The 72,089-nt window shown below is 45.7% G+C and overlaps 1 long non-coding RNA gene across 2 annotated transcripts; it reads right to left on the bottom strand.

The window, feature by feature from the left end:
* Positions 1-19,402: 19,402 nt before the first annotated feature.
* Positions 19,403-53,929, bottom strand: LOC143927369 (uncharacterized). Of its 2 annotated transcripts, none has more exons than XR_013262265.1 (3): positions 53,583-53,929; positions 22,167-22,304; positions 19,403-19,737 (listed from the first exon to the last, which is right to left on the bottom strand). It is a non-coding gene; the product is annotated as an uncharacterized LOC143927369 (long non-coding RNA). The 2 variants fall into 2 exon arrangements; XR_013262264.1 differs by having other exon boundaries at positions 22,187-22,304.
* Between the last annotated feature and the right edge of the window lie 18,160 nt (positions 53,930-72,089).

Raw genomic sequence — 72,089 nt, 5'->3', positions numbered from 1 at the left:
ACTGACGTACAGTCTGCTAATCACTAACACACAACCTGCTTGGTCCACAAAAGTTTTTATAAGGACTGGTAACTTGGTATAGGGTGCTACGGTACATAGGCCTGAGTGCAGTACAGTCTGCTGTTCTGTAAGGACCGCTATCGGTCCACAATACATAGGGTTGACGTGCACTACTGCTGACCGCTGCCCTATACTGCAGCAGTCCTTCATTGGTATAGGGACTGACGTACAGTCTGCTAATCACTAACACACAACCTGCTTGGTCCACAAAAGTTCTTATAAGGACTGGTAACTTGGTATAGGGTGCTACGGTACATAGGCCTGAGTGCGTTACAGTCTGCTGTTCTGTAAGGACCGCTATCGGTCCACAATACATAGGGTTGCCGTGCACTACTGCTGACCGCTGCCCTATACTGCAGCAGTCCTTCATTGGTATAGGGACTGACGTACAGTCTGCTAATCACTAACACACAACCTGCTTGGTCCACAAAAGTTTTTATAAGGACTGGTAACTTGGTATAGGGTGCTACGGTACATAGGCTTGAGTGCGGTACAGTCTGCTGTTCTGTAAGGACCGCTATCGGTCCACAATAGATAGGGTTGACGTGCACCACTGCTGACCGCTGCCCTATACTGCAGCAGTCCTTCAGCGGTATAGGGACTGACGTACAGTCTGCTAAACACTAATACACAACCTGCTTGGTCCACAAAAGTTCTTATAAGGACTGGTAACTTGGTATAGGGTGCTACGGTACATAGGCTTGAGTGCGGTACAGTCTGCTGTTCTGTAAGGACCGCTATAGGTCCACAATAGATAGGGTTGACGTGCACCACTGCTGACCGCTGCCCTATACTGCAGCAGTCCTTCAGCGGTATAGGGACTGACGTACAGTCTGCTAAACACTAATACACAACCTGCTTGGTCCACAAAAGTTCTTATAAGGACTGGTAACTTGGTATAGGGTGCTACGGTACATAGGCTTGAGTGCGGTACAGTCTGCTGTTCTGTAAGGACCGCTATAGGTCCACAATAGATAGGGTTGACGTGCACCACTGCTGACCGCTCACCTATACTGCAGCAGTCCTTCAGCGGTATAGGGACTAAGAGTTTTGTCACAGGGTCATTTAAAAAATGACATGCAGAGGAAGAGGCAGGCCCTTCCGCAGGGGTGGTAGGGGTAGGGCAGGAGCAACAGGCTTGAGCCAAAGTGGGAAGTTGCAGAAGGTGCGTTCAATTACTTTAAAGGATGCACCAGACTTGGTTGAGTGGCTCGCTCAGCCTTACTCTTCTGCACCCTCCTCATCCTCTCGATCTGCACCCTCTTCTTCACTCTCTGCTATGTGCACCCCCAAAGACACTACCACCAACAACACGACCACCACCACCACCACCACATACCTTCCGCTTGAGTCACTGGAATTATTTTCCGATCCATATCAAGAGGACATTTCTGATGCGCAGCCACTCTTGGTATTGGATCAGGAAGAGGAGGTAGCAACAAGCGCTACTCAGCAGTCTGACGCCAGTACCCAGATCAGCCCAAGGAGGAGGTTGGTCCCCGGTGTTGCTGCCTACTCTACTTATAGCGGTGGGGAAGGTGACGTTGATGATGACGTGTCTAGTGATGTCACGTGGGTGCCCACAAGAGAGGAAGAGGAGGGGAGTTCAGAGGGAGATATGGACCAGCAGATAGGGAGGAGAAGCAGCAATGACTTACATTGCACAGCAGGGACAAAGCAGACTGCAAATGTATCAGGAGCGAGTCATCGACCATGTACGGTCACATCTGGCGCTCCCAGGACACCGGCACATGGCTCCGCAGTGTGGGCTTTTTTTAACGTGTCCGCTGCTGACAATAGCGTTGCCATCTGCAATCTTTGCAGTCAACGCGTTAGTCGCGGTAAGCCCAATACTCACCTAGGGACGACCGCCTTAAGAAGGCACATGAGCAGCCATCACCGAGCCCAGTGGGAGCAACGGAACACACAAAGCCACACTGCAGGCTCTCACCGTCCAGCCTCGTCTTCTACTTCTCCTTCTCCTCTCTCCTCACAATTGTCCTCCACTCCACCTTCCATCACGCCAAGCTCACATTTTTCTGCAAAAAGGCAGGCTTCCGTGGGCCTAATGTTTGAGCGTAAAAAAATGATGACGCCGGATAACCCTCTTGCCCAACGGTTGGCGGCTGGCTTGTCAGAACTCATAGCCCGCCAACTACTGCCATATAAACTGGTGGACTCGGAGGCCTTTCGCAAATTTGTGGCCATTGGAACACCACAATGGAAGGTCCCAGGAAGGAAGTATTTCTCAGAGAAGGGCATCCCAGAGCTATATGGCCATGTTCAGCGGCAAGTGAATGTATCTCTGGCACACAGTGTCGGTGCCAAGATACATCTGACCACAGACACGTGGTCTAGCAAACACGGGCAGGGAAGGTATATCAGTTTTACTGCCCACTGGGTGAACCTTCTGACGGCCGTCAAGCATGTAACCCGTGGCACCCGTGTAGATTTGGTTTTACCGCCACGGATTGCATGCAGGCCTGACTCTTCTTCTCCTCCTCCTACTCCATCCTCCTCCCTCTCCTCCTCAGCTGCCTCCTCCTTTTCCGCTGCTAGCGTCTCTTCCACTGCACCGCCCAAGCTCCCCAGAACCTATTCCACATGCCAGGTGAGACGTTGCCATGCCGTGCTGCGTCTGTTGTGCCTGGAAGCAAAGAGCCACACTGGCCCGGCACTCCTTTCAGCTTTGCGTTCACAGGCAGATGAGTGGCTAACACCGCTCAATTTGACAGTTGGTAAAGTGGTGTGTGACAACGGTGCCAATCTGCTTAGCGCATTGAAACAGGGCAAAATCACGCACGTGCCGTGCATGGCACACGTCTTAAACTTGGTCGTGCAGCGATTCCTTGTCAAATACCCTGGGGTCCAGGACATCTTGCGGCAGGCAAGGAAAATCTCGGCCCATTTCAGAAGATCTTACACGGCCATGGCTCGCCTTGCTGACATTCAGCGGCGACACCATCTGCCGGTCAGACGTCTTATTTGCGATTGCCCGACGCGATGGAACTCAACCTTCTATATGCTTGATAGGCTGCTCCAGCAGAAACGTGCAGTTAACGTCTACCTGTATGAACTCTGCGAAAGAAACGGTTCTGGGGAGCTGGGTTTTTTTTCACCGCGCCAGTGGCTGCTCATGCGCGACACATGCAGACTTCTGCGGCCATTTGAGGAGATCACCAAACTGGTCAGTCGCAGCCATGGCGCCATCAGTGACATGGTACCTTATGCCTTCTTTCTGGAGCGTGCATTGCGTCGTGTCATTGATCAGGCTGTGGAGGAGCAGGAGCGGGAAGATGAGGAAGTCGCAATGCTGGATGAATTCCCAGGGGGGGCTACTCTATCTGAGACAAGTCAACAACAGGAGTCTGATGAGGAGTCAGAGGAGGATGGTGCCGGGGCGGATGAGCAGGAGCAAGAAGAGCATGCTTTAAACCTTTCTGGGATCCCTGTTGTGCGAGGATGGGGAGAGGAGAATGAAGAGGACGACATTATCCTGGATGATGAGCAGGAGCCAGGCCACCACACCGCTTCCACTTTAGTGCAAATGGGGGCCTTCATGCTCCAGTGTTTTAATAGGGACCCCCGTATAAAAAGCATGAGGGTCAAGGACCAGTACTGGGTGGCAACGTACTTAGACCCCCGGTACAAACACAAAATGGCGGAAATGTTACCGCCGTCGCAGAGGGCTGTCAGAATGCAGCACTTCCAGGCCTTGCTTCGAGAAATGCTGCATTCTGCTTTTGCGTGCGCTGGCAGAGGAGCAATTCCCACTCCCAGAGAAGGATTTGCGGGTACCAATCCAACAGCGCCTGCAAGAAGAGGCCGGTTTGAAGATGTGTTGGTGACTTCGGATATGAGGTCATTCTTTCAGCCGACCCATCGACAGGTGTCATCCGGATCCAGCATCAGGGAACGCCTAGACCGTCAGGTGTCCGACTACATTGGGTTAACGGCCGATGTGGACGCTCTGAGGAGTGATGAACCCCTAGACTACTGGGTGGGCAGGCTTGACCTCTGGCCAGAGCTTGCCCAATTTGCAATCGAACTGTTGGCTTGCCCCTCATCCAGTGTCCTGTCCGAAAGGACGTTCAGCGCAGCAGGGGGGATTGTGACCGATAAGCGTACTCGCCTAGCTCACCACAGTGTTAACTACCTCACATTTCTAAAAATGAATGAGGCATGGATCTCGGAGGAATTCAACACATGTGATCAGTAGACCATGTATATGTCTATAAACAATTTTTGGAATCAAGCACACAGACCTTCTTAATTCATTTGGCTCACTTCCCTGACCCAAAAAAGCACACCGTACTATATGCCCCTACCCTCCTCTTTGAAGAGGTTGAGCGGTGTCATATTTCTACTGGGGCTGCTTATTATGAGGGGTTCCCACCATCCCTGTGCTGTGCTGACTTCCTCCTGGGTGTTCTTATTATGAGGGGCTCCCACCATCCCTGTGCTGTGCTGACTTCCTCCTGGGGGTTCTTATTATGAGGGGATCACACCATCCCTGTGCTGTGCTGACTTCCTCCTGGGGCTGCTTACGGTGCTGCTGTCAGCGCTGTATGTCACGGAGCTGCTGTCAGCGCTGTATGTCACGGAGCTGCTGTCAGCGCTGTATGTCACGGAGCTGCTGTCAGCGCTGTATGTCACGGAGCTGCTGTCAGCGCTGTATGTCACGGAGCTGCTGTCAGCGCTGTATGTCACGGAGCTGCTGTCAGCGCTGTATGTCACGGAGCTGCTGTCAGCGCTGTATGTCACGGTGCTGCTGTCAGCGCTGTATGTCACGGAGCTGCTGTCAGCGCTGTATGTCACGGAGCTGCTGTCAGTGCTGTATGTCACGGAGCTGCTGTCAGCGCTGTATGTCACGGAGCTGCTGTCAGCGCTGTATGTCACGGAGCTGCTGTCAGCGCTGTATGTCACGGTGCTGCTGTCAGCGCTGTATGTCACGGAGCTGCTGTCAGCGCTGTATGTCACGGAGCTGCTGTCAGTGCTGTATGTCACGGAGCTGCTGTCAGCGCTGTATGTCACGGAGCTGCTGTCAGCGCTGTATGTCACGGAGCTGCTGTCAGCGCTGTATGTCACGGTGCTGCTGTCAGCGCTGTATGTCACGGAGCTGCTGTCAGCGCTGTATGTCACGGAGCTGCTGTCAGCGCTGTATGTCACGGAGCTGCTGTCAGCGCTGTATGTCACGGAGCTGCTGTCAGCGCTGTATGTCACGGAGCTGCTGTCAGCGCTGTATGTCACGGTGCTGATGTCAGTGCTCTGTATTACGGTGCTGCTGTCAGTGCTCTGTATCTCCTGCACCCTCTTGTTTGCCTACCCTGGTCCCTGACCTTCCCTCTCCTCCATTGCCTTCATTAGCTCCATAGTCCTGAATTGTCAGAACAATTTCCCAAATAAAAAAAAAATGCTTGTAGTTATCGATCCCAAATTCACCTCATACATGTATTATGCTATTGTCCAGGTGGTGGGACTACGTGCTACCCCCTAATAATTACCCCGTGGCCGCAAATTCGACCTAAAGGTTTGCGAAATTCGCCTCCCATTGAAGTCAATGGAGCCCGCGGCGAACGGTCGTTTTCGCGAACGTTTGTGCCCGTTCGCGTTTCGCGTTCGCGAAACGTCCCGTCGGAAGTTCGTCCATCACTACCCGCCAGCACTGCCACTGATCCCACCCCCCACCAGCACTGCCACTCATACCATTCCCCTCACCCCTCCCCCCTCCAAGGAGTTATGCCCTGTACACACGGTCAGAAATTCCAATAGAAAAAAAAATGTGTGATCGGAAACTTGTTGTCGGAAAATCCGATCATGTGTGGGCTCTGACTTTTTCTTTTAGATTTTCCAACGCATAAAGTTTGAGAGCAGGATCTAAAATTTTCCGACAACAAAATCCGATCACATAAATTCCAATCGTGTGTAGACAATTCCAACGGACAAAGTGCCATGCATGCTCAGAATAAACTAAGAGATGAAAGCTATTGGCCTGTTTATAGTCCCGTCGTACGTGTTTGACGTCACCTTGTTCCGAACGATCGGACTTTCTGACAACTTTGTCTGACTGTGTGTATGCAAGACAAGTTTCGGCCAAAATCTGTCAGAAAAAATCAGATGGATTTTGTGTAAAAGGCATAAGAGTGATGTACACACACGACCGGACTTTCCGGGCAGAAAAGGTCCGATGGTCTTCCCGATGGAGTTCTGACCGAACAGACTTGCCCACAAAAGAACAGACCAAAGTCCATTGTCCATTGTCCATTGAACATGATGACGTGTGACAGGACTAGAAAAGGAAGTTCAATAGCCAGTAGCCAATAGCTGCCCTTGCGTTGTATTTGGTACGTTGGACCAGCACACAGAAGAACGGTTTTCCCGATAGAAATTGATTCCGTTAATCAAACATGTTCTATTTCTAGGAGTCTGAATTTTTGAAGAAAAAAGTCAGATGAAGCCCACACACGATTGTAATATCCGACGGAATGATTCCGTCTGAAATTTTCTGCCGGAAAGTCCAGTCGTGTGTATGCGGCAAAAGAATAAAAATAGAGAAGACATGGAAGGGAGAGGAAAAGAAGGGGAGGAACAAAGAAAAATGGAGAGAAAGAATAAGAGAAAGAACAAAAAAGATGGCTATAGAGAGGGATGGGGAAAAAGAAGAAGAGATTAGGATAGAGGGAGATAAAAGGGAAAGAAAGGAGAACAAAAAGAAAGATTGGTACACCCTAAGTGGAAGGGACTCAGGGAGCGCTCAATGTCCATGGGTGAGGGGTGTAAATTACTTGTATTGCCTTGGGTGCTGACAACCCATGCTACAAAAATAATTTTACTGTTAGGGGTCCCCACAACTTGAGACATTTTATCAAGGGGTCACGAAATTAGAAAGGTTGAGAACCACTGGTGTAGATGGTGGTGTGACTTATGTTTATTAAGCAATTCCTACATTGTGATTTCTTTTAGAAATGTGTGTATATATTTTTTTTTCCAATTCTATTTTTATTTTCAATTATTATAAAGCATTACACATAATTAAACAATTTTCAAACATATATATTACATACATAATAATCACATTTATTATTTTATTTCCTCTTCCCTCCCTCCCTCCCAAAAAAAAAAAAAAAAAAAAAAAAAAACAGAGAGGAGGAAAGGGGGAAAATGTACATCTAACCTCTCCCCCTGTATATATTTTTTAAAAGAAAACCTTTTTGTAATAAAGATGTTTTATCTTTATGTGTATCTCAGTGCCTACAAAGTCAATTATATTGCTCCGAGGCAGTATTCCAGTCAAAGGGAAGTAAGCATGATGTGTCTTTCACCTGCTGCATTAGGTTTCCTTGGCTGACCACTCAAAGGAGCTTGAACAGCACATCCTGAAGTCCCAGTCTGCTTTGAAATCTTTGGCTGGGAGAGACCTTGCTTGTGTCTTGTTGCTGTGCTCAGTCTTGCCATGATGTATGACCTGTGACATGAAACTGTCTTCTACAACCTCACCATAGTAGCCGAGTTTCTGTTTTAGTTAATGACTGTGGTTCAGTCTACATGTGAAATTGATGATTTCACATGTAGACTGTTTGGTATATTTGGTTAAGAATACACCTGACTTTAATCCTACAAAACCCCTGACTTTGTGCAAGTGTACAAAACGTGAAAGTGTAAGAATTGATGCTGGATTGAAGCCAAAGGGTAGGCACAAAAAATATTGATTTGATTTCGATTTTTCTTCTGTTCGCTCACATAACCCCCGAAGGAGCTGCTGGTTTGATTGGGCTTACCATTACCTTCTTCTCCTTGATTTGTGTCTAGGGATTGCCCGTGGTATATGCCCAGTAACTTTAGAGACTTACGACAGATCCGCATAAAGGGATTTTTATTGAAAAAAAAAAGTAGACAACGAACAGTCTCTTAAAATAGGGTCAGAGGGTTAGGAAGGAAGTTCAGGTTCTCTTGGTGTTAAAGTCAATAATGAAGGACTTGCTTACTTTGACTAAATCCAGAGAATAGCCATTCACAACTGGATGATCACTCAGGTTGGACAGTCCCTCTCTCACAAGGCCTAGCAGCCAACAAGGTGCTTCACTCAGGAACAAGTCTCTGCCACAGACGTTGTTGTAGAACTTCAGGAAACTAAAACTTGTGGAACACTCATGTGATACCTGGATCTTTCAGCCAGCTTGGCGATACCCACGAGACAGGATTCATTTAGGTACTTCAGCCCTTCCAGGCTCTTGCTAAGAAGCCAATATATACATGGCTAGGGATGAGCCGAACACCCCCCGGTTCGGTTCGCACCAGAACTTGCGAACGACCCCCGCGTTCGGTACGAACGTTAGAACCCCATTGAAGTCTATGGGACTCGAACGTTCGAATTGGAAAGTGCTAATTTTAACGGCTAATATGCAAGATAGTGTCCTAAAAAGGGTTTGGCGACCTGCCTCCTGCCTCAGGGGACATGGGTCACTGCAAAAAAAAGTTTTAAAAACTACCGTTTTGGCGGGAGCACTGATTTTAATGACGATTAAAGTGAAAAAAAAAAAGTGCCTGTGCCTGTGAAGTGCCACGTGTTTCCCGTGTTTAGAACAGTCCCTGCACAAAATGACATTAAACGTAAATAACACCATTTAAAACTGCTTGCGGTTTTAATGTTATATCTGGTTCCTGCAATATGGTTGAAAATCATTCAGAAAAATGGCATGGGTAGCCCTCCCTGCCCATTACCAGCCTATTTGGGTCTTGTACACATATTAAGGGGAACCCCGTACCCATATTAAAAAAAGGAAATGCGTGTGGCCCCCAGGCCCTATATACTCAGAACAGCAGTATACAGGCGGTGCAAACAAGACAGGGACTGTGTAGGTTTGTTGTGTTAAGTTGAATCTGTTTGTCATTTTCAACCGGTACATTTTTAAAGTGTAGCTCCAGTCAAAAAAACTATCTTTAAGCTTTTTGGAAAACATAGGGAAGGGTTATCAGCCCTGTATAATTTGTTTTGTCGTCCATCTTTTTTCATCTCACTTGCTGCTGTCTCCTTGCGTTTGCAAGTAGGAGATGTTTGTAAGTTGGATGTTTGAAAGTAGGGGCCTGCCCTATATTATAGCGGTATGTACTGGGTACAGAGCACGCAGACAGCACGCACTATCTCCTAACACTGCTGACTGCCAGCTCTATTATTAACCACTTGTTAGCCCAATGTTTGCATAAAGTGAAAGATGAAGTTATGCTGAGTAAATAGATATCAAACATGTCACTCTTCAAAATTGCACATGCCCGTGGAATGGCGCCAAACGTCGCTACTTAAAAAATCCCCATAGGCTACGCTTTAAATATTTTTTTACTGGTTACATGTTTTGAGTTGCAGAGGAGGTCTAGGACTAGAATTATTGCTCTCGCTCTAACATTCTCGGCGATACCTCACATGTGTGGCACATGCGAGCACATGGGGACATGGGCGCTTTAATTTTTATTTTATTTTTTTATTGTTTATTTTACTTTATTTATTTTAGTTTGACATTTTTTTTCCCAAAAATATATTTTTGATCACTTTTATTCCTATTACAAGAAATGTAAACATCCCTTGTAATAGGAATATGGGGTGACAGGTCCTCTTTACAGTGAAATCTGGGGGGTCAATATGACCCCACATCTCACCTCTAGGCTGGGAAGCCTGAAATAAAAAATAAAAAAAAGATTCTGGCTTTGATTGTACTGGCGAGTTGGTAGAAGCACCGGAGGGCAGTGAGGGGTGGGGGGCGTCTATGGCTGGGTATTTCAGGGTATCACCGAGTATGGCTGGGTATCTCTGAGTATGGCTGGGTATGGCCATTTATGGCAGGGTATTACAGAGTATTGGCGGGGTACTACAGAGTAATAGCAGGGTACTGCAGAGTATTGGGGGTACTGCAGAGTAATGGCGGGTACTGCAGAGTATTGGGGGGTACTGCAGAGTAATGGGGGTTACTGCAGAGTAATGGGGGGTACTGCAGAGTAATGGCGGGGTACTGCAGAGTAATGGCAGGGTACTGCAGAGTAATGGCAGGGTACTGCACTGCAGAGTAATGGCAGGGTACTGCACTGCAGAGTAATGGCGGGGTACTGCACTGTAGAGTAATGGCGGGGTACTGCAGAGTAATGGCAGGGTACTGCACTGCAGAGTAATGGCGGGGTACTGCACTGCAGAGTAATGGCGGGGTACTGAAGAGTAATGGCGGGGTACTGCAGAGTAATGGCGGGGTACTGCAGAGTAATGGCAGGGTACTGCAGAGTATGCACTGGTATTGCAGAGTATTGGCAGGGAATTGAGGGGTTAAATTCGGTGAGCAGCGATGTGGGCACTGCAGATGCAGCCCACATCGCTGCTGACACCGATCTCTTTCCCCTCCGCTGTACCGATCGGTACAGAAAGGGGAGGGAGGAACAGGCGTCATAACATGACGCCGGTTTGTTTCCAAGTGATCACTCCGTCATTTGACGGAGCAATCACGTGGTAAACGGCCGCTATGAGCGGCCGTTTACCGTGATGCGCCGGGGTCACGGATGCTCTCGAGTGCGCACACCTCGGGGCACGCGAGAGCAGAATTCTGGGAGGCCGTTAATTAACGGCCTCTCTGAGTTAAACAACCGCCCTGAAGCCGTTAATCGGCAATGGGCAGTTGTTAAGTGGTTAAAGCTAGATCACTAGCTATATAGGTGAGGTGAATATAGTGGTGTATACTGCAGTCAGGGCACAGACAACAACCACTACACAGCAGCAAGATAGGAAATCAGCCAAAAACGATTGGTGTGTACTGTGTTGAAGGTACACAGAACACCCACTGCTTCAGATGCAAAGTAACACACTACAGGAGGCCGCCTTAAAGGCGGCCTTATATAGTGTGGGGCGTGCACTACACAGCCTGAGCTATGATTGGCCACAGGCAGGATGCCTGTGGCCAATCATGGCTCTCCTCGCTGCCGGGGCTGCGATTGGCCAAGCATGCGGGGTCACAGTGCATGCTTGGCCAATCATCGGGCAGCAATGCACTGCGCCAACGCAGTGCATTGTGGTCCGCGCGCGCGTCACTCGAATTTTGACGCGAACGGCCAAAACGTTCGGAATTCGCCGAACGCACGAACAGCCAATGTTCGAGTCGAACGTACGTTCGACTCGAACACGAAGCTCATCCCTATACATGGCCTTCTTCTGTAGAGTCCTCCCCTGGATAGCTACGAAGTTGCTGGACCTCTCCACAACCGGAGACTGCACCGGACCACCTCGGAATCCTTTCTTTAGTTTCCTTGTATCGGGCTAGCCAGCCCCGAGACAATAAGTCGGGTGGATCTGCACCCCAGGCCATAGCCTTCCTAGGGGCTGGTCAGGAGGAGCAGGACCTTGGAGTCAGAACATACTTCTGGACCAGAACCCCGAGACATCCGCATCTTAAGTACCCTCTCCGAGGAAGTCAAGCAAGAGTGGCACTCCCACTGGGCTGGCTTCTAGAAAGAGTAAACTTAAAGCACCCAACTAGACTGTGGTTTTATGCCTGCCAGAAGAGACAGTGCTCCTTGTAGCCAGGCTGAACATCCTATAGTCCAGTCAGACTGATGCTGAGGTCCCAATTTAGAACAATTGTACCCAAACCAAACTGCATTTCACATTTAACCTTAACTTTCAAAAAACACAGCGCGTGCTCTTCAGGAGCCGGCGCTACACACTTCCCCTGCCAATTTAGACGATGTCCTCGTCGTCTTGGGAAGGACAGGAAAAAAAACTAGCTCTATCAAAAATAGAGTACCAGAACTTTGGGGTAAGGATAGGGAAAGGGAAAGAACAATAAAACTTTAAATATTATAGGAACATAGTTTAGTGACACAGGATTATCATACACATAGAATACAACCCAAAACCTGTCTACCTAAACCACCCACTCTCCGGCAGCTTGATAGATGTTCTTTTGGGAATCCTAAAAGAAAACCAGAAAGAAGAAAAACACACAAAAAACAAGTTGTACACAAACTTATTAGAAGGCAGGGCTCCATCCCAGTCTCAATGGAGCCCTCTCCCCTAAACTTTAAAACCCTTTTTTTTTTTTTTCAACAAGTAAAACAGTGCTATTTACACCGACTCATGCCACCTAGTGGTAAGAGTCACCAAGGTGCAGTCTTTCCCTAAAAACAGGTTCTATGACCAATAAGGTAATCTTGACAAGGCCTTCTGTTTAGCAGGCCCTGTCTATCTACCCCATAGTTCCTGAATTTTCTTTTTTTTTTTTCTGTTCAGGAAAGTTAGGTAAAGAAAGTAAAACTCTCCTTAAGTTCAAGAAACACAGTTCCGGTAGCTTTTCCTCCTACCAATAGAAACGTGGATCTGGCAATGTTAGGTCCTTCCCTCGTGCATCCACTGTGGTAATAAAGTAAATGGCAATGTCTTTGTCCGGTCGGCAAATGACAGCTTTGTCTCCATAAATGTGCCGACCGTAACTCCAATGCTGCAAGCATCCGACAAACCGTTCATACAGCTCCAGTGAAAAGTCTTTCTTGCAAAGCAGCTTTGGTACTTTTAAGTAATTCCAGACATCGTCCTCGTACCATGCCTCATGGTTCTCCTCAATGACATCCATAATGTCCCTCGGCACATAAGAGAATTCCAGCCCGTACTCGTTTGCTACCCTTTTATTAAGGAGCCGCTGTGACCTCGCAAGCCTTGGCAGTGTGCGGGCACTTCCCTCCCCGGGAGGTATGGAGGAGTTTGGGGACCTTTGCACCAGCGCGGCAGAGTCCTTTTGAAGTGTGGGCAAATTCACGGGTTTAGGGAGAGTCACATTCACTGTGATGGGGTTTTCCGCACTCAGCGTTTCACCCCCTGAAGTTAGGGATAACCAGCCCGAAACATCTGTACAAGTGGCGGCTACATCATCCCCTTTGGCCCATAACAACTCCTGGGACAGTGTCTCAAAAATGTAATCGTCCCCAGTATCTGAAAATGACTAACTCTGAGTCCCGGTACTCCTCTGCCGGTAAATAATTCACCAAAGTTTTACTTACAGTCTGACTTTTCCCTGAAGCAACCTTCTTCCACTGATTGGGTGGAATTGATTCGATTCAGTAGCGGTCTTCCATTGCGACTCCGGGAAGACTTTGCACACCCCACTTTTTCCAAAGAAGGCATGGTGGCTTCAGTAATGGTGGTTGAAGCAGTGTCCATCTGCTCCAAAGTGGCAGTGGTAGAAGTAGCAGCATCTCTCTCAGGGGTGTCAGCAACAACAGGTATCACCGCTGTGGAAGGCCTCACTGATGGAGCAAAGATGGCTAACTCCTCTGTCCTCACGCCCATGGCCCAGTCCACGTGGTAGGCCCTTGGTAGTGCGATTGACTGCTCAACTTTAAAGAAGTATTCCCCACAGGCAGGACAGCGGACAAATGGCCGGGGATTCACGAACAGTCCTTCACACTTTCCGCACAGCATCCCCAGGCCTTAACATCTCCTGATGTGTACAGGAAGAACCACCCTTGAGGGGCCAGCCGAAACCCTGTATCAGTCAGTGTAGCTCCCGGGAGTCTCACACCCATAAGACCTTCTTCTGACGGCATACGGGGTCCCATGCTGGGTGGCATTCCTGGAGCTTGGAACATTTTCACATTAAAAGTTTCTTTCCTTCGTGTCCAAACAAACCAACCTGCTTCTTCCTCTCCCACAACACACTCACGCAGTGCCTTGTGCAGGGAAAAGAAAAAGGCTAGACTCCTCCCACTGTTTCCTTCTGCTGCGCAACTCACAGGCTTTTTCCAGGCTCCTCCCACGCTTACGCCCCAACAGTGGAAGTCCATCATTGCACAAGATGGCGTTGTAAAAAAAACACAACCCTCTGTCCTATATTCACCACGTGTACAGTTCTTTCGAGGAGTAATGGTAAATCCCGGACTGAGAGCCCCCACATGTAGCACTATCCCCCGAAGGAGCTGCTGGTTTGATTGGACTTACCGTTACCTTATTCTCCTCGATTTGTGTCTAGGGGTTTCCCATGGTAGATGCCCAGTAACTTTAGAGACTGACGACAGATCCGCATAAAGGGATTTTTATTGCAAAAAAATGTAGACAACGAACAGTCTCTTAAAATAGGGTCAGAGGGTTAGGAAGGAAGTTCAGGTACTCTTAGTGTCAAAGTCAATAATGAAGGACTTGCTTACTTTGACTAAATCCAGAGAATAGCCATTCACAACTGGATGTTAACTTAAGTTGGGTAGTCCCTCTCCCACAAGGCCTAGCAGCCAACAAGGTGCTTCACTCAGGAACAAGTCTCTGCCACAGACGTTGTTGTAGAACTTATAGGAATACCTCTCTGCCACAGACGGTGTTGTAGAACTTCAGGAAACTAAAACTTGTGGAACACTCGTGTGATACCTGGATCTTTCAGCCAGCTTGGTGATACCCACGAGACTGGATTCACTTCAGCCCTTCCAGGCTCTTGCTAAGAAGCCAACCCGTACGTAGCCTTCTTCTGAAGAGTCCTCCCCTGGATAGCTATGACGTTACTGGGCCTCTCCAACTACCGGAGACAGCACCGGACCACCTCGGAATCCTTCTTTAGTTTCCTTGCCTCGGGCTAGCCAGCCCGAGACAATAAGTCGGGTGGATCTGCACCCCAGGCCATGGCCTTCCTGAGGGCTGGTCAGGAGGATCAGGACCATGGAGTCAGAACATACTTCTGGACCGGAACCCCGAACCACGTGACATCTGCATCTTAGGTACCCTTTCCCAGAAAGCACAGCAACAGTGACACTCCCACTGGGCGGGCTCCGAGAAAGAGTAAACTTAAAGCACCCAACTAGACTGTGGTTCTATGCCTGCCAAAAGAGACAGTGCCCCTTGTGGCCAGGCTGAACATCCTATAGTCCAGTCAGAGTGATGCTGAGGTCCCAATTTAGAACAATTGTACCCAAATCAAACTGCAGTTCAGGTGTAACCTTAACTTTTAAAAAACACAGCGCATGCTCTTCAGGAGCCGGCGCTACATACTTCCCATGCCAATTTAGACGATGTCCTCATCGTCTGGGAAGGACAGGAAAAAAAAAACAAAAAAAAAAAAAACGATGGGGATGGGGAAAGGGAAAGAACAATAAAACTTTAAATATTATAGGAACATAGTTTAGTGACACAGGATTATCATACACATAGAACACAACCCAAAACCTGTCTACCTAAACCACCCACTCTCCGGCAGCTTGATAGATGTTCTTTTGGTAATCCTAAAAGCAAAACAGAAAGAAGAAAAACACACAAACAAGTTGTACACAAACGTATTAGAAGGCAGGGCTCCATCCCAGTCTCAATGGAGCCCTCTCCCCTAAACTTTAAAACCCTACATATATTTTTGAAAACTTTCTTACATTACAGCATGTCTTCACACCTGCCTAAAACTTTTCCACAATACTGTACGTTAAAGTATATATTTATGTGAACCCTTACCTTGTATAACAACCCATTCATTTTAAAATAAATATGAAAGGCAAAATATTTGTTTAAATATATATAAAAAACATTATAAAGACCTTTTTACCTTTGTTATAAGTGATCACATGATCTCTGATCACATAATCTCGGATCTAAGCTGCATAATGGGCTTAAAGTCTCGTTTTTTGCTTAAAAATAACAAACATGTTATACTTACCTGTTCTGTGCAGTTGGTTTAGCAAAGAGCAGCTCAGATCCGCCTCTTCTCAGGTCCCCCTTCGGTGCTCCTGGCCCCTCCCTCCTGAAGAGTGCCCCGAACAGCAAGAAGCTTGCTATGGGGGCACCCAAGCTGAAACAAACAGATCCCGTTTTGTCAGAGGAGGAGAGAAAGTCTGTTCCTAGTGATCAGAAACAGCGATCTGTGTCCTCCTCCAGTCAGCCCAGCCCTAATACAGTTAAAAAAAAACACTCTAGGGAACACTTAATCCCTTGATCCCCCCCCCCCCCCTAGTGTTAACCCCTTCCATGCCATTGACATGTATACAGTAATAGTAAACTATTTTAAACTCTGATCGCTGTATGAAATTCACTGGTCCCAAAAAAGTGTCAAAGGTGTCCGATCTGTCCACCGCAATGTCACAGTCCTGCTAAAAATTGTTGATCACCGCCATTACTAGTAAAAAAAAAATAATAATAATAATAATAATAAAAATGCCATAAACATATCCCCTATTTTGTAGTTTTGTAGACGCTATAACTTTTGAGAAAACCAATCAATATATACTTATTGCGGTTTTTTTTTGCCAAAAATATGTAGAAGAATACATATTGGCCTAAATTGATGAAGAAATTTGTTTTGTTTTTTTCCTTTTTTGTGGGGGATATTTATTATAGCAAAAAGTAAAAAAATATTTTTTTTCTTTCAAAATTGTCACTTTTTTTGTTTATAGCACAAAAAATAAAAACTGCAGAGGTGATCAAATACCACCAAAAGATTTGGGTGCAGCGTCGCACGACCGCGCAATTGTCAGTTAAAGCGACACAGTGCTGTATAGCAAAAAATGGCCTGGTCATTAAGGGTGCAAATCTTGCGGTCCTTAAAGAGGAAGTAAACCCTGAGGAGTTTACTTCCTCTTTGATTCCCTGCAAAGGTAAAGCATAATGGACTACTATGCATCGCATAGTAGTCCATTATGTGTCACTTACCTGACACAGGAGCCAGCAAAGTCACTGCTGTCCCCTGTATTCCGGCGCATCCATCTTCTCGGTGGGGTCTCGCAGCTCCGCCGCTGTCATTCGACGAAGCCGCAATGACGTCACTCCCACGCTTGCGGACGGGAGCCGCCACTTGCGGCATATTGCCGTTGACAGTGGCGCGCTCAGTGCGCCGTAGACAGCGGTGCCTGTATTTTGGCAAATATCTCCTAAACCGTGTAGGTTTAGGAGATATTTCTTGGACCTACAGGTAAGCCTTAATCTAGGCTTACCTGTAGGTCAAAGTGGTTTGTAAGGGTTTACAACCACTTTAAAGGGGTTGTAAAGGTTCATGTTTTTTCACCTTCAAGCATCCTATGCATGAAGGTGAAAAAACACCTGTCCGTGACTGCCCCCCCCCCCCCCAGCCCCCAGTTTTACTTACCTGAATCCTCAAATTTATCCCACAGGGACATGCTCTCTCTCTGCTAGGGGGTTCTCGGCTCTTGATTGGATAGCCATTGGCTCCCGCTGCTGTCAGTCAAATCCAATCCGATGGGAGAGTGCTTCTCCTAGGGGTTTATCTGATGTGGGGAGGAGCCAAGAGAGCCGCAGAGGGACCCCAGAAGACGAAGTTCGGGGCCACTCTATGCAAAACGAGCTGCACGGTGAAGATAATGCCCTTTACACACATTGAGATTATCAGACGAGTCATTGTCCATTTTTTTTTTGCATGCTAATCTCACATCGAATCTGATGAATTTACTAAAGTCACGAAAATTCTCATACGACAGAATAAAAATTCGGAAGGGATGTCATGAGCTGGAATGTATTTGTATTGCATTTTTGAACCACAGCTGTACTGATTAAACAAAAATTGTACAATCTGGCAACGTGCGAAAAAAAATTCTGTGCATGTCCGATACAATAAAATCGGATGAACTGTCCTGATTGGCTCTCGAAAGCTTGTTACTAACGATCCAATTATCGTACGATCGCTTCGAATGCGGCATTTTTCGACCCGGTCCTGAGCAACGTGACCATGCTCGTGGGACCAGCGGACCCGATCGCCGCTGGTGTCCCACAATCGGGTCATAGAGCTGAAGAACGAGGAGAGGTCTGTGTAAACAAACCTCTCCCTGAGCTTCCTACTGTGGCTGTCACTGATCGTCTGTTCCCTGTTATAGGGAAAGACGATCAGTGACGTCACATGCCAGGCCACGCCCCCTACAATAAAAATAAAAAAACACACACACACTTAACCCCTCCCCGCCCCCTAGTGGTTAACGCCTTCACTGCCAATGCAATTTACACAGGAATCAGTATATTTAAATAGCACTGATTGCTGTATAAATGACAATGGTCCCAAAAATGTGTCAAAAATGTCCGATGTGTCCGCCATAATGTTGCAGTCACAACAAAAATTGCTGATCACCACCATTACCAGTACAAAAAATATATATTAATAAAAATGCTATAAAACTATCCCCTATTTTGTAAACGCTATAACTTTTGCGCAAACCAATCAATAATCGCTAATTGCGATTTATTTTTTTACCAAAAATATGCAGAAGAATACATATCGGCCTAAACTGAGGAAAAAAATGTTTTTTATATATTTTTTGGGGATATTTATTATAGCAAAAAGTAAAAAATATTACATTTTCAAATTCAAAATTGTCGCTGTATTTTTGTTTATAGCGCAAAAAATAAAAACCGCAGAGGTCATCAAATACCACCAAAAGAAAGCTCTATTTGTGGGGAAAAAAAGATGGCAATTTTGTTTGGGAGCCAATTGTCAGTTAAAGCGACGCAGTGCCGAATTGCAAAAAGGGGCCTGGTCCTTTGGCTGCAAATTGGTCTGGGGCTTAAGTGGTTAAAGAGCTGGGAGTGGAAAAACAGCAGTACACTAATCGTCTCAGTAAATGACTGTGCAGGAGGGCATGTCAGCACAAGTCTTGGCCATTGGAGGAAAGACAGGTTGTGCTCCCAGCACAGACAAATCTCATGCCTAGTGTGGTCAGCTGGAAAAAATAAAGCAGGGCGACTGGCGGGATGACCAGGCATTTCACACAAAAGAAGCAATGAAAAGAGAACAGGATACTTTTTAATACAATATATGGTACAACATACACTTATGAATATAAAATGTTGGGGGTGACATATTCTTGAAATGCACTAATAATTCTCAGTTATGCTGCTGCTGCTTCTTCCTAAATTTTCCAATTGGCGAAGATTATTCATCTCAAGCAGGAAGGTCATCAAGTGGTCATCTCCATAGTTTAAAGATCATATTTTGGTTTGCTCCAAGGCGTGCACATTGTAGATGTATAGTACGACTTATCTCTGCAGCACTTAAGCCTTTACGCTGTGACTTTCTGGAGTGAAACTAAGAAGGTTTCGCCGCTGGTCAATAACAAGCGCTGACGTGCTTCAATGTTTTGTGAGGCATACAGCTTGCTCTGCTCGTCAATGGCTCCAGAGGTACGGTATGCTCTTAGCTGAGTGGCCTTACTTCCCAAAATACACAGGAGCTGAAATCAACTGTAAACATTTAGTTCATATGAAGAAAAAAAAGGGGGGGGGGGGACTTAGTGGGACTTTATATGAAACGTATGTGAATACGTCTCCATCCCCGATTCAGTAGAAACAAAAAAGGAAATAAAAAATGGGACTTTATATGAGGTATGTGCGGCAACAGAAATACAGTCAATACAATCAATATAAAAACGCAATGTTTATTGCTAAATAATTACATAACATATTACAAAAAAAACCTTCATATCTTTGTGTCCATGATGACAACATGCAGCAAACATTGTATGTAAAAAAAAAAAATTGGAACAATAAATACATTGTATAATAAATAATACATTGTAGGATAAATACATAACAGCCATCCTAGATGACACGGACCACATCAGAAACAGTATAAAGATAAAATCTATATATACGAAACTGGTTACACCATCCAATGAAGATGAGACGCATCGAATTATCCCTACGCGTTTCGTAGATTTAATCCAATCTTCAGGGGCAAAAGCATTAAACCTCTGTGAAAAAAAACACAAATATTTAAAAAATATTATTGTATAAAACAATCTAGCCAGGGTACCTGACAAAACTGAATACTAATGAAAGGGAGGAGAGTGCTTCTTTCCCTTGGGTACATATATATAAGGCTTACCTGTAGGTCCAAGCAATATCTCCTAAACCTATATGGTTTAGGAGATATTTGCCCGAAAACGGGCACCGCTGTCTACGGCGCATGCGCCGTAGACAGCGGCGCGCAGGCGCACTGAGCACGGCATTCTCAGCGACGGAGCTGCCGCGCGTGTCGGCTCCCGTGCGCATGCGTGGGAGTGACGTCATCGCGGCTTCGTCGAATGACAGCGGCGGAGCTGCGAGACGCCACCAGCAAGATGGATGCGGCGGACTACAGGGGACAGCGGCGACTTCGCTGGCTCCTGTGTCAGGTAAGTGACACATAATGGGCTACTATGCGATGCATAGTAGTCCATTATGCTTTGCCTTTGCAGGGAATGAAAGAGGAAGTAAACTCATCAGGGTTTACTTCCTCTTTAAAGCGGAGGTCCACCCTAAAGTGGACCTTCCGCTCATTGGAATCCTCCCCCCCTCCGGCGCCACAATTGGCACCTTTCAGGGGGGAGGGGGGTGCAGTTACCTGGATAATCCAGGTAACTGCACCCACTTCCGGGATAGCTCTCTGCGGAAAGGGGCGTAGATCTACGCCCCTTTCCGAAAGTCCCCCGCTGCCTGCTGGCAAACACACAGATCCCAGAGGCAGCGGGTCCATCCTTATTGCGCAGCGCGACTTGCGCATGCGCAGTAGGGAACCGGGAAATGAAGCCGAAAGGCTCCACTTCCTGATTCCCATACCCAAGATGGCGGCGGCAGCACCCGAGTGACGATCGAGAGATCGGCTTCGGGTGCCGACATCGCGGGTGCGCTGGGCGGGTAAGTGTCCTTATTTTAAAAGTCAGCAGCTGCTGTATTTGTAGCTGCTGGCTTTTAAAAAAAAAAAAACGGCGGACTCCCGCTTTAAGATAGGCTCATTTAAAAAAAAAAAAATCACAAAAAAACCCCCAAAAAAGATTGACTTCAAAGGGTCATGACCAGGTAGGTAGCTGAAGGTCTACCTCACTACTGGTCAAAATTTGGGGCTCCTATCATCTGTTGTTTCGGAGATACGGGGCTCCTTGCGCAGCCTGTCAGAAGCTACATACAGATCGGCCAGTTTAACCACTACAATACAGGGCACTTTCACCCCCTTCCTTCCCAGCCCAATTTTCAGCTTTCATCGCTCTAGCGCTTTCAATAACAATTGCGCGGTCATGCTACACTGTACCCAAATGAAATTGTTATCATTTTGTTCGCATAAATAGAGCTTTATTTTGGTGTTATTTATTCACGACTCCGTTTTTGATTTTTTTCGATATAAGCGCAAAAAAAGCGGAAATTTGGAAAAAAAACAATATTTTCTTTTTTCTATTTGAAAAGAAATCCAATAAAATCAAATTTTGTCATAAATTTAAGCCAAAATGTATTCTGCTACATGTTTTTGGTAAAAAAAATTCCGTTAAGTGTATAATAATTGGTTTGTGTGATCAGGGACATATGTACGCAAATGATCATGTACATATGTGTGCAGGTGATCACGTACATATGTGTGCAGATAATCATTGGGACATGTGATTTTAGTGGGACATATGTGGGGGACATGTTTTTATTATTGGGGACATGTTTTTTTATTATTTGGGGACATGTATGTTTTGGGGACATGTGTGTTTTGGGGACATATGTGGGGACTGTGTTTGTACTGTGTGGTGTGTTGTGTGTTGACACTAGACTGATGATCAGTGAGTAAAAAGCTGTAAAAAACAGCTCATACTCACTGATCATCAGCCGGCTGCAGCGTTCTGCTCTCCTCTCCTTAGCGATGACTTCCGTGTGAGGAGAGGAGAGCCGATTGCCTAGCAACCGACTGTTTGTTTACATCACATGACGGCCGTCATGTGATCAGGAGGGCCAATCACAGAGCCCTCCTGCCGATCTGAGATGTGCCGTGTCCGGGTGACACGAGCACATCGGGATCGCACCGCTGCGTGGGCACGCGCACGCGCGATCCCGCTACTTATGAAGGACGTTCCTGAACGGCCTATCAGGAGTAGACGGCTCCCACCCGGCCGTATATATGCATTGGCCAGGTGGGAAGTGGTTAAATACAAGCTGGCACACTCTATTTGCAGCAGACTGAGAGGATGAGCTCACATTGCCTCGCCTCACTTCTTAATGGAGAGAGGTTGGTTGGTATAGAAATGCCCGGGCAGCTGCTCACACTGACCCTCAAACACTTTTAACCAACAAGGCAACAGATTTGGACTATACCAGTACTAGGTAATTAACAATACAAACTAGTTAAAATAAATACAGTTTAATAAAGGCAAAGAAGAACAATTACAGACAAAAGTACATATGTACATCACAATTCATGAATTCCTAACGGGTCAGTCCCGAGAAAATTTCAGAGGAAAGGGGGTGCACGGAGTTTCCTTGACTAGTTTCGTGGGGGAGCCCGCTTCATCAGGAGGAGGATGATCTATGAAAAAATGTTACATTTAATAAATCATACAAAAAAACGGAGCACAATATCATCGGAAGGGTTCATTTACAATATACAAACATTTTTATGAAAAATAAGGAGATCAGCTCACCCCCCATAATATAAACAGGATGCAGACAGGAGGACCCGTTATTTCCCCTGGTGGTGGACACAGGGGATTGGTTGGACAAGCTCTAATTGAAAAAAATAACTCTTTATTAAAAGTAATAGTATAAACATGCTGTATCGGTAAAGATTTACAACATGATGTAACTAGGTGGCCCAACACCAATAAGTGAACATGATAACAGAGAAGGGGATGGACCAAAACTGAAAAAAGGGGGGGGGGAAACAGGGGGGAAAAAGGAGGGGGGAAAGACGAGGGGATAAGGAGGGAAGGGGGGGGTGGGAAGGAAAGGGGAGGGAGGGGAGGGAAAAGGAAGGGAAAAACGAGGAATGATAGGGGAAAAAAAACAAACAAACACGAGAGTGAAAGAGGGAAGGGAAAGAAAGGGGTAAGATAGATAAGGGTAAGAAGGGGAAGGAGAGGGGGGAAACGAAGGGGAGGAGAAAAAGAGAGACCAAAAAGCTGAAACTGGGAGGTGAAGGAGGAAGGGCACAAGGGAAAAAGAAATGGGAAGGGAGAGGGGAAGAAGAGAGAGGGGAAAAGGAAGGGGAAAAAAAAGGGGGGGGGGGTTGATTAGGAAGGGGGAGAAGAGGAAAAGGGGAGGGAGGGACAAGGGAGAGGGGAAAGGGGAGGATGAGAAGGGAGAGAAGGGAGGGGTTAAAGTGACGGAAAAGTTATGGAGAAAAGAGAAAGTATGGAAAAGGAAGGGAGGGAAGAAGAAGGGGGGAGGGAAGAAGAAGGGGGGAGGGGTGGGGGGGAGGAAAAAGGGGGGGGGAGGGGAGGGAGATGTGTGTAATAAACACACTAGTGAAATGAGTAATTGAAAAAAGTGAAGCTGAGTGTAGGGGATTAAATTAGGACCACACCACTCTCCTCACTTCTTGTCAGAGGCACCGAGTTCAATGGGCAGTTTGGCACCTGCAGAGTTTGACAGGCAGCACTGCCTGTCAAACTCGCTCGCAGTAGCAGCATAGTCCAACAATGTAAAACTGACATTCAGCAATATAAAAAAAAAAGGATGCGGCAGTAGCACCTCATGAACGCCTGTCAGCTGCTGCTATACCATTAGTTGAAAAGCAATACACCAGAGATCACTTTTCAGAGGGCAGTAAGCATTACTGCAAATGTGAAAGAAACTTGAAACACATCATCCATTTCACACTCACCACCAACCAGGTCACTCCCCAGCCACTTTCCATGTTAGCCACCACCAACTTATATCACAGGTGACCATTTCCCAACCTGTAGATGACAGACTCTACTCCAAAAGATATCACTCCCAGTTACTCCCCCCACCCACTGATTGCTATTCCTCCATGACCACCTCACACCCCCTTGCTGACAGACATCTTTCCCCAGCCTGTCCCCACACACCTTCTCACCTACTGACCTGTGGATCAGGGAATCAATCCCCCAGTGTTATTGTGTTCTGCCAGTGGGGAGCCTTCCAACCCACACAATACAATGATCAGTGTTGCTAACTATAGCTGGCAGCACTGACTGTTTTTGGAAAAACCTGTCAGGCTGGTTGTACTCAACTCGATTAATAGATTAATTTGTGTACAACCAGCTAGCCCATACATAGATCAACTATGGCTGGTCTCTGCTTAATTGGCTTAATTTCAATCCATGTATGGCCCGCTTAACCACTACGCAGTCCCTAAACATACTTCCACAAACCTTTACATTTTTCCTTCCCAGATTCCTACATCCTCCTCACCTGTACATAGTGCCTGCTGTCATACCCTCCACATTCCTCTCCTGTACATATTGCCCACTGTTATACCCTCTATACTCCTCTCCTGTACATAGTGTCCACTGTCATACCCTCCACACTTCCCTCCACATACTGCTCACTGTCATACCCTCCCCACTCCTCTCCTGTACATACTGCTCACTGTCATACCCTCCACATTCTTCTCCTGTACATACTGCTTACTATCATACCCTCCACACTCCTCTCCTATACATAGTGCCCACTGCACCCTCCATATTCCTCTCCTGTACATACTGCTCACTGTCATACCCTCCACATTCCTCTCCTGTACATACTGCTTACTATCATACCCTCCACACTCCTCTCCTATACATAGTGCCCACTGCACCCTCCATATTCCTCTCCTGTACATACTGCTTACTATCATACCCTCCACACTCCTCTCCTATACATAGTGCCCACTGTCATACCCTCCACACTCCTCTCCTATACATAGTGCCCACTGTTATACCCTCCGCACTTCTCTCCTATACATAGTGCGCACTGTCATACTCTCCATACTCCTCTCCTGTACATACTGCCCACTGTCATACCATCCACACTCCTCTCCTGTACACACTGCCCACTGTCATACCCTCCACACTCCTCTCCTGTACATACTGCCCACTGTGATACCATCCACCCTCCTCTCCTGTGCATGCTGCTCACTGTCATACCCACCACATTCCTCCTCTGTACATACTGCCCACTGTGATACCCTCCACGCTCCTCTCCATTCTGCCAACTGTCATACCCTCCACACTCCTCTCCTGTACATACTGCCAACTATCTTTCTTTCCACACTCCTCTCCTGTACATACCACCTTCATAATACCTTCCACACTCCTCTCCTGTACATACTGCCCCATCATACCCTCCACATTCATTTCCTGTACATACTGCCCCCATCATACCCTCCACACTCCTCTCCTGTACATACCACCTTCATAATACCTTCCACACTCCTCTCCTGTACATACTGCCCCATCATACCCTCCACATTCATTTCCTGTACATACTGCCCCCATCGTACCCTCCACACTCCTCTCCTGCACATACTGCCCACTGGCATACCCTCCACACTCCTCTCCTGTACATAGTGCCCACTGTTATAACCTCCACATTCCTTTCCCTCACCTGCATATACTTCCCACTTTTATACCCACCATACTCCTCCCCTATGCCTCTTACACACAAAAACAGCTCTTTAAAATGATATTGAATATCTTCAATGTTACTAGCTCTAGAATGGGCTCACTTTTGTTACATCTTCACCGTCTTCCTTCCGGGTTCTGTGCCTTCTGTCACTTGCCTTGGCCGGGCTGTGTTGCCGTCACTTCCACACATGCTCATTTGCATCCTCTCTCTCTAATCCCCCCTCTATTTCTCATCCTCACTTCCTTACCCCTCACCCCTCTCTCATCCCCTTTCTCTCATCTTCCCTCTCTCTATTTAATTTAATTTGTTAGAACAAAAAATTGTTGGCATTTTTAATTATTATTATTTTTATATTTAATTTTTAATAAAACTCCCCACCATAATCCTCATCACCAGGCCCATGATGTTCTTAATCCTGCTCTGAAAAGGAGATATACAGAACGGCGGCACAGGTTCAAAAAAACGTTTCTAAGAAGAAAATGGACAGCGCTACCATCAATGAACTCAAAAAATACATATGCCTAAACAATATTGACTGTTCAACTCATGTAAACAATATAAAGCAATGTGCATAATGTGCAAATAAAAAAATTCATAAAAAAAAAAAATACAATCAAAAAGTGCAACATGCAATGTGCAGATATACAAATTCATATAAGTCTTGTAAAGAAGCCCCATACAATAATAATTCAATACTTGTGCAATTTTTCATACAGATATATGTATATATTAAGTGTCCCACGTATTATGTTTTAAAACATAAAAGCTCACCAGAGCCCAGTGCTGGTAATATAAACCAGCTAATAGCGCCAGAAACTCTGCGAGTAACAATCTGCAGCTTCACTCCACTCCTCTTAAAGACCTCTTACAAAACGCGTATGGAGGGGCTTGGGATGCTTATTATACTTTTTTTGCTTGAAAATTGCACGAGTATTGAATTATTATTGTATGGGACTTCTATACAAGATTTGTATGAATTGCTCGTGGCACTTTTTGATTGTATTTTTTTTTTATTAATTTTTATTAATTTTTGTATTTGCACATTATGCACATTGCACTTTGTGCTTATATGAGTTGTGCATAGTCAATATTGTTTGTGCATTTTCATTATTTGAGTATATTTGTGGTAGAGCTGTCCATTTTATTTAAAGCTAATAAAGGGTATCACTTAAACTCCAAAGTTTCTGCAATACAGTTAATGCAACTTCTAAAGTGTAATTTTCCAGTAGGTTCATGTACTGTAAATATCTTTTATTTTTATTTCATTCTTTATTTTTTATTTTTTTTACAAAAATTGAAAATCAAACAGAATTTTTTAAAATGTGCCTTTCAAAAACACAGTCAACTATTTTTATTCTTTACATTTGGAAATGTCTTTAAAGAGTGGGGCAGTTTCTTTGAAATTGATTCATAGGATAGAAGTTTATGGTTCCAGAGCAAGAAAAAAAGGGTGAAAAAAATTGAGTGTAGTGTAGTTTGTTTAGACCCCTTTACACCGACCATACGCAAATTTGCATTCATGACTTGAAGGGGTTAAACCGAGGTGATGCCTACAGGCATCACTCCGGTACCGTTTTTTAGAGCAGGCGATTGGCTTTTTAGTGATTAGGGATGAACGGAACGCCCCCTGGTTCGGTTCGCACCAGAACCTGCGAACAGACCGAAAACTCCACGTTAGAACCCCATTGAAGTGTATGGGACTCGAACGTTCAAAATCAAAAGTGCTAATTTTAAAGGCTAATATGCAAGTTATTGTCCTAAAAAGGGTTTGGGGACCCGGCTCCTTCCCCAGGGGACATGTATCAATGCAGAAAAAACTTTTAAAAACTGAAGTTTTTTCGGGAGCACTGATTTTAATGACACTTAAAGTGAAAAGAAAAAGTTAAATATTCCTTAAAATATCATGCCTGGGGGGGTGTCTATAGTATGCCTGTGAAGTGGCATGTGTTTCCTGTGTTTAGAACAGTTCCTGCACAAAATGACATTTCTAACAGAAAAAAAGTAATTTAAAACTGCTTGCGGTTTTAATGTAATATGTGGTCTCGGCAATACGGATGAAAATCATTGAGAAAAATGGCATGGGTAGCCCCCCTGCCCATTACCAGTCCCTTTGGGTCTTGTACGGATATTAAGGGGAACCCCGTACTCAAATTAAAAAAAGGAAAGGCGTGGGGCCCCCAGGCCCTGTAATACTCAGAACAGCAGTATACAGGCGGTGCAAACAAGACAGGGACTGTGTAGGTTTGTTGTATTAAGTAGAATCCATTTGTAATTTTGAACTGGTCCATTTTTAAAGTGTAGCACCAGTCCAAAAATAAATTTTTAAGCTTTTTGGAAAACATAGGGAAGGGTTATCATCCCTGTATAATTTTTGTTTGCCGTCCGTCTTTTTTCATTTCACTTCGTGTTGTCTCCTTCTGTTTGCAAGTAGGAGACGTTTGTAAGTTGGATGTTTGAAAGTAGGGGCCTGCCCTATATGCTCTGCAGAAATTTGGGCTTAATGTGTTGGTGTTGCTACAACACTGTAAGCCCTCAAAGTGACTCTTGGTGGGTGCTGGAATGCCCTGCTGTGAACTATTACATCAAGAATTGTAATTGCATGCCATTGTTGAACAGTTGTAGAAAAATTGGGCCTTTGGCGGTGGTGCTGGTGCCACAACACTGTAAGTCCTCACAGTTACTCTCGGTGGGCGCTGAAACGTGTGCCCTGCTGTGAAATATTATATCAAGAATTGTAATTACATGCACCTGTTAAACAGGGGCTGAAAAATTGGGCCTTAGGCACTGGTGCCACAATACTGCAACACCTCACAGAAACTCTAGTTGGAGAGCAGGAATGACCCCTGCTGCAAAGTATTGCATAGAAAATTGTAATTACACATCCCTGTTAAACAGGGGGTGAAAAATTGGGCCTTAGGCACTGGTGCTGGTGCCACGACACTGCAACCCCTCACAGATACTCTAGTTGGAGTGCAGCAATGAGCCCTGCTGCAAAGTATTGCATCAAAAATTGTAATTACATGCCCCTGTTAAACAGGGGCTGGAAAATTGGGCCATAGCCACTGGTGGCGGCACCCTGAACCAAAAATGTTCTTCCAAGCAGGATCATTGAGGATGAAGAGAATAATCAGTCAACATAACAGGATAGTCACTCAGCATCAGCATAGGCAGTCTTGAAGGGATGTGACATTTCAAAAAAAATTATTCGGTTACATCAGCTTCAAAAGCTTGGTAGCTGGTGGTGATCCAAGACTGATTCATCTTTAGAAGGTCAGTCGATCAACCGAGTCGTGGACAGGCGCAGCCTGTGATCCATTACAAAGCCTCCAGCAGCACTGAATGTGCGTTCCGAAAGAACGCTGGATGCGGCACAGGCCAGGAGCTCAATTGCATACTGTGCAAGCTCTGGCCAGTGATCTATCCTTAAGACCCAGTAACCCAGAGGATTTTCGGTGGGAAACGTGTCCAAGTCTGACCTTGCGCCTAGGTATTCCTGCACCATGTAAATCAGACGCTGGCGATGGTTGCTGGAACCGATCATACCTTGGGGCTGCGGACTAAAAAATTGTCTGAACGCATCGGTCAGACGGCCACCTTCTCCACCGCTCCTTCTGTGACTGACCGAAGCCTCAGCAACACGTTGTCCAGGACCAGGAATTTGTAACCTCCCAGTCTCTGGGAACACGTTGCACATGGATCAAGGAGAGTTGCCAGCCAGTAATGATCCCTCTCCTTGATCCGCTGAATACAAGGAGCTTTGCAGGCTTTGCAGGATCAGGGAGGCCATGCAGCATAGGTTAGCTGAGGCATTCGGTCCGGAGTCCTCTGGGTCACTAAGGACAACCTGATCCGCAGCCACCTCCTCCCAGCCACATACAAGTCCACAGGTTTCTTGGGACTGTAAATCATCCCTAAAAGACTGCTGCTGCTGATGCTGAGTGCCAGGCTCCACCTCCATGCTGACACAATCCTCCTCGTCCTCTTCCTGTGTGATCGGCGGTATAGCAGGAACACTGTCTGGATAAAGGGAGCCTTGAGAGGCAAGGAAGTTCTCCTCTTCCTGCCTCTGTTCTGCCTCAACTGCCCTGTCCATTATTCCACACAGCGTGTGCTCCAAAAGGTGGACAAGAGGTACAGTGTCACTGATGCATGCACTGTCACTGCTCATCATTCTCGAGGCCTCCTCAAATGGTGACAGGACAGTGCATGCATCCCTGATCATGGCCCACTGGCGTGGGGAAAAAAAAATCCCTGACCCTGTCCTGGTGTTGTAGTCGCACAGGTACTCATTGATGGCCCTCTGCTGCATGTGCAGCCGCTGCAGCATGGCCAACGTTGAGTTCCACCTGGTGGGCATGTCACAGTTAAGGCGGTTCTTGGGCAGGTTCAGTTCCTTTTGGAGCACTGGCATTATATGACCAGCGGAAAAGAACACAGACTTTCCTGGCCTGCCTCAGGACATCCTGTAAGCCCAGGTACCTACACAAGAACCACTGCTCCACCAAGATAAGTGGGTGAGCCACACAGGGCACATGGGTCTGTTGTCCCTGTCGGAGGGCGGAGAGGAGGTTGGTGCCATTGTCGCAAACCACCATTCCTGGCTTAAGCTGGCATGGCATCAACCACCTCTCAGCCTGCCCCTGCAGAGCTGACAGAATATCTGCACCAGTGTGGCTCCTGTCCCCCAAGCACACCAGTGCAAGCATGGCATGGCATCTTTTTGCCTGTGTACTTGCGTAGCACCTTGAATGCCTACGGAGCACCGCTTGTTCTGAGGACAAAGATCAGGAAGAGGCTATGGAGGAAGAAGAAGAGGAGGGGGTGGAGGAGAGGGGTGTGTCACAACCAGTAGTAGCATTTTGGAGGCGTGGTGGCAGAACAACCTCCAACACTACTGCACCTTGTCCTGCATCCTTCCCAGCTGCCAGAACAGTCGCCCAATGCACAGTTAAAGATAGGTAACGTCCCTGTCTATGCCTGCTGGACCATGAGTCAGCGGTAATATGCACCTTACCACTGACTGCCCTGTCCAGCGAGGCATGGACATTGCCTTCCACATGCTGGTAGAGAGCCGAAATCGCCTTCCATGAGAAAAAGTGCCGTTTGGGAAACTGCCACTGAGGAACCGCACATTGCACAAACTCACGGAAGGGGGCAGAGTCTACCAACTGAAAAGGCAGCAGTTGAAGTGCTAGCAATTTAGCCAAGCTAGCATTCAACCACTGGGCATGTGGATGGCTGGGAGTGAACTTCTTTCGACGGTCCAGCAGCTGGGGCAGGGAAATTTGCCTGCTACAATTAGACGTCAGTGTACTGCTAGCAGAGTGCCCACAAGTACTTGGCTGTGGCACACCTAATTCTACACCTTCATTCCTCTCAGTGCAGGTTTCATAGAGGACTGAAGGTATAGTGGGGTTGGAGATCCCAGCTGATGAGGAGCAAGGAGAGGTCCGCTTTGTTCTTTGGTGTGGGTCTTTAAGGTACGCTTGCCAACGAACTGCATGGTAGGTCAACATATGTCTGGTCAAGCATGTGGTGCCCAAGCGGCTGATGTTTTGGCCATGCGAGATACGCTTGAGACATATGTTGCAAATAGCAGCGATCTGATGCACTCGTCTCAAAAAAGGCCCACACCAATTTACTTTTGGAATAACGCGCAGAGGCAGCGCCCTGCGGTTTGATTCAGTCAGTGTGCTGCCCTTAAGCTGGCCCCTGGAGGGCATCCTGCCTCGTTGGAGATGTGCCTCCTCCTCCTTTTCTCTCCTATCAGGCACCCATGTGTCTTGGGCATCCCCTCTCTCTGGGCTCACATGACTGCCTTCCTCTAGCTGGGTATCATCATCAGAGCCTTCAAAATGCTGGACATCCTCCCAACACTGTGCTCAAACAGTTCGGGGGACTCCTCAGGAGGAAATGGTGGTTCTAGAGAAGGAGTGACTGATGCCATTGAGAGGAGGGAAGAGGTCGCGTTGGCAGCTGCTTTGCCAGTACCCTGCGCCTGGGTGAGAGAGGATGAGGAGGATGAGGAGGGCTTGGTCATCCACTCTACCAAGTCTTCGGCATGTTGCAGCTCAACACATCCAGCTGCCGAATATAAGGACAAGCGTGCCCCATGGCCACGTGCTGATGACGATGCACTGCGTCCTCGACCAGCACTGTTGCCTCTACACACAGAGCCCGTTTGCCCTCTTTTATTGGTTCGTGACTGTCTGCCTCTCCTTGTTGGCCTTCCAGACATACTAATGGCCTGCAGGGAGATAAGAACACCAGCAATTGGGGTAGCTTTAGGTGCACACTGAGCAGATGACACAGTACACTGACTGTAATTAATGCAGCTGCCTGCCTGTGGTATAGGATCTGAAGAACACGAGCAATTGGGGTAGCTTCAGGTGTACACTGTGCAGGTAGCACAATACACCGACTGTAACTGCTGCAGCTCCCTGTGGTATAGGACTAGAGCAATGCGGGCAATTGGGGGTAGCTTCAGGTGTACACTGTGCAGGTGGCACAATACACCGACTGTAACTGCTGCAGCTGTCTGTGGTATAGGACCAGAACAACACAAGCAATTGGGGCTAGCTTCAGGTGTACACTGTGCAGGTGGCACAATACACCGACTAACTGCTGCAGCTGCCTGTGGTATAGGACCAGAACAACACCAGCAATTTTGGTAGCTTCAGGTGTACACTGTGCAGAGGGCACAATACACCGACTGTAATTGTGCTAGATTCACAAGAAATTAAGACACTGTCCCTGACGCCGCAACACACTACACAAGGCCGCCGTGTAGGGTGGGGTGTGGGGCATGTACTAAACCCCCTGAGCTCTCCTCGCTGCCAGCGCTGTGATTGGCCAAGCATGCGGGTCACAGTGCATGCTTGGCCAATCATCAGCCAGCAATGCACTGCAATGCCACATGGCGCCACACGAATATGGCGCAGACGGCCCACAAAGTTCGTCTCGAACACTGAACTCATCCCTATTAGTGATAGTCACTCAGCTGTTATCCTAAGGAGCAGGAGGGGATGCCCCCCCACTGCCTTCTGTCACTCTTCCCAGGCCTCCCGTCCCACCGGGAGACCCGAGCCACCAGCCGGCATGTCAGCTGGCTAAGCTGAGACCCGAACAAACCGAATTCGGCTTTGATTGGGTCTCTTATGTAAAATCCCGGAACCAACATCAATTCCGGTTTACTTGGCTGCCAATGGCACCGATTTTTTAAAAATTACAGTCGCGGATTTGTTTTGTTTTTTCTTTTTCGGTCCGTCGGCGGAGTGAGAGAAGAAGATGAATGGACTTTATGGGACATTTTTATTTAAAAAAATTTTAATAAAGGACTTGTCCCAAGTTGTGTCTTGACTTTTGTACCATTTTGACACTTTTTTTGTGAAATGGTAGGGGTACATTTGTACCCTGTTACTATTTCACACAGGGGGGAGGCCGGGATCTGGACCTTGTTAAAGGGGGCTTCCAGATTCTGATAAGCCCGCCACAGACCCCCACAGAAACTGCGCAAGGGTTGTGGGGATGAGGCTCCTCATCAACATGGCGACAAGGTGCTTTGGGGGGCTACCCCAAAGCACCCTCCCCATGTTGAGGGCATGTGGCCTGGTATGGTTCAGGAGGGGAGGGGGGCCACTCTCTCATCCCTCCCTCTGTTCCTGCCAGGTTGCATGCTCAGATAAGGGTCTGGGATGGATTTTTGGGTGGACCCCCACGCCATTTTTTAAAAAATTTGGCACAGGGTTCCCCTTAATATACATACTAGACCTGAAGGGCCTGGTATGGAATTTTGGGGGACAGACACGCAATTTTTTTTTAATTTTGGTTCGGGGTTACCCTTAATATTCATACCAGACCCAACGGGCCTGGTAATGGATTGGGGGAATCCCATGCCATTTTTTTTAATGGCTTTTATGTGTATTGCCGGGACCAACAATTCATTATAGCTGCCAATAAGTTTAAATTACTTTTTTCCTTTAGAAATGTAATTTTGTGCAGGGACTGTTCTAAACATATATACAGGCATTCTATAGACAGCCCCCAGGTACGAAATTTAAAGGAATATTTCACTTTTATTGTTTGACTTTAAGCATTATTAAAATCACTGCTCCTGAAAAAATTTACATTTTTAAAACTTTTTTTGCATTGATACATGTCACCTGGGCCAGGACCAAATACTTTTTATGACAATAACTTGCATATAAGCCTTTAAAATGAGCACTTTTGATTATTCATGTTTGTGTCCCATAGACTTTAACAGTGTTTGTGTATTCTGCCAAATTTTTTGCCCGTTCGGTATGTTCTGGTGCAAACCGAACCGGGGGGTGTTCGGCCCATCCCTACTTAGGAACAAAAAACACAGAGGAGAGATTGGTTCACTTTAAGAGCATATTAAATAAGGGCATTAGCCAATGCATCCCATTGGGTAATAAATTTAAAAGAGCGAACAAAAGTCCTGGGTGGCTTAACTCCAATGTAAAAATGCATATAAAAGCAAAGGAGAAGGCCTTCAAAAAATATATGGTTGAGAAATCATCAGCATTCAAACTTGATAAAGAATGCAACAAGAAATGTAAGGGTGTAATTAGGGCGGCTAAGAACACGACAGACACATAGCGGAGGAGAGAAAAAATAATCCTAAGAAATTCTTTAAGTATGTAAACAGTAAAAAAGGGGAGGACAGACCATATTGGCTCCATAAAGAATGAGGAAGGACATCTGGTTACAAAGGATGGGGGGATGGCGAAGGTATTGAATTTATTCTTCTTCTCAGTATTCACAAGGGTATCGGGGGGCTTTAGTAACCAAAACTGCAATGTTTATCCTCATGACACGTCACAGGAAGCACCCTCATGGCTAACAGAGGACAGATTTAAAATTAGACTCGGGAAACTTAACATTATTAAATCACCGGGACCAAATGGCTTGCATAAGAGGGTACTTAGGGAACTCAGTCAAGTAATTGCCAGACCATTGTTCCTAATTTTTACTGACGGTCTACTGACTGGAATGGTACGAGCTGATTGGAGAAAAGCCAATGTAGCACCAATATTTAAAAAGGGCCCAAAATACATCCATGGGAATTACAGACCAGTTAGCCTAACATCAATAGTATGCAAGCTCTTGGAGGGGATGATAAGGGACTATATACAAGATTTTAGTAATGAAAACGGTATCATTAGCAGTAATCAGTATGGATTCATGAAGAATCGTTCTTGCCAAACCAATCTATTAACCTTCTATGAGGAAGTTAGTTGCCGTCTAGATAAAGGAAGGCCCGTATATGTGGTGTATCTGGATTTTGCAAAAGCATTTGTCACAGTTCCCCATAAACGTTTACTGTACAAAATAAGGTCCGTTGGCATGAACCATAGGGTGTGTACATGGATTGGGAACTGGCTACAAGGGCGAGATCAAAGGGTAGTGATAAATGGGGAATACTCTGAATGGTCAGGGGTGGGTAGTGGAGTCCCACAGGGTTCTGTGCTGGGACCAATCCTATTTAATTAATTCATAAATGACCTGGAGGATGAGGTAAACAGTTCAATCTCTGTATTTGCAGACGATACTAAGCTAAGCAGGGAAATAACTTCTCTGCAGGATGTGGAAACCTTGCAAGAAGATCTGAACAAATTAATGGAATCGGCAACTAAATGGCAAATGAGGTTTAATGTAGTAAAATAATGCATTTGGGTGGCAAAAATATGAATGCAATCTATACACTAGGGGGAGAACTTCTGGGGGAATCCAATATGTAAAAGGACCTGGGGGTCCTAGTAGATGATAGGCTCGGCAATGGCATGCAATTCAAAGTTGCTGCTAGAAAAGCAAACAGATATATGTTTGCCAAATATTGGCATGCATTAAAAAAGGTATCAACTCCAGAGATAAAATGATAATTCTCCCGCTCTACAAGACTCTGGTCCGGCCGCACCTGGAATATGCTGTCCAGTTCTGGGCACCGGTCCTCAGAAAGGATGTACTGGAAATGGAGCGAGTACAAAGAAGGGCAACAAAGCTAATAAAGGGTCTGGAGGATATTAGTTATGAGGAAAGGTTGTGAGCACTGAACTTATTCTCTCTGGAGAAGAGACGCTTGAGAGGGGATATGATTTCAATATACAAATACCGTACTGGTGACTAGGGATGAGCCGAACACCCCCCGGTTCGGTTAGCACCAGAACTTTCGAACGGACCCCAAATTCGAACGAACTTTAGAACCCCATTGAAGTCTATGGGACTCGAACGTTCGAAATTAAAAGTGCTAATTTTAACGGCTAATATGCAAGATACTGTCCTAAAAAGGGTTTGGGGACCTGGCTCCTGCCCAAGGGGACATGGGTCGATGCCTAAAATGTTTTTAAAAATGGCCGTTTTGGCGGGAGCACTGATTTTAATGACGATTAAAGTGAAAAAAAAAAGTGAAATATTCCTTTAAATATGGTGCCTGGGGGGTGTCTGTAGTATGCCTGTGAAGTGCCACGTGTTTCCCGTGTTTAGAACAGTCCCTGCACAAAATGACATTAAACGGAAATAACACCATTTAAAACTGCTTGCGGTTTTAATGTTATATCTGGTTCCTGCAATATGGTTGAAAATCATTGAGAAAAATGGCATGGGTAGCCCTCCCTGACCATTACCAGCCTATTTGGGTCTTGTACGCATATTAAGGGGAACCCTGTACCCATATTTAAAAAAGGAAATGTGTGTGGCCCCCAGGCCCTATATACTCAGAACAGCAGTATACAGGCGGTGCAAACAAGACAGGGACTGTGTAGGTTTGTTGTGTTAAGTTGAATCTGTTTGTAATTTTCAACTGGTACATTTTTAAAGTGTAGCTCCAGTCAAAAAAACTATTTTTAAGCTTTTTGGAAAACATAGGGAAGGGTTATCACCCCTGTATAATTTGTTTTGTCGTCCATCTTTTTTCATCTCACTTGCTGTTGTCTCCTTCCGTTTGCAAGTAGGAGATGTTTGTAAGTAGGGGCCTGCCCTATATGCTCTGCAGAAATGGCGGAACAAGGTGTTGGTTTTGCCACAACATTGTAAGCCCTCAAAGTGACTCTTGGTGGGCGCTGGAGCGCCCTGCTGTGAACGATTATATCAAGAATTGTAATTACATGCCATTGTTGAACAGTGGTAGAAAAATTGACCTTTAGTGGTTGTGGTGCTGGTGCCACAACACTATAAGTCCTCACCGTTACTCTGGGTGGGCACATGAAGGGGCCCTCCTGTGAAATATTATATCAAGAATTGTAATGACATGTCCCTGTTAAACAGGGGCAGAAAAATTGGGCCTTAGGCACTGGTGCTGGTGCCACCACACTGCAACCTCTTTCATATACTCTAGTTTTATTGCAGGAATTAGCCCTGCTGCAAAGCATTGCATCAAAAATTGTAATTAAACGCCCCTGTTAAACAGGGGCAGAAAAATTGGGCCTTAGGCACTGGTGCTGGTGCCACCACACTGCAACCTCTGCCATATACTCTTGTTTTATTGCAGGAATTAGCCCTGCTGCAAAGCATTGCATCAAAAATTGTACTTAAACGCCCCTGTTAAACAGGGGCAGAAAAATTGGGCTGATGGCATCACCCAGAACCAGAAATGTTCTTCCAACATATCAGCGGGGGAGGAAGAGGATAGACAATCAACATAACAGGACAATCACTCAGCATCAGCATAGGCAGTCTTGAAGGGATGTGATATTTCAAAACAAATTATTCTGTTACATCAGCTTCAGGTGCTTGGTAGCTGTGGGTGATCCAAGACTGATTCATCTTGATGAAGGTCAGTCGATCAACTGATTCGGTGGACAGGCGCACCCTGTGATCGGTAACAAAGCCACCAGCAGCACTGAAGGTGCGTTCCGAAAGAACGCTGGATGCAGGACAGGCCAGTAGCTCAATTGCATACTGTGCAAGCTCTGGCCAGTGATCCATCCTCAAGACCCAGTAAGCCAGAGGATTTTCGGTGGGAAAGGTGTCCAAGTCTGACCTTGCCCCTAGGTATTCCTGCACCATGTAAATCAGACGCTGGCGATGGGTGCTGGAACCGATCATACCTTGGGGCTGCGGACTAAAAAATTGTCTGAAAGCATCAGTCAGACGGCCACCTTCTCCACCGCTCCTTCTGACCGATGCCTCAGCAACACGTTGTCCAGGACCAGGAGTTTGTTACCTCCCAGTCTCTGGGAACGCGTTGCACAGACCTTTCTGCAAGGCCTCCCGGAGATGTCTCATCCTCTGCTCCCTCTACGATGGCAAGATAAGGTCGGCAACCTTACCCTCGTACCGTGGATCAAGGAGAGTGGCCAGCCAGTAATGGTCCCTCTCCTTGATCCGAAGAATACGAGGATCCTTCCGCAGGCTTTGCAGGATCAGGGAGGCCATGCAGCGTAGGTTAGCTGAGGCATTCGGTCCGGAGTCCTCTGGGTCACTAAGGACAACATGATCCGCAGCTACCTCCTCCCAGCCACGTACAAGTCCACGTGTTTCTTGGGATTGTAAATCATCCCTACAAGACTGCTGCTGCTGCTGCTGATGCTGATGCTGAGTGCCAGCCTCCACCTCCATGCTGACACAATCATCCTCCTCCTCCTCTTCCTCCTCCTCATCCTCTTCCTGTGTGATGGGTGGCACAGCAGGAACACTGTCTGGATAAAGGGGGCCTTGAGAGGCAAGGAAGTCCTCCTCTTCCTGCCTCTGTTCTGCCTCAAGTGCCCTGTCCATTATTCCACGCAGCGTATGCTCCAAGAGGTGGACAAGAGGTACAGTGTCACTGATGCATGCACTGTCACTGCTCACCATCCTTGTGGCCTCCTCAAACGGTGACAGGACAGTGCATGCATCCCTGATCATGCCCCACTGGCGTGGTGAGAAAAAAACCGAGCTCCCCTGACCCTGTCCTGGTGCCGTAGTCGCACAGGTACTCATTGATGGCCCTCTGCTGCGTGTGCAGCCGCTGCAGCATGGCCAACGTTGAGTTCCATCTGGTGGGCATGTCACATATAAGGCGGTTCTTGGGCAGGTTCAACTCCTTTTGGAGCTCAGCCAGCCGAGCACAGGCATTAAATGATCGGCGGAAATGCACACAGACTTTCCTGGCCTGCTTCAGGACATCCTGTAAGCCCGGGTACCTGCCCAAGAACCGCTGCACCACCAGGTTAAGGACGTGAGCTACACAGGGCACATGGGTCAGTTGTCCCTGTCGGAGGGCGGAGAGGAGGTTGGTGCCATTGTCGCAAACCACCATTCCTGGCTTAAGCTGGCGTGGCGTCAACCACCTCTCGGCCTGCCCCTGCAGAGCTGACAAAACATCCGCCCCAGTGTGGCTCCTGTCCCCCAAACAAACCAGCGCAAGCACGGCATGGCATAGTTTTGCCTGCGTACTTGCGTAGCCCCTGGAACGCCTACGGAGCACCGCTGGTTCTGAGGACAGAGCACTGGAAGAGGCCATGGAGAAAGAAGAAGAGGAGGGGGTGGAGGAGAGAGGTGTGTCACAACCAATAGTAGCATTTTGGAGGTGTGGTGGCGGAACAACCTCCAACACTACAGCACCTTGTCCTGCATCCTTCCCAGCTGCCAGAAGAGTGACCCAATGGGCCGTGAAAGACAGGTAACGTCCCTGTCCATGCCTGCTGGACCATGAGTCAGCGGTAATATGCACCTTACCGCTGACCGCCCTGTCCAGCGAGGCAAGGACTTTGCCTTCCACATGCCGGTAGAGAGCCGGAATCGCCTTCCGTGAGAAAAAGTGGCGTTTGGGGACCTGCCACTGAGGAACCGCACATTGTACAAACTCACTGAAGGGGGCCGAGTCTACCAACTGAAAAGGCAGCAGTTGAAGTGCTAGCAATTTAGCCAAGCTAGCATTCAACCGCTGGGCATGTGGATGGCTGGGAGTGAACTTCTTTCGCCGGTCCAGCAGCTGGGGCAGGGACATTTGCCTGCTATAATCAGACGTGGGTGTACTGCTAGCAGAGTGCCCGGAAGCACTTGGCTGTGACACACCTAATTCTACACCTTCATTCCTCTCAGAGCAGGTTTCAGAGAGGACTGAAGGTCTAGTGGGGTTGGAGATGCCAGCTGATGAGGAGCAAGGAGAGGTCCGCTTTGTTCTTTGGTGTGGGTCTTTGAGGTACGCTTGCCAACGAGCTGCATGGCAGGTCAACATATGTCTGGTCAAGCATGTGGTGCCCAAGCGGCTGATGTTTTGGCCACGCGAGATACGCTTGAGACATATGTTGCAAATAGCAGCTGTGCGATCTGATGTCCTCGTCTCAAAAAAGTCCCACACCAAAGAACTTTTAGAATAACGCGCAGAGGCAGCGCCCTGCACAGGCGGAGCTCTGCGGTGTGATTCAGTCGGTGTGCTGCCCCTAAGCTGGCCCCCGGAGGGCATCCTGCCTCGTTGGACATGTGCCTCCTCCTCCTCCTCCTCTCTCCTTCCAGGCACCCATGTGGAGTCAGTGCCCTCATCATCCCCTCCCTCTTCATCGCTGTAGCAAACCTGGCAGTATGCTGCAGCTTGTGGAACATGACTTCCAGATTGCTGTCCTTCTTGAGCATCCCCTCTCTCTGCACTCACGCTACTGCCTTCCTCTAGCTGAGTGTCATCATCAGAGCCCACAAAACACTGGGCATCCTCCTGGAGCATGTACCCAACACTGTGCTCAAAGAGTTCAGGAGACTCCTCAGGAGGACGTGGTGGGTCTAGGGAAGGAGTCACTGATGGTGACATTGAGAGGAGGGAAGACGATGCGTTGGCAGCTGCTTTACTAGTACCCTGAGACTGGGTGAAAGAGGATGAGGAGGATGAAGAGGGCTTGGTCATCCACTCTACCAAGTCGTTGGCATGTTGCGGCTCAACATGTCCAGCTGCCGAAAAGAAGGACAAGCGTGTCCCATGGCCACGTGCTGATGACAATGCACCGCGTCCACGACCAGCACTGTTGTCTCTAGACACAGAGCCTGCTTGCCCTCTTTTATCGGCTCGCGCCTGTCTGCCTCTCCTTGCTGGCCTTCCAGACATGGTAATGGCCTGAAGGGAGTTGGGTAAAAAAGCAGTTGGGTAGTGTATATTGTGCTAGAGGCACACAACACCCACTAACTCCTGCAGATGCCTTTATTATAGAACACCAGAGATAAAGGGGTATATACAGATGTATACTGTGCTGTGCTGGAGGCACACACAACTTCCAATAACTCCTGCAGATGGCAAGTGGTCTCAAATAGAGAAGAGCTATGTAGGTGGATATAGCGGTATGTACTGGGTACAGAGCATGCAGACAGCACGCACTATCTCCTAACACTACTGACTGCAAGCTATATTATAAAAGATAGATCACTAGCTATATAGGTGAGGTGAATATAGCAGTGTATACTGCGGTCAGGGCACGCAGACAACAACCACTACACAACAGCAAGATCGAAAATCGTGTGTACTGTGTTGAAGGTACACAGAACACCCACTGCTTCAGACGCCAACACACTACACAAGGCCGCCGCGCTGGCGGCCTTATATAGTGTGGGGCGTGCACTACACAGCCTGAGCTATGATTGGCCACAGGCAGGATGCCTGTGGCCAATCATGGCTCTCCTCGCTGCTGGCGCTGCGATTGGCCAAGCATGCGGGGTCACAGTGCATGCTTGGCCAATCATGAGCCAGCAATGCACTGCGCCATCGCAGTGCATTGTGGGCCGTGAGCGCCACACGAATTTGGCGCGAACGGACCAAAATGTTCGGACTTCGCCGAACGGACGAACAGCCGATGTTTGAGTCGAACGTATGTTCGACTCGAACACGAAGCTCATCCCTACTGGTGACCCCACAGAAAAAAACTATTAGATAAGCACCTGAACGACCACAATATACAGGGATATACAATGTAATACTGACTTATAATCACACACATAGGTTGGACTTGATGGACTTTTTTGTGTGTCTTTTTTCAACCTCACCTACTACAGTATGTGACTAAGTAACAAGGGATGTTTATATTTCTTGTCACAGCAATAAATGTGATCAGATTTTTTTTTTTTTAAAGGGAAAATGTAAAATAAATAAATAAATAAAAAATTAAAAAAAAAAAAAAAAAAAAAAAAAGTCACGCCCCCAAATATAAACGGTGTTCAAATCACACATATCACATATGAGGTATCGTCGCGATCGTCAGAGAAAGAGCAATAATTCTAGCAAAAGACCTCCTCTGTAATTCTAATCTGGTAACCATTACATTTTTTTTAAAACATCGGGTATGGAGATTTTTAGGTGCCGTAGTTTGACGCCATTCCACAAGTGTGCGCAACTTCAAAGCATGACATGTTAGGTGTCTATTTACTCTGCGTTAAATCTTCTTTGACATTATACAAAAAAATTGGGCTAACTTTACTGTTTATTTTTATTTTTTTTATAATTCATGTAAATGTATTTTTGCCCAAAAAATTGCATTTGAAAGACCGCTGCGCAAATACCGCGTGACATAAAATATTGTAACAATCGCCATTTTATTCTCTAGGGTCTCTGCTAAAATATATATATATATATATATATATATATATATATATATATATATATATCATGTTTGGGGGTTCTAAGTAATTTTCTAGCAAAAAATATGGATTTTAACTTGTAAGCAACAAATGTCAGAAATAAGCTTAGGAATGAAAGGGTTAAAATGACTCTGACACTGAAATAAGAAATGAAACTCAAAAAGAAGAGAGTTGATCTTTATCTGGCATCTGTTAGATCCGATAGAATCTTCAATCTATTGCAGAGCTAAGACACCCAAAGCACATTCTGATCTGACCCAGGTGTGTTAGGCGATTGCGTCTGTGGTCCGTCTGCAGTTCCTCCTGCCAGCTCCTACATCCCTAAGAACAAATAGGAGAATGTGCTGGGTCGTTATTGCCTATATGAGTTGCATTTGTATATGGACCGGATATCAGGATTCTGGACTGACAGCTATCTCTTCAGTTTGTAACTGAGAAAGATTGAAGTGTCGTATCAGAAGTTCATTATCCAGACACAGATTTATTCCAAAAAAAGATTTTTTTCGACTGAGCCAACACTTTTTAGGGCCAAAACACACCACCGTTATCAGGGCTGCAAGGCTACAACATAAAAGAGTACCTTAAATAGGTTGTTCATATTTTACACCTTTTACACCTTTTTTTCCGACGGATGTTGGCTCAAACTTGTCTTGCATACACACGGTCACACAAAGTTGTTGGAATTCCCAAATGTCAAGAACGCAGTGAAGTACGACGAGCCGAGAAAATTGAAGTTCAATAGCCAGTGTGGCTCTTCTGCTTGATTCCGAGTACGCGTGGAACTTTGTGCTTCGGAATTGTGTACACACGATCTGAATTTCCGGCAACGGATTTTGTTATCGGAAAATTTGAGAACCAGATCTCAAATTTTGTGCAACGGAAACTCCAATGGAAATTGTCCAATGGGGCCTCTGCCCAGTCGGAATTTATGATAAAAAGATTCCATTGAACGTTTTCCGTCAGAAAATCCAACCATGTGCATTACTCTTCCTCTCTAGTAACTCGTCTTCTTTTTGTTCATTGTATGTAAATAATGGAGTCTAAGCAGGAGCAACATGTCTTCATTGAGTTCTTGATGAAAGAGGGGTGCAGGCTATCCAAAATTCACCGAAGGCTACAGACTATTTACAGAGATGACTACTATGCCAAGGGTGTTAGGTACCTGGTGATGAGCCCGACTTGATGGAAGAAGACTTCTCTTACAGCTCTGGTTCAGGGACCACTGGAATGGAGACAGTGGCCCGTGAGTGCAGCGGGGTAGGAGTGTCTGACTGGAAGCAGCGGATGGTTACTTCTGGATGCTGGAACTGCAGAGAAGATGACAGGGAGACAGGCAGGCAGCGATCAACAGGTAAGGCAGCAGCAGCAAGGACCGGGTGCAGCACACTTGAACAGCAGAAGAATAGTCAGGTGGGCCGGGTCACAACGGATAAGCAGACAGGTAAGTACAGCAGGCAGAAGAGAAGTGCAGGCAGGCAGAGATTCGGCAACAGAGGTACAGTCCAAAGCAAGGTCAGGCAGGGCGGGGTCAGAGCAGGAGAGGTCAGCGAGGTCAGATGGTAGCCGGGTCAGATATCACAACAGCAGGCAGATAGCAGGTAGTTCGGGTACAGAGCTGCAGACAAACAGCACCGAGTAGATGCAGCAGCCTCCTTTAAATAGTGCCACTGGCGCCAAACCGTGCTAACGCGCACGCCGCGCGTACACAAATGACGTGTGCGCGAACATTGCGGGAGAAATCCTGACAAAGGGTCACCAATGGCAAGACATTACTCTTGTCAATGGTGTAATCTCCGCAAACATTCTGCAGCCTTCTGTGGATGGCAGACAGCCTGCATGCCTCCTTCATCAAGAACTCAAAGATGACATGTTGCTCCTGCTTAGAATTCATTATTTACCTGCAATAAAAAAAAAAAAAATAAGAGTACATGAGAGGCTCTCCCATCAGACACGCCAAGTTCAAATGCATTACAGATCTGTTGGGCATTTCTATGGCTCTTGTATCCCCTAGCATGTTCACCGTGAGACACAACCTAACCCTTTCGCTGCCAGGTCCGTAGGTCGTACGGCAGACTCCTGCCCCTCTGGGTGAAGGCATTCAGGCAGCTGTGCTGCTGCCCAATTGCTCACACACACCCCCAGTACCAACACACATCCACTCTCCTCCCCTCTCTTGCTGTGAGTGACCCGGAAAGTGACGTCTATGATCTCACTTCCTGGTCAGCCTCTTGGTGTCCCCAGCTAGCATAGCCGGGAGGGGATGTTTTGTAATGTGATCTGCATCGCAAAGCATTCAGTGGAGCTCAGGAGACATGCAGGGTCTTTTACACCTTGTATTTCTCATTAAAGAGAACCTGTCACCTAAAAAACAAACACCTAAAACATCACATAGGGGACTTTAACCACTTCAATACCGGGCACTTATACACCTTCCTGCCCAGACCAATTTTCACCTTTCAGCACTGTTGCACTTTGAATGACAATTGTGCGGTCATGCTACACTGTACCAAAGCTAACTTTTTATCATTTTTCCAACAAATAGAGCTTTCTTTTGGTGGTATTGCTCACCTCTGGGATTTTTATTTTCTGCTAATCAAATAAAAAAAAAGACCAACATTAAAAAATAAATAAATAAATAACTTTCTTTTTGTTTCTGTGACAAATCTTTGTAAATAAGTACGTTTTTTTCCTTCGCTGATGGGCACTGATGGGGCTCAAATGACAGGCACTGATAAGGCGGCACTGATGGGCACCGATGAGGTGGCACTAATATGCGGCACTGATGGGGCACTGATAGGTGGTACTGATATGCAGCACTGATGGGCACTGAAAGGCGGCACAAATGGGGACTGAAAGGCGGCACAGATGGGGACTGAAAGGCGGCACAGATGGGGACTGAAAGGCGGCACAGATGGGCACTGAAAGGCGGCACAGATGGGGACTGATGTACACTAATGGATGGTACTGATGGGCATCACTGATTGGCAGGCATCCATTGTGGGCACTGATTGGCATCCTTTGTGGGCATTGATTGGCATACCTGGTGGTGACTAGTGGTGGGTGTCCCTGGCGGTCCAGTTTAGGCATCCTCGGGGAAGGGGGGGAGTGTGCTGATAATCAAACAGCACAGACCCCCCCCCTGTCAGAGGCGCAGCCGATCAGCTCTCCTCTACTCGCGTCTGACAGACACAAGTGAGGAAAAGCCGACCAACGGCTCTTCCTGTTTACACTGTGATCAGCCATGATTAGACAGAGACTCTTTATCTAAATCTGTGTTGCGGTGTGTCAGACTGACATACCGCAACAATGATCACCATGATGCACGCCCCCAGGGGCTTGTTATCCTGAAAGACGTCATATGATGTCCAGTCAGGATAACACAACCACTTCGCCGATGTCATTTTGCTATATGGCGGGCAGCAAGTGTTTAAAAAAGTTAAAAAAAAATATGTAAAAAACAAAGTTACACCCAAGCATATAAAATCCCCCCCCCACCCCAAGAAAAAAATTGAGGCCCCTCCCCACCTCCACAGATACGCACACATGTATGAAAACGCATGCGTCGGGGGCACCTACACGTGAAAACATCTATTGTGATACACATGTTACATAATGCCACGCACGCGGGAGTGAGAGCGATAAATCTAGCACAAGATCTCCTCCGTAACACTAAACCTTTGAAGCATCGCCTATAGATATTTCAGGGTACTGAAGTTTGTCGCCGTTTCACGGGCGCACACAAATTTAAGGTTTGGCATGTTGGGTATCTATTTACTCGGCACAACCTCGTCTTTTATATTGTACCAAAAGTGTGGGTAATTTATTGAGATTGTTTGCCCTAAAATTCACTTTAGTGTGTTTTTTACTGAAATGTTGCGGTAATATCATGTGGCATAAAAAATTGGAACTACCACTATTTTATTCTCTAGGATCTGCTTTCAGAAAAAAATATATAATGTTTGGGGGCTTTACATCATCTTCAGGGCTAAAATTATTTTTTAAACATGTGCAGAAAACGCAAAAAAACGACTCTGGCAGCAAAAAGGTTATTAGTTACACATTCTTGTTCAAATTGGTTTTTACACGGCACAGGTGCACAATTAGATAAGCAGGTGAGCGCCGTAGCTACCACCCCAGTATTTCACGTTCTTTTCCAATCTGCCAGGTTGGTTACATAGGGTAGTGGCAGCTCCCTTCTGTCGTCCACATATATATTTTTTCATATTTTTTCATATTTATTTTTATTTTTGATTTTTGTATATTTTTCACATTTTTTCACATACTTTTTTGGTTTCCCTATACACCATTTATACATGTTCCTACATATCTGATTTTATTTTATTTAAAATTTTCAAGAACATATTAGCTTCCATAGCGCACCTTACCCCCCCTCTCTCAATTAAAAAGGTTTAAAGACTATCATAAGTTAGTAGCTGATAATTGCTTAACGAGCTATAAAACACTAATGTCCTTCGCTATGTCATGTAATGCCTATATTCACCTGATGTGTTTATTATTCCATGTGTGCTGTATATGTACCCTTTAAAACAAAAATAAGAATTAAACAAAAAATAAATAAAAAAAGAATAAGAGCTACTATAGAAGACTTATGCCCGTACCCACGATCAGACATTCGGACAACAAAATCCATGTTTTTTCTGACAGATGTTGACTCAAACTTGTCTTGTCTTAAACTTGCATACACCCGGTCACACAAAGTTGGACGGAAATTCCAACGTCAAGAATACGGTGACATACGACAAACCGAGAAAAATGAAGTTCAATAACCAGTGCGGCTCTTCTGCTTGATTGCAAGCATGCGTGAAACTTTGTGCTTCGGAAATCGTGTACACGCGATCGGAATTTCCGACAAAGGATTGTGTTGTCGGAACATTTGAGATCCCGATTCTCAAATTTTGTGTGATGGAAATTCCTATGGAATATATGTGATAGCGCCTAAAGACGGTCGGATTTTCTGACAACAAGGCCCCTTCGAACATTTTCCGTAGGAAAATCTGACCGTGTGTATGGGACATAAGGCTGGCCATACATTATACAAGTCTCCTCCTTTAGATTTACCAAAACCATATAATAGGAACTCAAACCCTTTCAAATTGTATGCAATCAGGCAGGCCCTTGCACTACATAGTTGAAGTTAGATCTAAAGGAAATTGAATAGGATAATTGTATAATGTATGGCCAACTTTACTCTATCAACATGTGACATGTAAATGACCTACAATATCTCAAAAAAATCAGGGAAACAGAAGAAATTCATTTCTATACAATGCATGAAGATAGTTTGTTTTATCTCACAAAATAGATTTTGGACTGCGTAAATATATAAATATGTATCTCAAAAAAGTGAGTACACCCCTCACATTTGTGTAAATATTTTATTATATCTTTTCATGTGACAACACTGAAGAAATGACACTTTGCTACAATGTAAAGTAGTGAGTGTACAGCTTGTATAACAGTGTAAATTTTCTGTCCTCTCAAAATAACTCAACACACAGTCATTAATGTCTAAACCACTGGCAACAAAAGTGAGTACACCCCTCGCATTTTTGTAAATATTTTATTATATCTTTTTATGTGACAACACTGAAGAAATGACACTTTGCTACAATGTAAAGTAGTGAGTGTACAGCTTGTATATACAGTGTATACCCTATAGTATAGTTGAACTGTAGCCTGTTATAGTATAATGAGGTTTAATGTTGAAAAATGTAAAGTAATGCATTTGAGTGCTAAAAATATGAACGCAAGTTACTCACTTGGGGGCTAACCTCTGGGGGAATCTAGGATGGAAAACTACCTGGGGGTCCTAGTAGATGACAGGCTCAGCAATGGCATGCAAGCTGCGCAAGCAAAGCCAACAATATATTGGCATGTATTAACCGCTTTCAGACCGGACCATTTTGCAGGCCAATGACCAGACCACCTTTTGCAATTTGGCACTGCGTCGCTTTAACTGACAAAAATATATAAAAAAAACATTTTTTTTTCCCTCAGTTTAGGCCGATACGTATTCTTCTACATATTTTTTGTAAAAAAAAAAAAAAAATCGCAATAAGCGATTGATTGATTTGCGCAAAAGTTATAGCGTTTACAAAATAGGGGATAGTTTTATAGCATTTTTATTAATAATTTTTTTTTACTAGTAATGGCGGCGATCAGCGATTTTTATTGTGACACATTTTTGGGACCATTGTCATTTATACAGCAACCAGTGCTATACAAATGCACTGATTCCTTTGTAAATGACACTGGCAGTGAAGGGGTTAACCAGTGGGTGGCAGTGTAGGGGTTAAGTGTGTCCTAGGGGCGTGTTTCTAACTGTGGGGGGCTGGGTTGTGTGCTAGTGAACACTGATCTCTGCTCCAATCACAGGAAGCAGAGATCAGTGTCACTTGTTGCTAGGTAGAACGGGGAGATGCTGTTTACAATGGCATCTCCCCGTTCTCCTTCCCTGTGAGACGATCGCGGGTATCCCTGCAGCGATCGAGTCCGAGGAACCCGCGACCTGGACGCGCGCACCGCCGGATGGTGCGCGCGCAATGGCAGGGTGGCAAAGTTAACTGGACGTACCTGTACGCCAGTTTGCCTGCCCGTGCCATTCTGCCGACGTACATCGTAGTGCGCCGGTCGGGAACTGGTTAAAAAGGGGATTCACTCTAGAGATAAAATGATAATTTTCCCGCTCTACAGGACTCTGGTCCGGCCGCATCTTGAGTATGCCGTTCAATTCTGGGCACGCGTCCTCAGGAAAGATGTGATAGAACTGGAGCGAGTACAAAGAAGGGCAAGAAAGCTGATAAAAGGGACTAGAGGAGCACGGTTATAGGGAAAGACTGCAAGTACTGAACTTATTCTCTATGGAGAGGATAAGCTTGAAAGGGGATATGATAGCGATGTACAAATACCGTACTGGTGACCCCATAATAAGGAAAAAACTTCACACGGAAAGGGAATTCAAAAAGATGCACGGCCATTCACTGAAATTGGGAGAGAAGCAGTTTAACCACTTGCTTACAGGGCACTTAAACACCTTCCTGCCCAGACCAATTTTCAGCTTTCGGTGCTCTCACAATTTGAATGACAATTACTCAGTCATGCAACACTGTACCCAAATGAATTTTTTGTCCTTTTTTTCCCACAAATAGAGCTTTCTTTTGGTGGTATTTGATCACCTCTGGGGTTTTTATTTTTTGCGCTATAAATGAAAAAAGACCGAAAATTTTGAAAAAAAACGCATATTTCTTTGTTTCTGTGACAGAATTATGCAAATTATTAATTTTTCTTCATAAATTTTGGTCACAATTTATACTGCTACATGTCTTTGGTAAAAATAACCCAAATTAGTGGATATTATTTGGTCTTTGTGAAAGTTAGAGAGTCTACAAGCTGTGGTGCGAATCGCACAAAATTGATCACATCTGATGTACTGGTGGCCTATCTCGCTTCTTGTGACCCGAACAAGCCAGGAAAGTACAAATACCCCCCAAATGACCCCTTTTTGGAAAGTAGACATTCCAAGGTATTTAGTAAGAGGTATAGTGAGCTTTTTGATGTTGTCATTTTTTTCCCACAATTCTTTGCAAAATTAAGATTTTTCATTTATTTTTTTTTCTCCACAAAATTGTCATTGTAATAGGTTATTTCTCTCACGTGGCATGTGTATACCACAAATGACACCCCCCAAAAAATTCTGCTACTCCTCCTGAGTATTACAATACCACATGTGTGGGACTTTTTCACAGCCTGGCCACATAGAGAGGCCCAACATGCAGGTAGCGCCATCATGTGTTCTAGGAACATAAGTTACACATCTAACTTGTTGACTATTTATTACACTTTTGAAGCACCAGGACAATGACACGTGACACTGATGACAGATGGCACTGATACGTGGCAATGATGACAGGTGGCACTGATGACAGATGGCACTAATACGTGGCACTGATGACAGATGGCACTAATATGTGGCACTGATGACGCGTGGCACTTATACGTGGCACTGATGACACGTGGCACTAATACGTGGCACTGATGACACGTGGCACTGAAACGTGGCACCGATGACAGATGGCACTAATACGTGGCACTAATATGTGCCACCGATGACAGATGGCACTAATACATGGCACCGATGACGCGTGACACTGATGACAGATGGCACTGATAAGTGGCATTGATGACACGTGACACTGACAACAGATGGCACGTGACACTGACAGGTGGCACTGATGACAAATGGCACTGATACGTGGCACTGATGACAGATGGCACTATGTGGCACTGACGGCAGGTGGCACTGACGGCAGGTGGCACTGGGGTGGATGGCACTGGGGGCAGGTAGCACTGGGGTGGATGGCACTGGGGGCAGGTAGCACTGGGGTGGATGGCACTGGGGGCAGGTAGCACTGGGGTGGATGGCACTGGGGGCAGGTAGCACTGGGGTGGATGGCACTGGGGGCAGGTAGCACTGGGGTGGATGGCACTAGGGGCAGGTAGCACTGGGGTGGATGGCACTAGGGGCAGGTAGCACTGGGGTGGATGGCACTGGGGGCAGGTAGCACTGGGGTGGATGGCACTGGGGGCAGGTAGCACTGGGGTGGATGGCACTGGGGCAGATGGCACTGCTGGGGGCGGATGGCACTTTTTATTTCATTTTTTTAATTTATTTTTTTCCCACAATCAGAACGGCTGCCGCTGCAGCCGTTCATCTCTCCCCTCTCGCACTGTCTGTGCGAGGAAGGAGAGCGGCGCTGCGAGATGATCTCATATGTTTACATATGAGATCATCTCCCATTGGACACGCCGATCACGCTGTAAACGGCCGCTGTGATTGGCCGTTTACAGCGATCTGTGTTTGCCTGTCCCCGGGGGACACGGCGAACACAGAACTTCCGCGATGCGCGCCCGCGGCGGCGCGCATTGCGGAAGTAAACATCAGGCCGTCCAGGGACGACCGCCCGAACGAACGCGCCTGCTCTACGGCCGTCATTCGGCTATAGGGCGGGCGCGAGGAGGTTAACCTTAAACTGCGTAGAAGGTTCTTTACTGTCAGAGCGGCAAGGATGTGGAATTCTCTTCCACATTCAGTGGTATTAGCAGGGAGCGTCGATAGTTTAAAAAAACTATTAGATGGGGACCTTAACGATCACAACATACAGGGGTATACAATGTAATATTGACATAAACACAAAGCACACTCACACACCAAAAGGCGAACTGGATGGACTTGTGTCTTTTTTCAACCTTACCGCCTATGTAACTATGGAACTATGGTCATGCAGTTACATCACTAGGAAACTGTTCTGTTCTTTTTCTTTTTTTGTTTTATATATTTATGTTGTAGCTATAGAAAAATGTTGTATAGTGTATTATACTCTATTGTAGGAGCTTGCTTTCTTGTACATGAAGAACAACTGTCACACTGCTTACACATTTTAATCGTTTAAGCTCATCAAAACATGGAAGAATTAAAAAATGCATTCTAAGAAGATGTAATCCATAGAAGTCCTTGGGAAATTCACTATGTAAGATTAAAGAGGACTTAGTGTTATAACATGATCCTTATCTCCCTTGAATTTATAAACCAGTGGTGGTCAATTTACTTTATAGGGAATGTTTCAAGTGTGGCCCCTGGCATAACTAAAGGGCTGCACATAACAGTCAGTGTATACAGTAGTACAGACAACAGTACAAGACGGGGCATACTGCATTAGATGGTCATAGATGCTGGTCGTGCTACTGGAGATGGCCGAAGACTGTAGGCATTTAACAGGGGTGGTTGGAGACTGGGGGCAGGCTGCAGGAGATTGTCAGAGACTGGGAACACCTTACTGCCATTACAGTCTCTTTACAAGTCAATGTTCTCGCTATACCCCTTCTAAAAATGGCTAGCACCCCCTTATAAATTGTTATATAAGGTATTACGCACTAATGTCTTGAGCTCATATGGTATGTCTTTGTCTTATATTTTTCAATAAAATCTAACAAAAAAAATAAGAGATGTCATCCTGTGCCAACCAGCAAAGACAGCCGAAGAGAGCACAGGAGAACAAGTCAGAGCCAGCGAGGGAACAAGTCAGAGCCAGCGAGGGACCATTAGAAAGCTGAGAATTAACCCCTTTAGTTCAGCTCTAATTTCAAAACTTTTTATACAAGGTGTCCACTTTGTTATTTGAAAAGTACAGCAGGAGCTGTTTTCTTTGAGGCTGTCTCTCTCTAACTGAAACTCTCAATAAAGCAGTACAGAGCAGAGAGATCTGAGAAGAAAGTGGGATGAATCAGTCCTCTAAGTCAGCTTTGTATGTATTCTGAAATTCAGCTCTGTAAACAGGGCTTTATCAGAAAAACAGTTAAGATTAACCAGGTACACTTTTAAAAAAGGAGACCAAAGTTCTATTTGCTAACTGCATAATGTGGTGTCCAAGCTGACCTCAGGGGGAGACCTTCTGACACCAATGCCGCGTACACACAATAAAATTACGTGCTGTACGTCATCGCGCTAGCAAACGCCAGACTTTTTGTGTGTCCGAGTGTGGCCAAGTCCGTTCGGTAGAAAGTCCACCGGACTATCCTGTATGTAGGTGTAATAATGTAAATTGGTGATTTTGCTCTTCAGTGCAATCTCACCTCAGTGTGCAATGGCTCCTTACCTTACCACTGTAAGGTAACAGCGTAAAAATAGCTAGTGGCAATCTGGAAATCCGGGGTCCTTTAGTAGGTCACCCTAACAATTTCTTATGGATGGTAATATAAGTATCATCTATGGAGCCTGGTGTCTTGGTAGATGGTTCTCATCCAAAAAAATATATCTCCTTTGTATAAGTCAGTAACGGTGGAGATCGTCCCAGGTGGGCACATCAGTGATATGGAGAAAGAGAACAGGGGACTCAAATAGTGAAGTATATAGGAACTGGAAATTTATTTAATAACAGCCAAGATTGGTACTCACATAAAGGCAGATGTATAAAAAAAAAAAACAAGCAGCAAGCTCGCAGTCTGATGTCACTTCCAGTGCCTACCTATTCCAACGTGGTCACGTGACTTCATCAGGGAATAAATACTAGCACTAGAAGTGTAATAGGTTTAATATTGTTTCAAACAAGCGGCGATTTTCTTGAAGTCGTATGGTTGAAATGGCATAGCGGCCATTTTCTGGTGGATATTCACATCAATCTACAGCGGTGGCCATTTTATTGCAGTCTACCATAGGTAAACAAAGCGGTGGCCATTTTCCAACTGATCTTAAAATAAGGCAGCTGGCAAAAACAGTGAGAGGCGCACAGTCTGAAGCTTAAGTCAGGAGCGATGAGATGAAAAATAAAAATAAAATGTGAATCTAATATTACAAGCTTCTGGAAAAAACCCACAGACATCCCAACCTGCAAAAACTCATTTCAGGGAGGTGGCAAACTCATTTCAGGGAGGTGATGCGGCGCTTCGCGCCCCCCCCCCCCCTAATTTAGCACAACTAGATGATCGATTGAAATGGAATAAGTATACACAGGTTTACTTCTTTTGAGAGATATTAAAGGAAAACTCTAACCACCATGACCGCTTCAGTGATTTGAAGTGGTCAAAGTGGTAGGAGTCAGTATGTGGGATGGCATGAATATACTAAGGTGGTCTAATGATCAGCTTCTGTCTAATAGGGACTCACCAAAGAAGAATACAGATTGTCATCCATCCTGTTATCTTGCCTTGCGGAGAGCTCCGGTGACTGTGTTGTCCTGCTTGCTCTGTCCTCCCTGGGGAGCGGGGGTGACTCGGGTGCTGACAGACAGAGATCGAGCTTCTTCTTTCTGGACATTCCACTGCATCTGCTCACAAGCCGCTCCTCCTTATCCATGGACCCAAGGGGATGGGGTGTCTTATCTAAACAGTGGCATGTCCAGGCTTCTAGTGTGACACTCTTCTCCTCCCTCACTCGCTCAGCCCTGTGACAGCTCAGTGTCCAGTCCGCACCAGTAGTCAGTGCTGTGCTGACATTGTACATCCTCCCTCTAGCTCCTCCCCTCTCCTCTCCGCGCCAAAAATTCAGAGCATTCACAGAGCCAATGAGAGAGGAGAGGTGTGGATTGAAGGCAGAGGAACAAACCAGAATCAGAACAGATGGCCTGACACCGCCCCCACCCTGTACACTCGCTCAGGATTGGCCCATTCGGGATATTGCAAGGCACTCGTGGGTGTCCGGAAGGCGCTCCCGAAATGCGGGAGTCTGCCGCACCTCACTGGAGACTTGAGATGTCTGAATGTGCACCACAGACAACTAAGTGATAACAAATTAGATATAAAAATATTTTTTAAAACACTGAATATAGATCTCTCTGGAGTATAAAAGAGTGCTGGGGACACTGGAAATGATGTCAGTGACACAATAAATCCCATCGATACAAGAATTGAATATGGCTACAATGTGAACAAGTTACTTTGGGCGGGGTGGCCCATGGAACCCAGAATCCCTTGGGGAGGTTGGGAAACCCTTGTTCCAGCTCCCCGTGCAACACCTATGTCTAAGTCACTCTGTGTCTCTAATAGGGGTACAGGGTGACCTAGAAATCTAGTCTGATTTGTACTAATCAGACTCACTGTACAGCCACACTGGAATGTTATATATATATATATATATATATATATATATACATGTCTCATTTTGTTGTGTGCTCTTTGCTGGGTCGCTTGGGGTGTGGCTGTATTCCAATGTTCTATTGTGTCTGTCTGCCTTGGCTATTATGGGATGTGTATGTAGATTAGCTGTGAGAATGGTGGGGGCAAAGTCCTCCAACAGCTGTCATTACTGATTGGACAGTCTACCCCACCCAGAGTGCAAAGGGATTGTCCAGACCCCAAAAGCACCCTCCCAATGTTGAGGGCATGTGGCCTGGTACGGTTCAGGGGGGGAACTCTCTCATGCCCCCTCTTTTCCAGCGGCCTGCCAGGTTGAGTGCTTGGATAAGGGTCTGGTATGGATTTTGAGGGGGACCCCCACGCCATTTTTTTGGGGGCGTGGGGTTCCCCTTAATATCCATACCAGACCTGAAGGGCCTGGTATGGGATTTCAGGGGACTCCCACGCTTTTTTTTTTCTTACTGCTAACATGACCTGTGTGAAAATAGCCTAGAAAATAGCCTAGAAACCATAGAATTGAACCAGCGCAAAAAAGAAAAAGTCAAGTTGAGAGGTGCGTCTGTTCAACTTATGCAAATGAATCTACACGGCTTGACATTTACTACGATTTTGCTGGCGCAGTGAACCTGAGCACTGGCGCAAATGTCGCTTGTGCATGCGCAGTGCATAAATTGACCTAGCGCAGTTCCAAGTGTATTTGCAGGCGCAGCAAGCTTGCTCAGAGAAAGTTACTTTTCCATTCTATTTTGGGCATATTTGTTACTTGGACAGTTATATCTATACTTCCTCACATCACCCCACATTACCCCTATAATATTGGCACTTCCAGCTTCTTTTAATTCTGAGTTGAAGATGCCGTGCGCCAGGTCTATAGCGGCGCACAGATCGCGGCCGCCCATGCGCCGGCATGCTAATAGTAAATGGGGAATTGCGCTGTGTTACAGGCGCAAATGCTTTGTGAATACGAAAACGGCCGTTGCGCGTCGGCGTGCGCCGCAACTCATGGCGCAAACCCTTTGTAAATCAGCCCCTATGTTTGTAGAATCCTTTAAGAATATTCTGTACATGTTCTTTGATGCAAACTTTCAAGGGTCTTTTTGTGCATCCTATGTATTCTAGCCCGCAGCTACATTCCAAAGCATAGACTGCCCCTTCTGTATTACAGCCTATGAAGCCTTTAACCTCATTGGTATTGCCTGTACTGGTGGATGTGAACATAAATTTCTTTTCAATCGGGCATTTTGTTTTAGTACATGCAGTCGGAATAGATAGGCACCGGAAGTGACGTCAGGCTGCGAGCTCGCTACTCATTTTGTTTTGTTTTATACATCTGCTTTTATGTGAGTACCAATCTTGGCTGTTATTACATAAATATCCAGTTCACTGATGTGCCCACCTGGGAGGATCTCCACCATTACTGACTTATACAAAGGGGATATATTTTTTTCATGAGAACCATCCACCAGGACACCAGGCTCCATAGATAATGCTTATGATATTGCCATCCATAAGAAATTATATGGGTGACCTGCTGCAGGACCCCGGATTTCTAGATTGCCACTGGCTATTTTTACGCTGTTAACTTACAGTGATAAGGTAAGAAGCCATTGCACACTGAGGTGTGATTGCACCAAAGAGGAAAATCACCAATTCACATTACTACACCTACACTGAGTGTCAATTGGAGCCCAGCACTCTATTTCTTACACTGTATTCACCAGCATTTTTTTGAAGACTTATGCTCACCTTGGACCTCATTTCTTTATTTTTTGGTTGTAGCACTTTATCTTGTTTAGGATAACATGAATTTGGATGCTATTCCTTTGTATTACTATTTGCACCTACATTGTACATTGGGAGTTTACTACTTAGGTATTTTTGAGCACTCAGCACTTTGGATTGCCTATTATCATTTTGCACTTATACTGTGTCTTTTGAAGTTTATCATTTATGTATTCAAACACTTTGCACTTTATAGTAGTTACTTTTATCCGATAAGATGGAGGACCTTTGATGTGCTGGGTGGACCTCTGATGTTAACAGGGGACTTTGTGATGGGGAGACTCTGATGTGAAGGGAGGACCTTGTTATATTGTGATGAGGGGACCTCTGATGTGATGGTGGAACCTCTGATGTGATGGTGGGACCTCTAATGTGATGGTGGGACCTCTAATGTGATGGGGGACCTCTGATGTGATGGGGGACCTCTGATGTGATGGGGTTCTTCTGATGTGATGGTGGGACCTCTAATGTGATGGGGGACCTCTGATGTGATGGGGGACCTCTGATGTGATGGGGTTCTTCTGATGTGATGGAGGGACCTCTGATGTGATGGGGGACCTCTGGTGTGAAGTGTGGACTTCCAATTTGAAGTTAATTTCATCAAGGTGGTTATATGCACTGTCCCAGGCTCAGGATTCCCATTGATAAGTAATTTTTACTTTTTTTTTTACCTTTTAGACTGGGGTGCCTTGGGATTTTGCACACTTTTACAGGGTTCCACGGCTCCACGGACAAAAAGGGTATGCACCTGAATTTGACCTAAGATCAGTCTCTTGCAGTCCTTAATGCATTTGGAGAAGTATGGGCAGGACTGAGTGCTAATCAGGTGTGTTGCATGCAAATGTGTTAACAAGAAACATGTGGATGGGAGATCAGAACGGGGTGAGTAGAGGAATGACCTCATCAGTCTGCTGCTACTCTTTCACTGTCCAATCAAGTAGTCTGGGGATGTAGAGGGAACAACACTAAATTCCTTATCTGTAAGTGGTGTCATCCACCTGAATGTGCTGTGTGGCAGAGCTGTAAAAGCCGAAATGGCTCCTATTTATAGCATGCCAACTTACTGACCTCCTCTTAAAGAGGAACTTCATTCCTGTTATTGTAAATTAAAAGTCTCTGGAGCCACCATCTTGGATGTGGGAGCTGGCTGTGACTTCTTGATGTCTAACAGCTGGCTCCCACTGTACATGAACAAGATCACACAGCATGTAAGGCTGGTCCTGTAGCTGTCTGGGGTACGTGACATGGCCCAGGAGGCTACAGGTGGGATGGGAGGGCTAAACTAACATCATCCTTAAGGATTGAGGAAGTGGGAGTATGTACCTGTCATAAAAAGGTACCTGCTCCACGAAAAACAAAAATGCAACTCTTTTAGAAGTGGAGGGAAGGGAGGATGAGTGAAGGTCCACTTTAAAGTTGGCCATACACTAGTAGAATGTCATACAAAATGTTTCATTCTAATGCCGCATACAAACGATTGGAATTTTGGTCGGAAAAAGCTTTGATGGTTTTTTCGACAGAACTCCGACGGGATTCCGCTCAAGCTGACTGTCAAGAATGCGGTGACTTACAATACTACAACGAGCCGAGAAAATTAAGTTCAATGCTCCTGAGTATGCGTCAAATTGTTTCCGAGCACGCTTAGGAATTTTGCACGTCAAAATTTGTACAGATGATCGGAATTTCCGTTCGGAAATTTTTCCGACCGAAAAATTGAGAACATGCTCTCAATCTTTTGCTGGCCAAAACTCCACCAGCAAAAGTCCGATGGAGCATACACACAATCACATTTTCCAACCAAAAGCAAAATCAGACTTTTGCTGGCAGAATTTCCGATCGTGTGTACGGGGCATAAGAAAATTTTAATCAATTTTCAAATCTTTAGTGGGGTCAAATCAGCTTTCATTTTTGACATTTTTTACCCTCTTTTTCTATCCTATGCTCTCTCACTCACGTCTTCAATCTCTACCTTTCTACTGGCACCTTCCCCCTCCCCTGTAAAGCATGCAAAGATCACTCCCACACTTAAAAAGCGCTCACTGGACCCCACCAACCTGAACAATTTAAGACCCATCTCATTGCTCCAATTTACCTCTAAATGTTTAGAACGCTTAGTCTTAACTTGATTCTCCGCAGTCTGGCTTTCACTGGCAGAACTCCACAGAAGATGCCTTACAAAAACTCACTAACAATTTACTAACTGCTAAAACCAATGGACACTACTCCATATTCCTACTACTAGACCTCTCTGCAGCTTTTGATACAGTTGACTACTCGCTCCTTCTCAATAAACTCCACTCCCTTGGCCTCCATGATTCTGCTCTATCCTGGTTTTCCTCCTACCTATCACAGTGCTCCTTCAGTGTCACCTATAACTCTGTCTCCTCTTCTCCACTTCCTCTTTCTGTAGGGGTCCCCCAAGGCTCTGTTCTTGGACCCTTTCTCTTCTCTATCTACACCTCCTCCCTTGGTCACTTGATAACCTCCCACGGCTTCCAATACCACCTCTACGCTGATGACACCCAAATCTATTTCTCTACTCCTCACCTCAACCCTTCAGTCTCTTCTTGCATTACAATCCTACAAACTGACATATCAGCATGGATGTCGCACCACTTCTTTAACCCTTTCATGACTAAGCCTATTTCTGACATTTGGTGTTTACAAGTTAGAATCCCTATTTTTTTGCTAGAAAATTACTTAGAACCCCCAAACATTATATATATATATATATATATATATATATATAAAATCTAGAATCTAGAGAATAAAATGGCGATTGTTGCAATATTTTATGTCACAAGGTATTTGTGCAGCCATGTTTTAAACGCAATTTTTTGGGAAAAGGGACACTTTCCCAAAAATTTTATAAAAGTTATCCCAATTTTTTTGTATAATGTGAAATATGATGTTCCGCCGAGTAAATAGATACCAAACATATCATGCTTTGTAATTGCACGCACTCGTGGAATGGCGTCAAAGTTTGGTACCTAAAAATCTCCATAGGCAACACTTTAATTTTTTTTTACGGTTACCAGGTTCAAGTTACAGAGGAGGTCTAGTGCTAGAATTATTGCTCTAGCTCTGACAATCGCAGCGATAACTCACATGTGTGATTTGAACACCGTTTACATATGCGGGCACGACTTCCGTATGCGCTTTCTTTGCTGGGTGAGCTCACGGTGACGGGGGGCGGTTTGAATTTTTGTTTTCATATTTATTTTATTTATTTTTATATTATTAAAATGTGTTTTAAAAAAAAAAAATTGATCACTTTTATTGCTGTCACAAGGAATGTAAATATCCCTTGTGACAGTAATAGGTGGTGACAGGTACTCTTTATGATGGGATCGGGGGGGGGGGGGTCTAAAAGACCCCAAATCTCTCCTTTGCACTTCAAAGTATTCAGATCACCAAAAACGGTGTATCTGAATACTGGATATTTTTTAAAATCCGGCGCCATTGGCAGCCGAGTAAACAGGAAGCAACATTGTGACGTTGTGACGTTGCTTCCGTGTTTACATCAAGGAGACTGGAACACAGCCGTTTATGGCTTCGTTCCACTCTGTCACTAGCCACCGGAAGAGCCAGATCCTTCATCGGCTCTCCCGTGCCCCCGGGAGGCCCCGGGAAGAGCGTCAGGAGGCGCCGGGAGGGGGGACTTCCCATCCCGCTTCCCTGGGATAACAACCAAGTGGCTTTTAGCCACATCAGTTGTTGTCCTCGGAAAGCCGATCGCCAGCCCTAAACAACTATACCAGGATGATGCCTGTAGCTATGGGCATCATCCCGGTATAACCCCTGAAAGCCGAATAAGCACATCTGCGTACGCTCGGCGGGAATGGGTTAAACTGAATCTCCAACCAAGCTGATAATATCTCCACCCCTTGCCCGTGCCCCCCTCCATGACTTTTCCATTATGATCAATAATGCCACTATCAGTCCCTCCCCTCGTGCTAGGGTAATAGGTGTAAACCTAAACTCTGACCAGTCCTTTTAACTCCTAAATCCATTTGCTTTTAAAAGCTTGTTGACTTCACTTCTGTAACATCTCTAAAATGTGTCCCTTTTTAACTAAACCACCAAACTACTCATCCACTCCCTTGTTATCTCTCGCCTTGCCTATTGCAACTCCATTCTCACAGGCCTACCTCTCCATAGGCTATCCCCTCTTCAGTCTATCATGAATGCTGCTGCCAGACTCATCTACCTTACCGATGGCTCAGTGTCCGCCACCCCTCTCTGCCAATTGACCAGCACATTAAATTCAAAATACTAACTTCAACGTACAAAGCCATTCACAACTCTGCCCTGAGCTACATCACCAATCGTGTCTCCAAATTTTATCCAAACTGTCCTCTCAACTCTTTTCAAGACCTCCTGCTCTCAAGCTCCCTTGTCTCTTCCTCCCATGCTTGTCTACAGGACTTCTCCAGAGTCTCTCCCATTCTCTGGAAATCTCTACCTCAGTCTGTCTGGCTATCCTACTCTAGCTGCCTTTCCCTGAAAACTCATTTCTTCAGGGAAGCCTATCATACCTCCAAGTAACTGAACTTTTATCACTTCCATCACCCCCCCCCCCCCCCCCAGTTATAACCTTCTGTACCACTTGCCCCGCCCTATTAGATTGTAAGCTCTTATGAGCAAGGCCTTCTTAACTCTCTTGTATTTTATTGTATTGTGACTGTATTGTCTCCATTTATATTGTAAAGTGCTACGCAAACTGTTGGCCCTATATAAATCCTATATAATAATAAAACTACTTTCAAAAGACATTGGTCAAGCCATCAAATGCACATAAGAGTTTTTCTACAAATTTCTGTACATATTTTCATTATAAAATCTGTATAGCCAGGTTAAGCACACCAAACTAATTTGACAAACACATAGAAAACATTGAAATCTACACTTCTCCAGTTGGTGTAAATCATTAATGTGCCGAGTCCGTGTACACATTGAAGTATGGGCTGAAATCACGAAACCCATACATTTTTAATGTAGAATGGGTTCCTGTTCATTTATTTATCTGATCTATGTACGTCATTAGAGATAAATTGAGTTTTTCCATCACTATTAATATTAAATTATTTTTTACACTATGTACAACTGTGGCCAAGAAGTTTTGAGAATGACAGAAATATTAATTTTCACAAAGTCTGCTGCTTCAATGTTTTTAGATCTTTTTGTCAGATGTTACTATGGTATACTGAAATATAATTACAAGCATTTCATGAGTGTCAAAGGCTTTTATTGACAATTACATTAAAGGAGACGTACACCCAAAGCTCGTTTGGCTGTACTTCTTCTATGGATCACAGGAGTGCAGTTTGTTTTGCACTCCTGTGACCTGTTTTCAGCAGACAGGGGGCAGAAGTCTGCTCTCTGCTGATGTCACAGAGTCAGTCCAGGGTCGGGCGTGATCACAACCATAGAATCGGGATGCGCCCAGATCTCTAGACTGGCATCCGGCTCAGCCTCTCAGTAAACTGTTGAGAGACTGAGCCGATTGTTTCTGTCCCTCCACAGCCCAGTGCTCCAGTGAGTTTGGTTCTCAGTGTTAGAGGCGCTGGGGGACAGATGAAGCATCAGACCGATGCTGCATCCACCTATGTAAGTAAGAATAAAAAAAAACATACTTCTCTCTTAAGTGTAGCGCCGGCTCCTGAAGAGGATGCGCTGTGTTTTTGAAAGTTAATGTTACACCTGAACTGCAGTTTGGTTTGGGTACAATTGTTCTAAATTTGGACCTCAGCATCTGTCTGACTGGACTATGGGATATTCAGCCTGACCACAAGGGGCACTGTCTCTTCTGGTAGGCATGGAACCACAGTCTAGTTGGGTGCTTTACGTTTACTCTCTCTCTCAGTGGGAGTGTCACTCTTGCTGTGCTTTCTAGGAGAGGGTACTTAAGATGCGGATGTCATGTGGTTCGGGGTTGTGGTCCAGAAGTACGTTCTGACTCCATGGTCCTGGTCCTCCTGACCAGCCCCCAGGAAGGCTATGGCCTGGGGTGCAGATCCACCTGACTTGTTGTCTCAGGGCTGGCTAGCCCGAGGTAAGGAAACTAAAAAAGGATTCCAAGGAGGCCCGGTGCCGTCTCCGGTAGTTGGAGAGGCCCAGTAACTTCGTAGCTACCCAGGGGAGGACTCTTCAGAAGGCCACGTACGGGTTGGTTTCTTAGCAAGAGCCTGGAGGGACTGAAGTACCTAAGTGAATCCCGTCTCATGGGTATCGCCAAGCTGGCTGAAAGAGCCAGGTATCACACGAGTGTTCTACAAGTTTAGTTTCCTGAAGTTCTACAACACTGTCTGTGGCAGGGACATATTACTGTAAGTTCTACAACAATGTCTGTGGCAGAGACTTGTTCCTGAGTAAAGCACCTTGCTGGCTGCTAGGCTTTGTGAGAAAGGGACTATCCAACCTGAGTGGACATCCAGTTGTGAATGGCTATTCTCTGGATCTAGTCAAAGTAAGCAAGTCCTTCATTATTGACATTGACACTTAGCCCTTGTACACACGGTCGGAGATTCAGACGGAATGTGTCCTATCGGAACGTTTTGTCGGATAATCCGACTGTGTGTGGTATGCATCGGACTGATTCCATCGGAATATCCGTCGGACCAAATTTTCCAACTTGCTGGAAATATTTTCCGACAAACTGGTCCGATCGGACATACTCCGATCATGTGTAGCCTACTCCGACGGACAAGGTGCCACGCATGCTCACATTCAAATTCCGTCACGGAAGCGCTCGTTCAGGTAAAACTACTGCTCGTAAGCGATATAGCACATTCATCACGCTGCAATGTTAAAAATTCTTTCATGAAGCGCATTCTCTTGTTCTTTACAATGCTGCAAGAACAAGCTTCTTTTGATGCTCATAGTCACACACACTTCTCCCGAACGTATTTCATTACTCTTTTTTCACCATTTCAGCAATACAATTTTATTTTGCGTCACATCTACACAATTTTAGATTTTGTTTATTCTTTTTTGGAACAGGAAATTCAGATGCCAATTATGTCCCCAGGATGTGGATCTTCAAGAGGCTACATCTTCTGGCATACCAGACTGAACCTAGGCCATCACTCACTCGTCTTCCTTCGGCACTTCCCTCCAGGCATCCTTCGAGGCTGTGGCTGGTCTCCTGTAGTTGGGGCAGGAGGAGGAGAAGGAGGGCGTTGGTCGACCTCCTGGCTGCCACTTGCCACAGCCTCCCCCCGACTGAGGTCTTCCTGTGTATGAAAAGGGGACATAGTTTTAGTTTTTTGCTCATCAATCACACCATTTTGTGCTCCTGGCTTTTGCTAATTGAATGTTACCAAATAGAACAGACTATCATTCTGAGCCCAGCATTTTTCTTTCCCGTCCCAATCATTTTTGGTCACTACTGTCTATTGAGATGTAAACCACTTTGAGAAATCACAACTTACTGATCAATAAGAACATCTAGTTAACAAAACCCTCCTAATCTTGTCCCAACATCAGCCTAGATAGAAGCAGTCTAGTCTAGTGATGCACCAAGTTAAAAATTTTACCTTCGTTTGCACGTTCGTCGTGTCCGCGCCTCACTCTCTTCCCAGATCATACAGACGATACACGCGTGTTGCGTTTTATATACAGTGCGCATGCGTGAAACTCCGCCTGCCCCTGACGTTCTTTCTAGACTATTCCCCGCCCCTTCGCTTCCGGCGCAGTGGGGAGAGCACATGGCGGAGAGAACGCAGGTGTGCACTAATAATAGTTCCACTAACGAGGAGGAGGGTGAGGAAAGCCCGGAGCCTGAAACGTCCCGATCCAGGAAGAGAAGATTTAAGGCCTCAAATATGTCTTTTGGAGAGATGTTGGAGATGGTCGACATATTAAACAGGACCGACTATGATGGGAAGTATGGACCTTACCCAAACCCAAATATCAGAAAGGCCAAGATCATGTCTAAAGTTGTGAAGAGTCTTCATAAGAATTTTGGGGTATGCCGATCCAAGGATCAACTGAGAAAACGCTGGTCAGACCTGAATCTGAGGGAGCATGAGCAGTACCTAAGGATCAAGCGTGTTCTTAAAAAAAGTAAGTAGTTGTCGTGTGTTCATATGATTATTCTTGCTTGCATAATGCTCCATGTGCTTTGATTTCATGTTGTGCATTTTAAAATGGCCACTTTCAAGTTCATGGTTTCATTCGTTCGTAAGAAACATTGTTCTGTAGGGAAGTATTGCAGCTTAACAAAGTGTCCCCAATAATGTTCTCACCTTGGAACTCGGCAAAAAAACACAATTGTAAAACACTTCCAAGCAATGTTTCAGATTCCTATTTCTGCCCTCTGTGTGCTAATTATTCTTTGTTTACATTCTCATAGGGGAGAGAAGACTCGGCAAGTATGAGGACACCAGGGACCCCACCCCTCCCAAAGAAGGCCAACTTCCAAAAGCAGAAACAGAGGAGCAGGAGCAGGAGGAGGAAGGAGAGATCGTGGAGGTTGGGCAAATTGTCACCACAACAGGTGAGTGTCGGAGAACCCAGCTTCCAGTAAGCTCATCAATGTATGTCACCATATTTTTATTACATGGTTTGTTTTTTTGCTTTGTTTTGTAGGTGATGTGGAAGAAGAATCCCGTTTTACCAGTGAAAGTGCCCAGATCCTGATTGGGTAGATAATGGGGTGCAATCGGGATTTGGAAAATATACAGCAAAACATCAATGATGTTAAAAATGAAATGAAGAACATCATTGATGTTTTGGGGAGAGTGTGAAACACAAAAAACTAGATAGGGTTTTATTTTTGCTATTTGAAACAAAAAATTTTGTATTTATCGAAATTACAAATTTGGAAGATGCACAGAGTGTGTAAACATGCGCTATCTCCCTTCATGGGGGATCAATGTACGTGTTTTGTGTAAAGTGGCTGAGATGAAGGGGTTGCAGCCCCAAAGCATGTACATTGATCCCCCATGATGGGAGATAGCACATGTTGACACACTGTGTGCATCTTCCAAATTTGGATTTTTCAGTGGTGACACCCCATGTGATGAAGGCAATATCAGCCCAGTTTGTACATACTGATGTCTGATATTGTCTTCACTTTTCAAAGTTGAACTTTGTAAGTTCCTGTTTTCTTTATTTGACGGTTTGATACATGCCTGTTTACACAAAAACACCAAGTAAACAACATTTTGATTAAACTCTGTTTTTGATACACACAATTTATTGGTTTGTTGTAAAAACCTTTTCGAAACGCACATGTGAATGTGCTTGTATTAAAAAGTTTAATTATCAACAATGTGTGGCTTCCTTTTTCATTGCGCCAAAAATGTATTTGTAGTAAAATTTTAGTTTGTGCTGAGAAGGAGTGTGATTTACTAAAGGCAACTCCACTTTGCACTCCAAGTGCAGTTTCAGGTGTACTTTTGCAGTGCACTTGTAGTGCATAGTGGATGTGCCTTTAGTAAAAAACACCCACAGTGAGGTGTAAATTTGGACAATCATGCCATTTTCCTGCCATGGTGTGTGTGTAGCAGACCCACAACATAATAAGATTATCTGAAGAAGAGACTGTCCCCTAATCTCGCTCTGAACTTGGGTTTTCACTGTTGGTGAAAAAGGCACAACTTGAAAAAAACGGGCAAAGTGGGAGGCCACAGTCTGCCATTCCTGTGGCGTTGAAGGACACTGTGTAGTGAAACAAGAACAAAAATTAGTAATTTGACAAATCAACATTGCAAGCAGATTAGACACCCACATTTTTGGTCAAAATTAGTATAACATTTTGGGAACTGAGTATTTAAAGCCTAAAGTATAAGGTCCCCTTATGAGAGTCATCACCCCCCCACCCCCCCACCCCCCCACCCCCATTTGATGGGCCCTTGCTAAAAAATGAGGGGGGATGTTTAGGACAGGTAACCCTCTCCACTTGATTGAGAGCCTAAATAATGTGTGATACTTTGTGAAGCCCCTCCTTACTTACACTATTGGTAGCCCACCGGACAGGTAAGAAGTGTCATAATAACAAAAAGAAAACAAAATGGAAGCACATTTTGACATTCTGCTATTACATATCAAGATAATTAATAGGTTAAAAAAAAGAAAGAGTTGAAGCAGGCCCTTGCACTACATGCTTAGGTAAACTCGTCCATAAATGTGATCATCAAAAAGGTAGATATAGTGTGTATTGGGTTTGGTAAAGTCATCAGATAGAGGATTGCTATCAGCTGAGCTAGCAGTTGGGGGGAGGGGGGTTACTAATGAGTTTGGCACAACCCCAAAAATTAAAAAAACGTCCCTCTGCATGAATTGAAGCACACACATCACATTTGTAGACATTTTAGGGGGTGTTTAGGGAAAAGCAATACTATGGAGCTGACAAAAGACATTGGTAAGTGACTAGACTATAGTTTTATGGGCCAAGAAGAGCATGGTGGGGAAGTTAGTGAGGCAAATATGCATGAAGACAAAGGGGCAGAGTATATGAATTAGAGCATATTGCAATGATGGTAATTAGGGAATGAGGAAAGAAATGCAAGACATTAGCAAGCATGAAATACATAGAATGTGATGTTTAAGGATAAAACTTAGCTTCATATAGTCCTTCTGCAGGACCTGAATGATGGCAGAACAGGTCTCTGGAATAATGATCCCCAGAGCCTGGGGGGGAGATGCCTGTAGAGAACTTGAGGTCCTGAAGGCTTCTCCCTGTCGCCAAGTAGCGCAACGTGGCGATGAGCCTCTGCTCCGGAGTGATGGCTTGCCGCATGCAGGTATCCTGCCTGGTGATATAAGGGGTCAGCAAAGCCAGCAGACAGTGAAAAACGGGGTCCGTCATCCGGAGATAATTCCTGAAATCATCAGGATTATTCTCGCAGATCTCACGGAGCAAAGGCATGTGCGAGAACTGGTCACGCTGGCGCAACCAATTCTTGGTCCACAAACGCCTCCCCTACCTGTTCATGGACCGGGCTTGTGTCAAAGTAAGAACCCCAACACGAAGCCCCCGCACAGCACAAACTCTACGACGAGTACGTAGACGAAACATGGTTTCAAAACGGTCGGCTGGTCAGAACGGACAACAGAAAGCACCGATAAACAGCAAGGCCTGAAAGAACGACCTGAATAGCAGAAGCAAGCAGACAATAAAAAATGCCTTTCAAAGCATACTATACCAAGATATAGTCCACAATGAGAAACAAATACTTCATGACTGCACGCACTGATTATCAGATACGCAAAGACAAGCACAAACCGAAGAGCAGTAGCGATCTGAATCACTAATCTGAAAAGCGCAAATCGTCTCTCTCCAAACTTCTACTAACACGAGATCAGCAGAAGGAGCCCAAAGGGTGCCGGACGTGGTGCTGAACTTCCCTTTTCTAGTCCCGCCATACACGGCTTACGTCACTGCGTTCTTGGCAACCGCAAATTCCGACAACTTGGTCCGACCGTGTGTATGCAACAGTTTCGGACACAATCCGTCGGACAAAATCCGTCGGACAAAATTCAACGGATTTGGTTGGCAGAAAGTCCGACCGTGTGTACAAGGGCTTAGAGTACTTGAACTTCCTTCCTAACCCTCTGATCCTATTTTAGAGACTGTTCGTTGTCTACGTTTTTGCAATAAAAATCCCTTTATGTGAATCTGTCGTCAGTCTCTAGAGTTACTGGGTATCTACCACGGGAAACCCCTAGACACAAAACAAGAAGAAGAAGGTAACAGTAAGCCCAATCAAACCAGCAGCTCCTTCGGGGGTTAGTGCTATATAAGTTTATGCAAAGAGTCAATAGTTGTAGTGTTGACCCTTCTTTTTCAAGCCCTCTGCAATTTGCCCTGGCATGCTGTCAAACAACTTCTGGGCCACATCCTGACTAATGGCAGCCCGTTCTTGCATAATCAATGCTTGGTGTTTGTCAGAATTTGTGGGGGTTGTTTTGTTCACCTGTTTCTTGAGAATTGACCACTAGTTCCCAGTGGGAATAGGTTCGGGGGGGTTCCTGCCCATGGACTAAAAGTTTTGATGTTTTGTTTACCAAGACGCTTAGTTATCACTTTTGCCTTATGGCAAGGTGGTCCATCATGCTGAAAAAGGCATTTTTGTTCTCGGAGGATGTTTTTGTACCATTCTTTATTCATGGCTGTGTTCTTAGACAAAGTTGTGAATGAGACCACTCCCTTGGCTGAAAAGCAACCGGATACATGAATGGTTTCAGGATGCTTTATTGTTGGCATGACACAGGATTGATGGTAGCCCTCACCTTTTCTTCTACGGGCAAGGTTTTTTTCCAGATGCCAATCAGAAAGGGGATTCATCAGAGAAAATTACTTTATCCCAGTCCTCAGACTGTACCTTTTGCAGAATATCAGTGTGTCCCTAATGTTTTTCCTGGACAGAAGTGGCTTTTTTGCTGCCCTCCTTGACACCAGGCCATCCTCCAAAAGTCTTCTCTTCACCGTGTGTGCTGATGCACGCACGGTGAAGAGAAGACTTGCTGCCATTCCTGAGCAAGCTCTGCACTGGTGGTGCCCCAATCCTGCAGCTGAATCAACTGTAAGAGAAGGTCCTGGTGTTTGCTGGACTCTCTTGGCCATCCTGAACGTTGGACTTTGCAATTACCGTATTTTTCGGACTATAAGACGCACTTTTGCCCCCAGAAATATGGGGGAAAATGTGCCTGCGTCTTATAGTGCAAAAATATACGATTGGCACCGCCCCTGCCGCAATCCGGATCGCTCCACGGCCTCGGCCATAGGAAAGGCCATGGCTTCGGCCTAGCCCCGGAGCGGCGGCCATCTTGGTGCACCCGTCGGCCATTTGCAATGTGATCGCTCCGTCAAATGACGGAGCGATCACTTGTAAACAAACCGGCGTCATGACGATGCCGGTTCCTCTCTCCCCTCTGTGTACAGATCTGTACAGTGGAGGGGAGAGATCGGATGGCAGCAGCGCTGTGGGCTGCATCTGTAGTGCCCACAGCGCTGCTCTGTGACAAGTCCATACCCTGCCAATACTCTGCAATACTCTGCCATACCCTGCCAATGCTCTGCAATACCCTGCCAATACTCTGCCATACTCTGCCAATACTCTGCCATACCCTGCCAATACTCTACCAATGCTCTGGAATACCCTGCCAATACCCTGCCAATACTCTTCCATACCCTGCAATACCCTACAATACCCTGCCAATAATCTGCCATACCCTGCCAATACTCTGCCACACCCTGCCAATACTCTGCCAATACCCTGCCAATACTCTGCAATACCCTGCCAATACTCTGCAATACCCTGCCAATATTCTCCCATACCCTGCCAATATTCTCCCATACCCTGCCAATACCCTGCCAATACTCTGTCAATACCCTGCCAATACTCTGTCAATACCCTGCCAATACTCTGCCATACCCTGCCAATACTCTGCCATACCCAGTCAATACTCTGCCATACCCAGCCATACCCTGCAATACCCGTTAATACCCAGCCATACTCTGCGATACCCAGCCGTACCCAACCACCTAGTACGTAGTGGCCTGATGGAGGAGGGAGAAGTGCCAGCTGTCCCTCGGGGAGCCTGGCACCATAGAGGCAGAGAAACGCAGGGCCGGTGACTCTGACAGGAGTAACCAGAGGAAGAGGCAAAGACAGGAGTCGGCTCTCAGGAACAATGGCCGAGGAGGAGGAGGACGGACCAAGGACAGGAGGAATAGGCAGGCTGCTGGGATAACATCAGGTAAGGCAATGGTAACTCTGCATTTCTATGGTAATGGTCACTCTGCATTTCATGGGGCTCTGGAAAATATTTTAGTAAACCATTTGGTTCAGAATATATTTTTTTCTTGTTTTCAACCTCTAAAACCTAGGTGCGTCTTATGGTCAGGTGCGTCTTATGGAGAAAAAAATATGGTAATTGCATTTCATCTGATCACTCTTCATAACATTCTGGAGTATATGAAAACTGCCATCATAAAAACTGAGGTAGCAGACTTTGTGAAAATTTATATTTATGTTATTTTTTAAAACTTGCCACGGCTATAGTATGATTTTTTTTTTTGTATACTCTGTATGCTTTCATTAGAAAAAAAATGATTAAAGAAGAATTACAGGTATGGATATTTTAAACATAGTCACACTGCTCCAGCTTGGACAATGTAAATTTGTATATATACACACATTAACCTTCAGAGCGTGTTTTGCTCTGTGTTCTCCTCCCTATTATCTATTGGATATAGGATTCCTCTGTAAAAAACAAACATTAAACAGAGTTGTTTCACAAAGGACACTTTAAAACTATTTCTGCTCATCCTGTATTAACAAGATAAGGGAATTCTATTGCAAAGTTTATAATTAATTGATTTTGACTGATGTGGAAGAAAATTGCAGAGATAGCGGTGGCATGTAGTTCTATTGAACAATCGCTCTAGGATAAAATAGGACTAGACAAAACATAAGACAGGTGGACAAGTAAAAGGCCATCGTTACACAAGAGATAATGGGGGACTGAGAATGTTGGCCAGAAACTGGTACAAAAAACTGCTAAGGATGGCGGAATGAAAGTGAGTAATTTCTGCAGCCAAGCATGTAAGAGGGTTGAAGTTACGCTAGTTAGATGCTGCCCCAGACAGGATGGTAAGAGTTAATGCTTTTTCCTTTTCTTTTGTTTTGATGGGACCACTGATCCTGTGATATAAATGAGGGAGAGTGGTCCGGAACAGGGAGCCCCCGAGCAGAGAGTCCCACTGCCCATAAGAGAGAAGATAAGAAAGCCGTGCCTGAGAAGAGTAAAGGAATGTCACTTGCTACTGCTGTGATGTAGAAGGCCATCAAGACCTGGGGTTTGTCCCTGAAGATTCCAGCACTGGGAAATGCCACTCGTGGATCCCATTCATCGTACTTGGACTCTACCTTTGCAGGTATGCTGGGGCAGCACATAGCCTGAGTTAGGATAAGGGATATAGGAAAAATCTTGTTCTTGTATGTTGGACTTTTAGATGCTCATTTTGCACTTTTCAAAGTAAAGCTTTGAAACTTTGTTCCTGTCTGGTCTGAAGTTACTCAAGGGGTGTAATGCAAGTAACCAGCACACTTGGTCTGTAGTTCAGGTCGCTATAGACACTGGGGTATGAAGACCTTTGTACCAAAATTAGTGCAATGTGCATATACAAATGGTTACCCATGGTAACGGAAGTCTACCAAACACCTGTCATTAAGCATGTGTCTGGGGGTGTGGCCAGGACCGGCATGTGAGAGGAAGTGTGTCTCAGCTCTGCTACAGCACAGGCAATTGATCCTCTTCCAGCAAGGATCCAGTGGTGACAGACGGCTTTCCAGCCACCACCCCTCTGCACCCATGGAATGACGAAAAAAGGAGGATTTCTCAGGTCCTGAAATCCAAGATGGACTGCCGTGGTCCTGGCATAGTGCACGCCAAGGGGTGCTGAGAAAGCTAAAGAGAACGGCAGCAAAAAGACACAAAAGAACCAGGGTAAGGAGTACCCAAAGGATATGCTGTATTATACCCAAAAGCTGGGGGGACATCAGGACCAGATCATGGGGGGGGGCTGCAGAATCATCACATCGTCACACCTGTCAGCACATGATACACTGGGGCAGTCTGCAGGAGACACAGCGTGGCATGGAGAGCCTGAGTTCCCTGCAGATGGCACAGTGGCTGCAATGATGGGGTTTTTTTCAAAATATTTCAGTTTGTTTGCGTCCTCCCAAAAACTTTGAGCACCAGCCGCCACTGCCTCCAGCAGATGACCCAGTACACTCTATAT

Source organism: Lithobates pipiens, unplaced genomic scaffold, assembly GCF_037356315.1.
Source record: "Lithobates pipiens isolate NorthernLeopardFrog02 unplaced genomic scaffold, aLitPip1_a1.2 Scaffold_23, whole genome shotgun sequence".
NCBI classification, from domain to species: domain Eukaryota; kingdom Metazoa; phylum Chordata; class Amphibia; order Anura; family Ranidae; genus Lithobates; species Lithobates pipiens.
The sequence above is the reverse complement of the archived record's forward strand: the minus strand, read 5'-3'. Positions and strand labels throughout refer to the sequence as shown.